At 39.5% G+C, this 72089-nt stretch overlaps 2 protein-coding genes across 2 annotated transcripts; both read right to left on the reverse strand.

Moving 5' to 3' along the window:
* Nucleotides 1–1718: 1718 nt before the first annotated feature.
* LOC149015833 (uncharacterized) lies at nt 1719–44374 on the reverse strand. The gene is made up of 5 exons (XM_089155919.1): nt 44158–44374; nt 37862–38079; nt 21827–22054; nt 21463–21608; nt 1719–2046 (listed from the first exon to the last, which is right to left on the reverse strand). The coding sequence occupies exons 1-5, from the start codon at nt 44236–44238 to the stop codon at nt 1859–1861; spliced, it is 861 nt and encodes a 286-aa protein (XP_089012045.1). The 5' UTR covers nt 44239–44374; the 3' UTR covers nt 1719–1858.
* Nucleotides 44375–45745: 1371 nt separating this feature from the next.
* Nucleotides 45746–49156, reverse strand: LOC149015834 (uncharacterized). The gene is made up of 2 exons (XM_089156607.1): nt 48949–49156; nt 45746–48210 (listed from the first exon to the last, which is right to left on the reverse strand). Exons 1-2 carry the CDS (start codon nt 49154–49156, stop codon nt 45746–45748), a joined length of 2673 nt encoding a protein of 890 aa, XP_089012733.1.
* Nucleotides 49157–72089: the final 22933 nt, after the last annotated feature.

Consider the following 72089-nt stretch of genomic DNA (forward strand, 5'->3'; position numbering starts at 1 on the left):
CAACTTCAGTTCCACCAAGCAAAAAACATTTGGTTGATGTGTTTTCAACAACAGTTTCAACGCTTTCTCACCAGCTAACTATTGCCAACGCCTCTAATATTCCAAAAGAATATCTTAATCATTAAAAAATTATTGTGTCATTCAATTACCCCTATTTGAGTGTCCCAAAGATGAGCAAACTCCTTCCCTCACCAACAATTCGTCAGCTTAGAGAACCTCCACTATAGCAGCGGATTCAGATCTTCCTCCTTTTCACACCCCTGCCCCCTGTACACCACAAGTGAGTTTCTTGTACCCTTTTTTGGCGACCAGACTTCCTTTTGATGGACTCATGCACCCTCATGCTATTGTTCCTTTGTAATTACCTCTCTTCAATTTCCTTACACATTTGGAATTGGCAAAATTATTTCCAGGTCGTGCTCCTTCAGTTTATTTTGCATATTCCCCATCTAAGCTGCTTGAGCAAGGGAGGCATTACTTGAGTTTGATCTTCCTTCATCAGACATTTCCAAGGAGGCCCTGCTGGGCAAACTCTAGGGATGCACATTGTTGGGCGGACACCATATTTGGGTCCCTCAAATGCGTTGGTGCCAGATTTAAGTTTTCAAAATTTCGGAAATTTTAAACTATTTCTTCAGCTTTAGATACTCCTCATCCAAGTTTGGTGTCCCCTCCTCTATTTGGGGATTACTGAGCGCCACCTACAGATTAAGTTGATCGAATCCGAGAGTTTGAATTTGCAACAATTCTACTTCAGGCAGACTCGCAGTTTCTTCCCCCAACTCAGAATACTCTCTCCAATCCTTCTTTTCACCTGAAGGCGAGCATCTTCATGGCCGAAATTTTTTGTAGGTCCTCCCCTACCTTCTGCTTCTGCTTGCACTTTGTGGCTACATGACCGTCTTTGCAGCACAATGTTCAACATAGGAGCCCATCTACATGGACGATACACTGCATGAAGATGAAAACTCTGTAAATCCTGGTTCAAGTTGCTCAATCTAAATTTCATTTACACGTTCTTCCCTATCTTCCAATTCTACTAGTACACGGGCATAATGCTCCAGTACGAGTACGTTCAACGAAACTGGCTTCCCCAGTCTTCAAGGAACAGCACCTTCTCATGCTAGTATTCAAGAGGCAACTCCAGGAAGTAAACACAAACCAGTTTAGGAGTTGCGTGAGGATCATTAATGTCGAAGTCAGGTCTCCTTGTGTGCTATATCATAGGTTGTCTCATGTCCATAAATGAGCTTCAAAGGCTAGAATGAAAAGTCTATACCGTTCTCCAATGGAGGTTGTTCAGAACGTTTCATCAAAAATAAACAAGAAAACAAACGAAGGGTTTAGATGAATTACGAATTGTGTCAAGCCTGCAGGCCAATTGATTTAGGCCTCACACATTAATAGATAAGGGGTGTAATTCCTGTAGCCCGATCACCATGACATAATATACCAACTGGACATCCAAATCATTGAATAAGAGTTTACAAGTTATCAGGTATCAAAAAAAATTGGGCCTTACGAGCACAATTGTAAACACTTTAGGGAACCTACCCCCTGTACTACCAATGTTACATCTAAAATATTGTGTTCAGCATTTTCCTTTTGGGTCTATCATGACCAGAAAAAAACTAAATCTCGCTCCACCTGAAATGCCAAGGGGCAGATATTGCTGGAACACTCTGGACCTTTTCTTCCTTCTTTTTTTTTTTGGGCGGGGGCGGGGGCGGGGGGTGGGGTTGGGGGAGATGAGATATGTAGAATCAACTATACCAGAAGACGGTTGAAGAAAGGAGAACCGTGATCAACAAGATAATTACAGAATGCTTGTATGAAACCTTTTGGTGGCACAAATTTACTAATCTACATTATGAAATCCAGGAAGGAGGGAAGTAATAAATCCAACAACAATCATCTGGACCTCCTTCACAATAACCCACCAGTTGACACCACCCCTTGCCCCAGGTTCAACCTGGTTTTCGTTCTCGGCTGGCTGATTTGTATCATCTGCAGGCCGATTGTCATTCTCCACTCCAGGTTGCGCATCTGCAACAGGAAATATTTAGAACATTTATCAAGGAAAAGAAAATTTGGGGTCCTTCCAGTACCAATGAATTTTAGAAATCAAATCACAAAATTACAGAATCTTTATCATCTTAACAAATCAATCTTCTACAAAACCTTTTCACACAGCAATATAGGTAGCTACACTAACTCAACTAAAATCATGATACAAGGTCAAGAATATAGACATTTAAAGTTTGCCAAAATATTAATTGGTCAAGGCTATTGCTTACACAGGTGGGAAGGGAGTGAAAACGGGGAAGAATAAACAAAATAAGATGATATAAGATATTAAAAAAGGAAAAGTTGGCCTTACAGATTAAAAGTTTTGCCTTATTAGAATTCAGAAGGTAACCAACTTCTTCTGAGGATAACCTCTAGAGAGATAAATTTGAATTTTCGGTTCTGAGGATAACCTCTAGAGAGATAAATTTGAATTTTCGGTTAAAATTTTGGTTCTATCCTCTCTTCTGATAATAATTTAAGTATGATCCATCTAACAACTACATAACCCACAACATACTGGTTCTAAGCAACAAGAAGAAGTTGTGTAACCATCTCCACTACTAGCATGACTCCATTATTGACAGAACTACTAACCCCATAATAAATTTATAACTTACACAACTACTCATACACATTTTCTGATTAGGAATTTGGGCAGGCAATAATATTGAAATATTAAGGCCACTTCCTTCAAATGTGTGTGGAGGGCAACTCTCGTACTTCACTAATTTTTTGGCGGTGATGAGGCTCAACCTTCGACAGTTGGAGTGGATCTGGATGAGACCCAGGCTCCTAGTTAGACTCAGACTCATGGCGGCTCGGATGATGGAGGCTCTCCTACTACTGGAGCTGATACTAGCAATGTCGAATACTTGGATGTCATGGTGGTGGTGGCAAGCAGTATGGAGATCTATGTGATTCCAGTGCCACTCATCAAGCCCCATCAGATTCATTTAGGAGAGTACACACACGCCACCTAACACATGGACCATGATGGCATACCACATAAATGAGCAAGCCCTCCTCATCCACCCACTGGGACTAGAGGTTACTAGAGAGGGCCCCATGGCCAGTTCCAACCCAATAGATAGCTGGATACAGACATTGATAGCTTATCAGGCTCCATCAATTTAATAAGTATTGGCACTCTTCATCTAGGAGGCTCAAAGAAGACTGGATCATATTTCAACCCATAAGATCAGATGGTTGGGGTGGTGGAGTATATGCTCGCTCCAACTTATTCTAGTTTTGACCGTAGCTCCCACTCACATTCAAAGTCACACTATGGTGATACTGGGTCTTCCTCTATTTATGAGATGCTCTTGTATCTTGTCCATGTCCCCGCACACCAGCCAGCATACCCATACACATTTGACACAAGCGGCACCATGTGATCCTTTTGATTCGAACAATGGTACCTCAGTGGGTAGTTGTAGTACATCGCAATATGGTGAACCATATCGTAGGAAGGGCTACTATGCTGAATATGCTACAGACATAGAGGTGGTGTCTGCCTATGTCCAGTACTTCTCATCTTCTTTGTCGTGGGATGCATTATGTGGCACACTCTGAGCATAATGCACATCAGGTCTGACGGACATATAGCGGATCTAGCAACGCCAACATAGCAGCTTCTATTAACCTAGGACCCACTGATTTCTTTGTTCTTGTATTTGTTATGTAACTGATGTTATAACTTATGACTAATGAGTTGTAGAATTGGTGCTTTGTAATTTGTTAATTGTAATTGAATTATGAGCTTGGCTTCTTATATTTTCTTCGTGTTTGTATATCCTTGTTTAGATTTGTGAAAATATAACATCCAGTTTCATCCACATATAACGGGGCATGTGGGAATTAGGAAGACCAATTTGTGTTATGTTTTGGCCAAAAAAACCTTATGAATGTGTTTATTGGCCTTAAAATAGGCTGGCCACCCAAAACCAGGTCAAAAAAAGTCTTAAAAATCCACCAAAACTTGGTACAATCTTGTACTGCCAAAATTCTGGTCAAAATTTCAATATCTCGGTTTCAACCAAAATGAGTTTTTTGAGCCTAGTTTCTAATTACCTTTAGTTTTCTGAATTGGTTTCCTTTAATTTTCTTTATAAATATGAAGTAAACCCCAATTGCTAGATTGAACAGAATGGACTAAGTTATGTTTGTGAGAGCCTATGTGGCTGATGTGTGCATGTAAGCACTTTTCTCCCTTCTTCCTATTCTTGTAGTTCTCGTGTGGAACTCCCATTAGCAGCCCTATCGCAGGTCTAAATTATACCTGGTATCAGTGCTCCTGAGTAGTGTATCTTGAACAGTGCCGGTCCATGAGTATTGGTTTGAGAGCACCTGATTGGTATTGGTCCTTTTATTGAGTTAGTTGTACCACATACAGTGGTAATCCTCTTGTTAACGATAAATGGCATGGGGGGGGGGGTTGGGGTCTTCTCTTTGGTGTTGTTCCCCCGGCAAGGGGGGGAAAAGCTTGGGGGGTTAAATATAAAAAAAAAATTGGTGGGGGGGGGGGGGGGGGGGGGGGGGGGGGGGGGGGGGGGGGGGGGGGGGGGGGGGTTTTTGGCCTTTCTCAATAAGGCGCTCGACTCAGAGATAAGGCGTCGCCGAGTCGTCTCCGAGTCGTCTGAGGCGACGACTCGGACGCTATCTTACACAAGGCGACCGCTTTTTTAAATTTAAAAGTTGTAATTTATTTTATTCCAGATCAAAGGTAAAAAATGATTTGAAAAGTAGATTCCAATCAAAAAGAATCTAAGGTGTGAATTGTTATATAGGTGTTACATATTATCATAACATTAAATTAATTAAACAAAAAAAAAAAAAGAAAAAACGAGATACTTCATACTCGTCGAATGCTCTCATTCGATCGAATCAAAGCCCTAACTCCTCTCTGCTCTCTGCTACTCTCCCTCTCCCTCTGCTACTCTCTTCGTCTCCGACTCCGACACAACCCCCGGCGACATCGGCGACACCGGCAACAGCCAGCGTCATCACCGGCGACAGCCAGCGTCACCGGCTACAGCCAAGTCTTCCCTACAACTCCATCTTCCTCAGCGTCAACGTGCTCATCTCATCATCCCAGCAAGCTCCTGAAGTCTAAATCAAATCGACCATTTCTGTAGCTTGAAGCTGATGCTTACTACGGCCCTGCTTCGTTATTTCTCTAGAGCTTGAGTAAAACGAGACAGACCCCAGAACCCTCTTCTCGGTTGGACTCTGAATCTCTGATTTTTGTTTTTCATCAACCAAAACTCCACCATATCTCAGTTGCAGGCTTGCAGCGACTCAGCGACCAAGTTGCAGTAGATTCCGGTCACTCTGGTCACCTTCTCAGGCGACGGTAAGTCGCCGAAATGTTTTTTTTTTTTTTCCCCCTTCTGCAACTAATCATTCATTTTTTTTCCTAAATCCATCTTGCAACTGTTGCGATTGGCCGATTGCAGCCTTGCAACGAGTCAACGACCAAGTTGCATAGTTTCCGGTCACCATCTCAGGCAACGGTAAGTTGCCGAATTTTTTTTTTTCCCCCTTCTGCAACTGATCTGATCATTAATTTTTTTTCCTAAATTCATTTTGGAACTGTTGCAACTGTTGCGATTGTAGCCTTGCAACGAGTCAGCGACCAAGTTGTAGACTTGCAATAGCTTCTGTCACTCTCGTCACCATCTCAGGCGACGGTAAGTCGCCAAATTTTTTTTTTTTTTTTTTTTCCCTGCGTTGTAGCTATGTTATATACTTATATAGTTAAACTAGTTATATGTCATCTGTAGCTTTGTTCACCATTTATGTGAGTCTGTGACTTGCAAATTGCACCTGATTGCATAGTTCAGAGCTGCTATTTGGATGTCCTCTGCATTTTTTTTTTTTTATTTGTAATGACTCTTCTTCGTTGAATTTGTTCCATCTCTGTTTCATCTACCTGATTGTATCATTGTAATGATTTTTTTCTTATCTGGTGTACGTATGTCTCTGATTTTCTTTTGTTGTTCACTTGTTTGGTTTTTTCTGATAATTCAACAACTTGGTACAACTGATGAATTCTTTCCTTGCATAAGCTTCAGGGAGGTTTTTGTAGGTTTCTCTTAGATTTAAATGGTCCCTTTGCAATTTTTGAAATATATTTTTCAAGATCAGTTGATGTGAATCATGTGATGGACCACTAGGTTAGGTTTCAGCAGTGATTTAGAAGCTTGATTATCAATTTATCATGAAGTGAGATGATTAGATGAATGCATAGATTTTTTATTGTGGTGTGGTATGGTGCAACATCATAATTATACGGTTAAACGGTATCATTATCAACTTTATTATTGTTTTAATTTTGGCTGATTATATGTGTATGTTTCATGCTTTTTGTTGTAGATATTTACTAGTTATTTAAAATGACCTCAAGGCCCTCAAGTGATAATCAAGCGGCTGCTCCTAGTCAGCCTATTCCTAGTGGGGGTGAAGCCTATGATCCCTCAAAAGACCCAAAGAGAAAGGCCAAGTCAAATGACCCAGGGTGGAAATATGGGTATTGGCCAGATGTTGCTGATAGGAATACAGTCAGATGCAGTTTGTGCAACAAAAACTTTAAAGGAGGAATTAAAAGATTGAAGCAACATCTAGTGGGTGGATATGGGGACGTTGTGAAGTGCACCAAGACCACTGCAGCAATTGCCCAAGAGATGAATGCAGTGTTGGTGAAAAATAAAAAGAGGGATGTTGTTACTGATTTGGATAATGAGGAGTATGATGACATTCAAATTGGAGAAGAACATCCTATTCCTGCCTCTAGGCCCTCTAGTGGAGGAACTACATTACCTAGTGTGGGGTCTGAGGTTGAGGTGTGCTCCAAGATACCAAGTTCTGGGACTGCATCAAAGAGACTGAAAAGTGCCCTTAATAAGGCACCAGTAAGGGGTCCCATGGATATGCATGTTAGACGCACTCCTGAAGAACTTGTTGAAGAAAGGAGGGCTAAGGGTGCTACTCAAACAACCATCTTGAATAGAATGAGATCCCCTGAAGAAAAGAAGCGAGTGGATAACCACATTGCTGATTGGATGTATCAGTGTGGCATTCCATTCAATGCAGTTAAAGCTAAAAGCTTTGAGGTGATGGTTGAGTCTATTGCACAATATGGTTCTGGGTATAAGCCCCCAAGTTACCATGAAATCAGGGTGCCTTTGTTGAAGAGTGCAAAAGAAAGAACAATGGAGATAAGGAAAAAATATGAAAAGTATTGGAGGAAGTATGGATGCACACTCATGTCTGATGGGTGGACTGACAAAAAGGGTAGGCATCTCATCAATTTTCTTGTCAATTGTCCAGAGGGAACATTCTTCCTTGGTTCTGTGGATGCATCTACCCAGGTGCAAGATGCAAACATGCTCTTTCAGTTATTGGATAGCAAAGTTGAAGAAATTGGGGAAGACCATGTACTTCAAGTGGTGACTGATAATGCCTCAAATTACAAAGCAGCAGGGGCATTATTAATGGAGAAGAGGACTAGGTTATATTGGACTCCTTGTGCAGCCCATTGTCTTGATTTGATGCTAGAGGACATTGGAAATTTGAAACAATATAAGAAAGTGATAATTCAGGGGAAGAGAATTACCACTTTCATTTATAGGCACACAAGATTGCTAGAGGCCTTGAGACAGAAGACAAATGGCAGAGATCTTGTGAGGGCTGCAGTGACTAGGTTTGCCACTTCATTCTTGACATTGCAAAGCTTGTTGAAACACAAGGATGATTTAAGGCACTTATTCATTTCTGAGGAGTGGACAAATTCCAATTTGTCCAAGACAGAAGCAGGGAAGAAAGTAGCTGAAACAACTTTTTCTACAGCATTTTGGCATGGTGTGGAGGATTGTATTAGAGCATCACAACCTCTTATGATTGTATTGAGGATTGTGGATGCTGATGAAAGACCCGCACTGCCTGAAGTGTTTGTAGCCATGCAAGAGGCCAAGAAAAAAATAAAGGACAATTTTGGAGGCAAAGAACGACTCTGGAAGAAAGTCATACAAATCATTGATAGGCGATGGGAGTGCCAGATGGAGAGACCTCTATATGGTGCAGCCTATTTCTTGAATCCTGGGAAGTTCTACAACTTAGATGATGTAGATGATTATGGGTTGATCACTTCTCTCCAAACTTCTTTCAATGAAGTTGTTGGAAGAATAGTGCCTGATGCACATGAACAAGATAAGATATTGTCCCAGGTAAATGACTACAAGGAAGCTAGAGGTCCTTTCTCCACAGCTATGGCTATCAGGCAGCGTACAACTATGAGTCCTCGTAAGTTTTTACTTGTATATTTTATTTTTAGGTATACTTATTTGGTTTGTAACTCTACCTATTATGTTAATCTTTTTTTTTTTTTAATACTATAGTTACATGGTGGGATACACATGGAGGATTTGTTTTTGAGCTTACAAAGATTGCACGGAGGATACTAAGCCTTTGTTGTTCTTCCTCTAGTTGTGAAAGGAATTGGAGCACATTTGAGTTTGTAAGTATTAAATAATTCAAGTATTTAAAACACTTTTAAATTTAAATTTAGAAGAATGACTTGGGATTCTTTTCAATTGCTTATGAATTCAGATTCACACCAAGAAGAGGAATAGGCTGGAACATGAAAGGTTGAATGATCTAGCTTTTGTTCAGTACAATCGCCGTCTTCAAGAAAGGTTCGATGAAAGGCGATTAAAGATTAGAAATTATGATCCACTACTCCTTGATGAGCTTGACTGGAGCAGTGAGTGGATGGTTAATCAGCCTGATGATTTAGTCCATCCTGAGGGTGATCTTACTTGGAGCACTGTTGATAGAGCTATAAGGGCATCTTCATCACTTGAGGGCCAAAATAGACCGAGGAGAGGTCAACCAAGTGGATCAACATCTAGTGGAGACTGTGGAGTTAATATATGTTACTCACGTCGCGGCCGCAGGTCTTTGGAGAGGGTGGTTGAGGAAGAGGAACATGACTCTGAGTCTGATGGAGACATGGAAGAAGAGGAAGACTTGCATGATGATGAGAACATTGTAGATGATTTTGGTTTGAGGTCTACCTCTTTGGAGCAACAACAAGTTCGAGAAGATCTCCCACTTGCTACCAATTTAATTGATGATGATTATGACTAGCTGACTTATACTTTTCTATTGGGAATTTTGGATATGAATTGTGGATTTTTATTGGGAATTTTGGATATGGGTGTGTTGGTACATTTGGGCTTTGGATTTTAGATTTTAGATATAAGTGGGACTGTTTGCTTAAATATTTAAAACTTTCTATTTAGATATAATATGCTTTGTTTCATTTTCTTCTTTTACTTGTGAGGATATTTGGCTACAGCTCAACAATGTAGAAGAGGTGGAGTTGTAGGTGATGGTGAAGTGGAGCCATGGAGTTGTAGGTGGTGCTAGTGTTGGTGACATTTAATGAAGGTATGTTGTCTAGTGTTTATTTGTTTTGTTCATGCATCTTTGTGTTTACTATTTAGTATTTAGTTACATTTTATCGTATCTTAATTCTTGTTAATGATAGTATGATGCTTGAAATTTATTTAGGACCTACTATGTGTTGTTTGTAGTATGTTGGATGACTTAAGGTAGGCTAAATGGTTAATATTAGTTTTTTTATTATATATAAGATATGTTTACAATGAATTAGTGTATGAGATGTACACTAAAACGCCTCGACCGCCTCAAAAGCGCCTCGGAGGGCGCCTCATCGACTCATCGCCCCAACTAGCTAAAACCGCCCCCCCCCCCCGGGGGGGGGAGAAAAAAAAAAAAAAAAAAAAAAAAAAAAAAAAAAAAAAAAAAAAAAAAAAAAAAAAAAAAAAAAAAAAATTTTTATTTTTATATATATATATATATATATATATATTTATATATATATATATATTTTTTTTTAATTCTTTTCCCTAGAATTAGATTTAGCCCATAATCCTTCTTTGTTTGAACCAGCAATTGAATACCCAAACCTAGGTTTAAAGATTGCTAACAAACTTAGATGGGATGCTTAGGATTGGGATATTTGAGTTTTGGGTAAAATTGGCTAACAATAATCTAATGGGTTGTAGAATTTCGTTAACAAAAAAATGTGGGATGCGTTTAAGGTTTTCTTGAGGATCTTTGGAAGGAGTTAGGGTCTTAACAAATTCCTATGATGATTTTGACATACCCAAAATCACCCTAGGGTTGAGAGAATAGTGGTGGATAGATTTAGAAAGGTTTACAGAAGCTATGGGTTGAATCTTTGGATGAGGCAAGGGTTCTTGGAAAGGTTTCTTAGGATCTTCATAAGTTCTTGGGCACTTTTTCCTTCTCTTTTTTGGTTTTCAGACATGCTGCAAGAATAGAAAGGTGAAAGAGGGGGCCGAGTGGAAGAAAGAGGGGCGTGAGAGGTGCCGCAGGGTTTAGGGAAGGTGGGGGCATGGTGGGAGATCTCGCGAGATCTCGGCGAGATCTCCGAGATATCTCGGTTTTTTCATAAACCGAGACGAGATCAAGGGCGAGATCTGCGAGATGGGATATCTCGCTCGAGATCTCGCCATATCTCGCCATATCTCGCTATATCTCGCCATATCTCGCCCCAAATCTCGCCATATCTCGCTGGAACTCTCAATTTTACCAAATTTTTTGTAGATTTCAGCCAAAGTTTCACTTGCAACTACTCTTAGCACATCTACAACATCAAAGAAAGCTCAATCATTCTCTACTTGTCTTATGAACTTATGCGTTAATGACTTATATAAAACTTCTAACGGTTGTATACTTTTATCATTCTATTCTTGAAAGTTAAGATTGTAATACTCATATGAATGTTATCTTGATGACATTTAAGTTATTTGATATATTTGATACACATGATTTTCATTTATATGCCTTAAGGTTTTATATTATATGTTATATAACCTTGCATTCTCTAATCCTATATCATTAATGGTTTTATATTATATGTTATATAACCTTGCATTCTCTAATCCTACAGCATTTCGGTTTCACAATATGGGTAGACTTAGAAATCATACTTAGAGCTGTTTTCTCACAAATCCAAGGCCACTAGTGTTTTCAAAAGGCATCAAATAGGCTAAATACCAAGTTTTAGCCTAACTGGGACCCTAAAACCCACCGAGATGGGCTACCGAGTTGACGCCCAAAAATTGGCATATCTCGACCGAGATCTCGCCGAGATGGTCGAGATCTCGGATTTTCATGGTAGCGAGATCTCGCTCTCGAGCGAGATCTCCCACCATGGGTGGGGGAAGGGTTCTAGGGATGCTGCAGGGGTGGGGGGAGGGTTTCTTAGATGAATTGCAGCGGTGGGGAAAGGTTTCTTGTCTCCTGCCTAGGTGGAGGAGCTGTCCTAGATGTTTGTGCAAGGAGGGGGGAAAGGGGTCCTAGAAGGTTGCACAAGGAGGGAGATGGGGTCCTAGATGGTTCTTGGTTGGATCATAGGGTGGGGAAGGGACTGTACTTAATTGGATTAAAAAATCTACAACTGGAGTAGTTGAATTAGTGATGGAATTTGAGGAAGCTTGCTAGCGTTAATGAAGAAGACCTAAAAACATCGTGGCTGATGGGATCCAATTCTAGGGTTAGGGTTACTAGGAGAATCTCCCTAGAATTTAAGATTTGCCCAGAATCTTCCAACAAATAAATTAAGAATATTGTGGAATGCCTATGGGCAACCAAAAAAGTTGTCGGAAACTCTTAGGAGGGATATGGGTTTAATCAAAAATTAAGTGGGAAAGCTTTTTGGAGAAAAAGGAAAAAATTAGAGTTTTGCCAAAACCCAAGATGGGATAGTTTACTTGGTAGCAGGATAACCAAATAACACTACAGAAGATGGGAAGAGTAAGAAAACCCCACAGTTAAGGGTTAGGAGGGGTTTGAGAATGATTCTTGGGAGGGCTACTGGGCAACCTTGATTATTTAGTCCTTTTTTCTTCCTTTTCTTCTTTTCCTCTTTCTTTCTTTCTTGGGGGGGGGGGGGGGGGGGGGGGTTCTGTTCTACTGTTGCCGCAACTCAGAGAGGTGAAGGAAAGAGAGTCCGAGAGAGGGGCAGAGGGGGATGGGCCAGGAGGGTCGCAGGGATTGGGGGGCTGCTGCTGCGTTACGGCAGCAAGGGTGAAGGGGTTACAGGGGTGCACAGAACACGGAAGGGGCAGAGGAGGTGTGAGGGGGAGGAGCTGCCTAGGGCTGCAATGGGGTAGGGAGGTGAGGAAGGGGATGGCTGCTGTACTTGATTGTTGTTGCTCTTAATGGTTGCTGAAATTTGTGAAGGCTACAGAGAATTGGAAGACTTGAAGTAGCTAGAAGAAGGCTGCTGAATATTGAAGAACTCAATAAAAATCTGAGGTCCCCTCAAACAGGAACCCCAGTCTCCAACTCAATAATTTTTCATTCAGTAATCAGACTTTAAACATTACAAAGAAAGAGTAGGCATATGTATAGCCTACTAAAAGATTCTAAAACTAAGTGAGATTCCGTAATAAAATAGGATACCACCACATAATCTGGACTCTCGAAATAGAATCTAAAAATCTAAAGACACATGCTGAGACTAAATAACTTAAGACTATCTAAGGAAGTTCACTTGAAAAAGAACTCCTTAGGGGACACAACCACTCCTACAATAAAGACATCTTCTAATTAAAGCAAATTTCTAAAAGATAAGAACCCTTCTTGTAAAAGAATCTCATTGAATCTTATCCACAACTTACAATTGGAAACAAACTCAAACACAACTCAAATTAAGAAGAAAAACCCAAATTAAACTCTAGGAATCTGGAAATAATTCCAGCAATTAAAGAGGGACAAAATGCCCTAAATGCCCCTACAAGAGGGTTCAGCCAGCCTATGGAGGCTTCTTGGAGCCATCTGGGGGGCTCACCTACGGTTTCGGTCAAAGGTCAAACTTGTGGCCACATCAGTGGCCCTCCCAAGAAAGCCACGACTTGATTTCCCTGAAGATTCGCAATTTTCTTATACAATTCAATGTGACTTACAATAAACAAGGACAGGCTATTTACAGCCTTACAAGTGGAAGGAAAAGACTCTTAAACTCTAATAAGGAAACCTAACTTGACTTAACTAGGGAATCCATTACAGACTAGGATCCCCCTTTAAAACTCAATAAATAACAACCACAAATAAAAAGAAACCATCTAGGAAAATAACACCTAATTATTCAAAAAGAATCTTAATTTAAAATAGATTCCAATTGGGACACCAACTCTATCTAGGACTCTCAATCCTAACTCAATCAAAGAATTAAACTTAGATATGGACACAAAAATGAGACCAAAATATTGGACCAAAATAACCATCAAAAGTAAGCAAATGACCAAAGTACCCCTAGTAGGGTTTGCCCAGCCTACTGTTGTGCCACATTGGCATGAGTCTAAGGCCCAAATTCTCGGTTCAGCTAGGGGGAGGACTTCTGCTTACATCAACATCTACATGGTATTAGATAATGAAAGATAAGAATGTAGTACATGAAGTCCCTCCTCACTAATATGTAAATGCATATAAAACAATACAACACAACAAGCCTTGTCCCAACTAAATGGAGTCGGCTACACAGATTCTTGCCTTCCAATCAACCATGTTTAAGACCATGCTAGATACAAAGCCTAAGCTATGCATATCCTTTCTCACCACTTCTCTTAAGGTTATCTTAAGCCTACCCCTAGCTCTTCTATTCCTTCAATCTATATTATATCAATTCTCCGTACAGGGGCATTTATCGGCCTTTGTTGAACGTGGCCGTGCCACCTCAAACTATTTTCTTGTAGCTTATCACTTATTTGAGCTACTCCCAAACCAGCTCTAATATGATCATTCATTTTCTTATCCTTCCTAGCTTTGCCACTCATTCATCTTAGCATCCTCATTTCTACTACACTAAGTTCCATATGATCTTTTTAAACAACCCAACACTCTACATCATACATGGTCAAACAACAGTCCTATAGAATTTTCCTTTGAGCTTTAAGGGAATACGTCGATTACACAAGACCCTCAATGCACCTCTCCACTTCGTCCACCCTATTTTGATTCTTTGGGATACATCGTCCTCTATATCACCTTTTTCATTTATGATTGAACCAAGGTACCTAAAACAATCGTATTGAAGAACCTCCTTATCATCAAGTTTCATCACCTCATCATCGTATTGTTCTCCATGATTCTACCTTGGTACTAATGCCTATGTCTCATCTATCAACACAATATCATCAGCAAAAAGCATACACCAAGGAACCTCGTCTTGAATATCTTTGGTTAATTCATCCATTATAAGTGCAAATAAATATGGTTTTAAGGCTAATCCTTGATGTAGCCCAACTGTAATATGTAAATGCATATAATGTCGTAGAAAGCAGCCTATTGGGATAAACTTTCTTGTTTGCATGAAATGAGATTTAGGAGTGAATCTTTTAAATGGTGATTGTCCTTACCATGAACATCAATGCTGCCATATTGTCTACATTACCAATGATATTGGATGGTACTCCCAAGTCAACTTCTTTAGATGACAGGGTTGATTATCTTTGATATCGCACTCTAGCTTTTCATATGGATCAACTTGGAACATCTTGATTTATGAATTTTCTATTGAAAATGTATTTGGGTTCTCTGAGAATAGATATGTAATAATGATGACGCCTATGACCATGAATAAATTTCGATTGAACAAACGGTATGAAGTTTTGGTCAATATGACACGAAATTTCATACCAACCCAAAGAGTTACATTCTCAAGTGATAAAATGACCTATTTCAAGCGGAACATGCGAAATTTCACAAGTTCCGCTCATTTTGCTAGGTTTCGCCCCTCTTGGTGTTGCCCCTAAATCAAATTTTTTCTCTTTTTTTTTTATTTTTTATTTTATTCTACCCCCATTTCACCTCATTTTAGCAACTCGTTTGCATTCATACTCCACTCTTGCTCCTCCATTATTGGGTTTTTGAGAATCAAACAAATGAGTTTATAAAATTCTCTATTTTTTTATTTTTGTCTTGTTTATGCCTCAAATCAACTTAGATTGCTTTCAAATTAAAGTATGTTTAGTCTAAATGTTGCAAGTAAATATGTAGATATAGTTAAGAATATGTATGATGGTTCGGTGACTAGTGTTAGAAGAGTGGGGAGACAAAGTAATGAATTCCTTATAACAGTTGGGCTACATCGAGGGTCAACTTTAAGCCCATATCTATTTGCACTGGTAATGGATGACTTAACCAAAGACATTCAAGATGAGTTCCCTTGGTGTATGCTTTTTGTGGATGATATTGTGTTGATTGATGAGACCCAAGTGGGGATTAATACCAAATTAGAATCATGGAGAGTAGCTTGGAATCAAAAGGCTTTAAACTTAGTAGATTGAAGACAAAATACCTAGTTTGTAACTTTAGTCATGATCGGGCAGATGATGAGGTGGTGATACTTGATGATAAAGAGATTCCTCAGAGTGATTGTTTTAGGTACCTAGGTTCAATCATAAGTAAAAGAGGTGATTTAGAGGATGAAGTTTCCCAAAGAATTAAAATAGGGTGGATGAAGTGGAGAGGTGCGTCCGGGGTCTTATGCGATCGGCTTATTCCATTAAAGCTTAAAGGAAAATTTTATAAGACCGTTGTTCGACCAGCTATGATGTACGGTGTAGAGTGTTGGGCTGTTAAAAAGAATCATATAGATAAACCTAGTGTAGCAGAAATGAGGATGCTAAGATGGATGAATGGCAAAACTAGGATGGATAGGATAAGAAATGATCATATTAAAGTTGGTCGGGGAGTTTCTCCCATAAGTGATAAGCTTCAAGAAAGTCGTTTGAGGTGGCACGGCCACGTTGAACGGAGACCTATAAATGCCCTTGTACGAAGAAGTGATATAACCCAGATTGAATGAACTAGAAGAGCTAGGGGTAAACCTAAGATAACCTTAGGAGAAGTGGTGAGAAAGGATATGTATACCTTAGGCCTTGTATCTAGCATGGCGTCGAACAGAATTGATTGGAGGGCAAGAATCCATGTAGCCGACCCCATTTAGTTGGGACAAGGCTTATTGTTGTTGTTGTTGTTAGTCTAAAGTGTTGATCTATGATTATGTGAAGTTAAAATTAGTTTTAGGATATTGCTACTTTTGTATTTTTCTATATTTAAAAATTATTTTCTAAAATATGTATATTCCTAAAATTATTTTTGATGAATGTGAGACACCACCACTTCATCTATGCAATGATGGGATTGAATCAGATTTTTTATTGCTAATTATTAATTTTAATTGCTTGAAAATATTTAAATATTTTTAAAAAATATTAAATTTTAAAAAAAAATTGAAATACATTTGAAAAAAGAGATAATTTACAGTAGCATCCATGTACTTTTTTGAGCCTATTGTAATGTTTTTTAAGATAGTGTGTATTTCCTGTATCAAACACTCTCTTTAAAAGATGTCAAACATAATCCAGCAACACAAGAGGCCACTGACAGCCAATAAGAAGAAGAGTGAGTGCAAATATTACAAGAAATAGATAGGAGGTGGGCCACTAGATTGAAGATGCATTTAACTGGGGGAAGCAAGGATGTAACAAAATGTCAAATGGTGCCCTCAGAGATCAAGAAGGCAATGGCCTCATACTTGGCTGGGGGAAAACAAAAGAGGAAAGAAAAGAGCACACATAGGGAGGAGTTCGAGGATGCGTGCCAAGATGACCTTTCAAAGCTAGGAGAGCAAGACTTTGATCCAGAGGAGCCAGGAGAGTATGGATGTGAGCCTGATAGATTCCGCACAGATGAAGAGGGCATTGATGATAAGTAGGGAGCAGGCGAGAATTGATGACATGAGGAGGCAGCAGAGGGCTATGGGTTGTGGGTTCTCTAGAGAGCTAGCAGGTATAGGAGGCACGCGTAGCTCCTAAGTCCCTATGAAGAGGAATAAGAGTGTGAGGGAGGAGATTCCTATCCCACAGGCCCCAACATAAAGTAGAGCTTCATCAGCACATGCTACAGATCCGGATCTTGAGATTCTTCATAATGATCCGGCCCGATTTAGGAGGCCAGAGCAAAAGCAAAGAAAGTTGAAGCACGTGTGGGGGAGCGTGAAGGAGAAAGTGGGGATGGCTTTCTCTAAATGGGTTATGCATCATAATATTCCAGCACAGATAGCCTAAAGGCCCAACCACGGGGATATGATTGAGGAGATAGCCAAGGCTGGGAGTGGTGTACAAAGACCACCCCACATGAAATATATAATGTATATTTGCCTAAACATAAAGAGGACTTGAATAAGTATATTAATTGATTCAAGCCCATATGGGCTCATTATGGAGTGATTGTGGGTTGATGGTTGGATTAGTCTCATTAGACAACCGATGATCAATTTCATGTTGAATTGTGATGGGAAAACACTGATCCTCAAGTCAGTAGATGCATCTGATGAGAAGAAGGATGCAAAATACATCTACAAATTATTGAAATAAGTGGTGAAGGAGGTTGGAGTAGAGAATGTGATCCAAATTGTGTCAGACAATGGCTCCAACTACAAGAAAGCTGGGTTGAAGATGATGGAGAACCCCAGGTATCAAAACATGCTTCTACTTATAGTACTAATTTTAATTTTTAAATACAATATTATATTATATATATGGTTTATGACTTCATATTGATGCCTTGATGGTTCAATAAATCATTACTAATTTGGACATTCTTATCTGGACATATATAGGCTTTTTTGGACTCCATGTACTACTCACTGGATTGACCTAATGCTTAAGGAAATAGGGAAGGTAAAGATTATGAAGAAAACCGTGGAGCAAGTCCGACAAGTTAGCACCTTCATTTATAACCACACCTATGCAGTAAAGATGATTAGGAACATGTGTCAGGGTGACTAAGTGAGGCCAAGCATAACTAATTTGCTACCAATTGGATAGCACTACAGAGCTTAGAGAGTAGGAAGACTTGGCCTTAAGAGCATGTTTGCATCAAAGTAGTGGCTTAACTGGGAGGGGTTCTTCATCCATAGAAGGAAGGAGTTGACTATACTCGATGAGACATTCTAGAATAATGTGAGGATAGTAATGAAGATGTTTGAGCTTGTGGTGTGTATTGAGGATGGTAGATCAACAAAGAACACCTACTCTACCACACACATGGGCTATAGTAAATAGGATGAAATAGCAAGTTGCTCAGGTCTACCCACAAGACAACAAGAAAATCCCTAACATAATCAACCATAGATGAAAGAAGCAGCTGCAACCTACAGCATCCACTATGTAAGGCTAATGAGTTGTTAAGTCTAGTAATCAACTTAATTTTCATTATATTATCACATTATTGACTATTCCCTCTTATTTTTGCTTTTTCTTGCACAGGATATTATCTAAATCCCAAGAACCATTACAAAGACATGCTTGGGATGAGGCAAGATTTGATAAAAGCTGTCCAAACTATAGTGGAAAGGTTGGAATCGGATCCATCTAAACAGACAATCATCCTTATGGAGGTGAGATAGTGATTTGATATTCACAATTCATAATATTATACTAAGTCATTAAGTATTAACCTAGTTATTGTTATTTTCTATATATATTAGATTTATTTTCTTTAAATATTAGATGAAGGCATTTAGGGACGCCACTAGGAGTTTCGGTCGTTTCGTGGCCATATTGGGACGGCCCTGGGAGTAAGTTAATTCATCATATATTTAATTACTTATATTCTATCTTTCAATTAGTTACTTAAGTATTGAAATGACTTAGAGTCTATGTCTGTTGCAGCTGAATGGTGGTTGCAATTTGGCCACGACTCACCCCACTTGAGTAAAATTGCATGCAAAGTGCTCTCCTAGACATGTTCTGCCACTGATTGTGAGAAAAATTGGAGCACCTTCAGCCTCATCCACTCAAAGAGGCGCAAACGATTGGGTATGAAGCATCTAGAGGACCTTGTCTTACTTACACTATAATATGAGACTGAGGGTGGATCATATTAGACATGGATGGACAGAGAGACTAAAATGATTGAGTTGTCCGACATATTTAAGATGGATGATGATGATAACCAAGTAGTTGAGTGGATTAAGGACAATGGAGAGCCATTGTTGGATGAGGAAGGTTGTCCAAGTAGACCAGTTATAGAGCAGATGGGGGCTAATGTGGATGACTTCTTGGCTCAAGAGGGGAGGGCACATACAACGTCCACCTATCGCTTCATGCCACACCTTACTGCATCCACCCAAACTGAGGATTTGATTGCCTGGTCCAACACCAAGGATGATGCAACTCAGGCATCCCCCGATAACGACGACGATGATGATGGATGGGATGATGAGGATGTTGGACCTGGTGATTAAGAATCAGCTAATCCTAGGGACAAACCACCACCACCACCAATATGTGAGAATAAGGGAAGGGGAGGACGACTACTGAGATTTAGAGATGAGAGTCAATTCACCCATGCGATATAGGACTCAAACCATGATGGAGCCACATCTTAAGGCAAAAATATTTCGTCAAAATATTCGAGGAAGGGTAAGGGGAAACGGCATGGATATGGCACAGAGGACACGCCATCATATGGGTCTTACCGTCTGAGTGATGCAGAGAGGTTGGTGGGCTCTATGAGATCGATGAGCATCGATGATACTAAAGACTTCACCTCTAGAGGACCCGGATGGCATAGGTTTGCAGAGTCCCGGTCTATGATACTGCTATGAAGAGTGTGGGTTCTATTAGATCGACTTATGGACCTTATAGTTAAGGAACTTATAGTGTCTCTCCTAGCTATCAGACTCAAAGTCAGCCACCAGAAGAATAGTCATGGAGCTTATAGAGCTTGTGGTGTCCCTCTTACTCTCACCTATCAGAGTCAGCCATTGGGACCTTATTATCATTATGGAGCTTATGGTGTCCCTGTGCTTACTAACGACCAGTGTGGTTCTTTGTTTGTTGAGCAAATCTTCCACTCTATACCACAACCACCACCAACCCTTCCATTAGATATTGAATCAGTTCATTATCCGGAGATTCCCAACTACCCACCATCAAGACATCTTAAAGCTACAGTATCATGGGACATGTATTGTGCTAAGTATGGGGTGTAGAGGGAAGAGGGAGACATGTATTAGGCAAACTTGCACTTGGTAACATTATCAGATCTTCTCATATATATTATATGCTTGAATGTTAACTTTTTAATGGAATTTTTTTTTTTTTTTTTTTGGTAAACTAGTGGTTTCATTGTATTTATTATGCTTGAAATAGGTTGGAGGCAAGAATCCAGATCAATTTAAGTCCATATATGGCTCGAAACTGAAGTTTGAAACTTCATTAAAAAAATACTGAAAAATTCTCTTGGGTCGAAATCCAAGTTTCGACCGAAATTTGTTCCTTGCCTATCACCAACAATTTTAGTACGTAATTAGGGTACCATGTAAGGAAAGGTTCCCAACATCTACTCAGTGGTAACTTTCAATTTTTGAATTGCCCTACTCAATGAAATCCCTTCCACCACATTCAATAAACAATGTTCCCGTTTTACTAATACGCATGATCTGGAGAACGGCATTCGATTAAGAAGTTTTTATTTAAATGGGCATTTCACAACCCTCAAGGTATGGATTTTGATGCCAAGTCCTATCCTATTTCCCAAGAGGAATGGATTTGTGGCAGTATAAGGGAGGTCATAGAGAAGGCTGCTTATAAGCAAAAGAGGCAAAGAAATTAGCTTCCTTTTTTTCCTTTTTCTTCTTTCTCTCCTTTGTGGGTTTTTTTTTTTTTTTTTTTTTTTTGGGGGGGGGGGGGGGGGGGGGGGCTTCTCATTTTACAAATTTAAATGATTTGCATGGGACAGGTTAAGCACATCAGAGGATGATTATTGGGATTGGATACTAGATACACAGTTTAAGTTGCCACCATTTTGTTGCTTCTAAGGGTTATATGGTTTCACTGGGTGATACATATCTTCATGGCTCACTGCTGTAACTCATATTCAGTTTTCTTTTAGCTGGTGTTAATTTCCATTACTTCCACCAAACTGAAAAACTATAGTGACAAATAAAAGAAAAGGAGATGAACGGAACTGGCAAGTTGTTTGGGGGGACATAAATGTCAGACTAGGAACTTCAAGTAGCAGAACATATATGTCCATTGGTGTTTCAATTTGCACAGGTACCTATTGGTTTAAAACATCATATTAACCTGCAGTTGTATATCCTAAAACTTCATTGGCATCAAGCATGAAATATGTCAATGCATAGCATGCTTAGACAGAAAAGTATGTACACATAGGAAGAGCTCATCAAGCAAAACCGAATAACTAGGAAGAATTGAATTATAAAAATAAATAAATAAAAAGGGAAAGGAAAACCATTACCTCCAGGAGCAGCATTCCCATCCTCCTGCCTAGCTGCAGGGGCATTCTCAGCCCTGGGAATAGCACGTGGTTGTGGAGGTGCTGCTGCCCTCTGCATGCCTTGTGAAAGCCACCGAATTATGGGTGTGAGAGCTCCAGTCTGATATCTGCAATATCAGCGCTATGTGCATAAATATACAAAAGATACTTATACTGGAATGGTTAACAGATATCATTTGATTTCTCCAGCAAGCCCAACCCCCCCACCCCCAAGGGCCCCAACAACAACAAAAAAAGAGCCCAGAATCTTGTCCCAGCTGAAGATCAATAAGCACCACACAGTCCCTCAAAAATTAAGAAATATTTAACAAGTTCAGCCACTTACAAATAAACTAATGAAGCAAAGAACACAAGAAGAATGAGCCTATGCCTTGACCCATCTTGATTGAAAACAAAAATTACAGCTGCCAGCTTCAGTATGAGCAACAAGTCGAGTTGAATTGCAAACTGAAACCTCCTGACAACGATTTGTCTTTGAGGGGGATGTTGTGGACGTCCCTCCTGTCCATGCTCCTCACCAACTGCTCCACCCTCGGGAGGACTAGTCCTCCTCCTGAAGAACAAATAGAAGACACAAAAGCAACAAATTTACAATCACCGATGGAATATGTTCTTAGCCCAACATATATAGTGAAACAACCAAAGGGCATATCATGGAACAAAAACCATATATTTCAAATGGCGGGTGTCAATTGGAAGGGATTCCTTACCAAACTACTTACAGAGCACTTAAATGACAAATGCTGAGACAATTTTTTACCTTCTCTTTTCCAAAACCAGATCTTTTGGTAAAACGTATAGCAGAATGAAGCTAACCTTAAGAGAAGGTAGCAGACACAACAAATGAGTCTCATTCATAGCGTATCTATGCCAATTACATACAGTGATCCTTAATTCAGGTCCATTTTAATCACAAAACAAAGAATGAGTAGTCTGCAAGCAGAGATAATGACCAATGTAATGAAGAAGTTTCTCATTTTAGTCTAGGTTTCAAGTATCGTATTACTCAGAGCATAGGTGTCACGGTGTCGCCTAAGAAATGCCCAGGCTTCCAAGCTCTTTCTTAGACCCAAGATACCAGCATGTTGTGTTGACACTTCATGATTTTACCTTGACTTACGTTTGTTGCTTTGTTTCTTTGATGAGTATGATTAAATTATTGATGCAACCTCAATTGATGAGGGCCACTAATCAAGATCTCTAAAAGGAACTGGCTCACAGGCTACGGAATTCTTACTTGAAGTTTTTGTCAGAGATAGCTTATGGCGTTTTGCGGTTCCCTGGATGGGATTGGTTGAAACAGTTAGGGTTGTGATGAACTAGGCTCAAAGGCTTGAGAAGTTTAAGTTTTAATTCCTAATGGGTTGGCTTTGAGACAAGGCAAAAATAGGGTAATTTTCTTGAGACGTGGTAGGAGGATTTCTACTGATTGGAAGGAGATGAAACTTTTGGGTTAGTTTCTCTCTGTTTGTCGACAGGATTTGGATGTAAAATCGTTTCAGGTTCAAGAAGAAGATCAAAGGAATGAGAAACAACAGAAGGGAAAGCAGCTATTGAATCAAAGGTAGTAGTGGTCAATTGAAACCTCTCTACAATGAATTCAATCAAATGAAGCTTGAAAAACATGAATCCAAATCCAAATCTTACACTGCAATCAGAGCTGTTGCGGTAGCGTTTGACATATCTGCTTTGAGACCTGCAATAGATGCATGTGTACAGATTCCTTTGGATGAGTTTTGTCTAATTAACTGTGTTGGAATCAGAGGTACGCCCCCCTCTCTGGTGCAGTAAAAAATTGACCTTACCTTCAACATTTATTCTTGTGCACTTTTTGTCAGCCCTGGATTTCTTTCTTCCTCTAATTTTTGCTCCCAAATCCAAGAACCGATTGTCTGAAATCCATGGTTATTTCTTCTTTGAAAGTTTATCCTTTACCTAAACTTTTAAATAACTTTTTTTTATGTTTGAATCAATGGCTTTGTGGGGATGCAGAATTAATAAAAAGGCAGAGAAAGGAGATGAAAGATGGATTGTGATGACTGTGGGAGAGAATTGTATCGGTTGTGGTAAGGTCAATCAAGAAGGAAGTGATAGAAGGTGAGTTGAGGGAGATGAGAGGGTCATCATAGGCAGGAGGTTGAAGACAACGTGCAGGGTGTTTTAGGCATGATCCAGAACTCGCGAGATCTCTTTAAAAAACCGAGACAAGATTAGATGCAAACAAGATTGGTTCAGTCTCGGTTCAACTGCTGTTATAAATATCCCCAAACTAGATCGAGTTGAGATATCTCGACTCAATCTCAGCAAAATCTCGGTCCTCTCATCCTCTTCCCTGCTGTCTCACTGGATAACATGGTTTTGCCAGAGTTCTGGCTGAAACACCTACTAAACTTCATCAGCAACACTCCTAGAACATCTAGGGCAAAAATTAAAAATGTTTTCAACCAAATTCTCAAGAAATATGAGATTACATCCCAAACTCAGGACTCTTTTTCTTTTCTTTTTTTTTAAAGTCTATGTTCTCCACTAGTATTTTTAGTGTTGCACTCTTGTGGTGAAACTTATATATATACCGATCTTGTCATATGATCGTGAACTTACTAATTTAAACTGATAATAGCTGTTTGATTTTGAACTTTAATGTAATCATATACATTCAGTAAATCATGTGTATTTTATGTTTTATGGATCTCCATCTTTACTTCTTCAGCATAGGAATTTCAAACTTAGGTTCAAAATGGAAGTTACATTGTTACGTTCTTCTTCATTAATCTGAGGCTACCAATGTGTTTAGAAGGCCTAAAATAGGTTGGACTGAAATTTTGAACCCCAAAAGACCCTTAAAAGTCACCTAGATGGGTCACCGAATTGGGTTGAGATGGGAGGAATTTTTTCCTCCAACTCAATGAGATCTCGGTTTTATGGTCCATTGAGATGGCCACTGGGATCGAGTTGTCGGACCTTGTAGGTTTCAACTAAAATAAGATGAAGGAAGGGCATTTTGGGGTTTCAACTAAAAATGGTCATATAGGAGGGGGGATTCGGGGTTTTCAGGAATTCTTTAACAAGCTTGGTATGGTGCAGCCCCAGATTGAAGAGGTTCATAGTGGTTGAATGGTTTTGGAGAGATTTGAAGTAATGGTATGGATGAATGGAGCAGGTTCTTGAGATATGGGATGAAAAGTTACTGGAATTAGATGATACTTGAAGAAAATCTTAGGTAATGGTATATAGTGATGAACCCTTCAATTTGGCATTGTTCTGACGGTTACACAGTATAGATCTAAGTTGGAAATTTGGGTTCTTTGGGGAGAAGGTAAATTCAAGAAAGTGATTTAGAACCTAGGGGTTTCGGATGATATTTGATGTATACTTTTGATTGGATGAAGGGGATGATATACATAGGCTATGGGATGGATTTCTAATAGATTCTAATGGCTAGTTTTGGCTGGAGATAGGTTCTAATGGCCACGGTTTAAGGAAAAAGGAAGAGAGAGAGAGAGAGAGAGAGAGAGAGAGAGAGAGAATAAACTTAGGGTTGAGGAGTTTAGAGGGTTAGTTCAATTAACAAGAAGAAGAAATTAATGAGAGAGAGAAGGAAGAGGGGGAGATGCTATGTCATTGTACCTCAATGGCAGCAACAAAAAAATAAATAAATAAATCATTTCATTGGTTGGGTTTATATATATATAAATTGAGGGATCCTTTGTGGTGTTACAAGATGGAGAAACATTGTTGATACAAGTATTGATGGCAAAGGGGATTCCTACTTCTAAAGACAAGTGGAAGAAGGTAAGAAAAGAAGTCCTCCAAAAAGCCTCCTCTTCACAATAGAGAACACTTCTATTTATAAGCAATGATGGGCATTGATGGATTTGAAATTCATAATTTGAAATCCGGAATAGTGCACTTTGAAGATTCCAAACATCTATCATTGTAGATGAATACGAGGAGGTCAAGCACTATAGTTGATTGCAAAAGTATTGATGTAATATTGTTGTGACAACGGTTACTGTTCATGAATAGTAACCCTGTCGGTACTGTGGCTGAAAGTAGTAGTGCTCTCTACCATCTGATTGGAAGATTGAATTGACCCTTGGTTTGTATTGTTGAGAGATTATTTGCAATGATTTGATTTGGCCTTGATTGAATCTTGGCTTTTGAATTGCATTGTTGAGGGAATCCTTAGTTAGCACCGTTGGATTGTTCATGATTGATGATGAATCTTGGCCTTTGATCTGCATTGTTGAGAGTACCCTTGCTTTGCACCGTAGGATTGTTGATGATTGAAGATAAACCATTCCAAGGCCTTCCATCTGCCAAAGGCATTGTTTTCCCTTTTGTTTAGGTTCAAAATGTTAAACTCAATTTGGTTAAGCTAGGTTTTGGCTGAAATGGTTTAATCCTATTTGACCAAGCCGGATATTGGCCAGAAAGATGAACAGATTATCCTTTTACTAATAGGACTCATCAGACTATTCATTGCCGGAATAGTAACGGTAATCTATATCTTACCCTGGGTAATCGGGTGTCGATACTGCCGTCATGGCTTACAAGACATTCTTTGGTGTCATCATGGCTGACGATTTTCCATCTTCAAGTCTTGGGTATTGGACTTTGTTCAAGCAATACGATTATTGATCATTTTTTGACCTTGTACGTACATTCATGTGTAAGCATCAAGGTTGATTGATAGAGTAATAAGACGTTCTATATCGCCTTCATCCATAACATTTTTATTGATGATATTGTAGATAGCCTCTTTACACCAATTTTCTGTGCATTGCAAGCCTTCATTTGTCTACTGCAAATCGTGAAGTACTTCATGATCATAGAATTTAATAATGGAGAATCAAGTTGTATGAAGCTTCAACGGTTACAGTGTCTGGTTGTATAATCGTCAGAATTGGATGAAGTCAAAGACTAGCTCTTAATAGTCATCATGATTTTCTTTAGACCATTTTGCCTTCGCAAGGATTTCTTGGATTTCTTGGAAGGTCTCGTCTATAGTGCTTTTATAGAAGCAAGCCATTTCGTGAAGAAATTTGATGGCAAGCATTCTTCATAGATGTGGGTATTTAGATATTGATGGACACCAGAGGTATGCAATGAGATTATTGGTATGGTTAGGTAGTCTCAAATGGTGGAGTATTGGTAGACTTGAAACCCTGTAAGAATTCGCAGGTTAGGAAGTTAGGAATGGAATTGAATTCTCCTTTGATATGTTCAATGTCAAAATCAAAACTAGATAATAATGCCTGCCAACAGGCAAATATCTGTTAAGAAGCAATATTTTGGACATCTTTCTTCAATACCTGTTTTGCAGCGCTGCAATCAACACATACTAAAAACTTTTGAATGAGTAAATCTGATTCAAATTTTTGAATACACAAAACAATGGATAAAATCTCTAATTTGATTGTACTATAAATTTGATTGTACTATAATTCTTTTGGGCCACATTCCAAACTCCAAAGGTGTATTGGACAAGTATTTCTTTCCCTCAATCAACTTGTTTGAGGATGCCTCCATAACCAAGTTCAAAAGCATCAGTTTCAACAGTTTTGGGAAGATCAGGATTCGCAACAGGATGGTCTTGACAAGGTGTTTGATAGTTTGGACAGCCTTGGTATGGTACTGTGGCTATGGTGGGGGATTTTTCTCGAGTCAGGAATAGAGCTGCTCGCAATGGGATCCAATTTGTGGGATGAAATCCCCGACATAGTTCAGAGCTCCTAAAAATCTTTGCAATTGGATTTTGTCAAGGATAAGATTAGGGAATTTGTCAGCAAAGGCCAAAGACCTATCAATGGGGACAATGGTTCCCTAGTAAATGTTATGGCCTAAAAACCGGCAAATTTTGGTTTTGAATAGTTCCATTTTCCTTACAGAAATAACTAATCCATTATTTTTCATGATTTGGTGGAATATGTTTGACATGTTTTACAATGGATTTGGAATAAACGAAGACATCATCGATGTAGACCAAAGTGAATTGTTAGTAGGGATTGAGGATATTGTTCATAATATTTTGGAATTCACTTGGGGCATTCTTTAGGACAAAGGGCATTACATTCCATTTGTAATGGCCAAAGGGAACAATAAAGGTAGGTGGTATTGTACCAATCATGTTCATGAACCTAGATTTGCCAAAATCTAGACTTCATCGAGAAGATGGTTGCTTGACATATTTTTTGAAGGAGGTTCCTTTTGTTGGGAATATGGTATCGAATCCATTCAAGTACCTCATTTAAAGGTTGGTGATTAATCACAAGACGAGGGGTGCCTCTCTCTTGTTTGGCCTGTCCGTTGACATAAAATGCTGCACAACTCCAAGGAGATTTGCTGGGGCAGATCAGCTTTTCATGTAATAAATCATCAATTTCAGTTATGTAGGTTACCCTGCAATTCGTGAGTCATCTGGACAGTGAGCTTTTGTTGGTATTTGAGTTTAATAAAACCCTTTAATGTAAGGTAGTCTTACAATGTGTTGTTTTTTATGCCAAAAGGCATCAGGAAATTCCGAACATAGTTCCTCAAAGAGATTTTTGAAGTGTTGGTTTTGGTTTTGGATATTTGATTTAGACAAACGTTCTTTTGTGCGTTTGTAGGTGATTTCATTTTGTAAAAATTGGAGTTGGTGTTCTTTGGCTTGGATACAGTTTATTTGGTTTATTTCATGAGTCTAAGATTCTCGTAAGAATGCAAAGAAAATTTGTTTTCCTCAAATATTGGTTTAAATCCCTTCATTAGACACTATGAAGGGTTTGATCATCTTTAGAAACGGTTGTCCTAAGATGACATTAGTGATGATATTTTTAACAAGGATAAATATTTGTCAAAGACATTTGATTGTTGCAAATGTGGACATTTGACAATTTGTAATTGACTCCTAGACTTTGGCCATTGGCACCAAAAAGTCTATAGGTGGTTTTTTCACAATATTGGGTAGGGTCCAATCTTCCTTTGATACAATTTGAGGTTGCATCTGTGTCCACTAAGGCAATGGTTGAAAGTTTAAACGATTCAATGATGAGATTTACTAGAACATGACATTGTTGGGAATGGATGCTATTGATTGGTTGGTCCGGGTTAGGGACAAAACGATCAATGGATTGTTTAGTATTGGTAGGGCTTGACTGTGTGGAAATGCTAGGAAGTTGTTTTTTAAGGAGGACTAGCTCCCTCTTTAGTTGTTTGCACAGTTTGATCTTTTAAATCATGTTCTCATTTTGGATCATATTGATGGTATTTTCTAAGTTCTCGTTATGCTTATTGTTTAATGCCATGGTGCTAGGGTATTGTTTTCTCATGGTATTGTTATATTTATTGTAGGATGTAAAGAACTTGTGTCGGTACTTATATACCTACAAAATTTATTCTTAATTTGATAATCAGTTAAGTCATCGATATTCCATTCACAGATGATTCCTGATTGGTATTGGGTCTAGGTCCTACCTTGCAGTTCAATAAGGAGGTCAAGAAAAGCATGTAGGTGGAAATAATGAGTTAATTGATGGGTATTATTGTTATAAAGATTGATTTCACAAACTAATTCAGCTATGGACTCGCCCAAGTCAGATCCAGAATCATTTCAATTCAGTGAGTAGGTAGTATTGAAAGCAGATGCTTCTGCAGATTTTGTAGGAGTATCAAGAATGATTAGGTTGCTTAACCGATATTTAATTTCGTTAAGAATTTCAGATTTGCTTAATTGTTTCACATTAATCGTGGGGATTAGGTAGGGTTTAAACATTGGTGTGTTTATAAATAGTTTGGGGTCAGAAATTGGTTTCTTTGGGTATTTGCTGGACTAGGTTCTCAACTCTCATTAATTGTTCACCTATTGTTTGGATTGAATTGGCAAAGTTTAATTGTTCAACAGTTTTAAGACTTCCACCTTTAAAACCTGCAAATGTAGCTTGGGCAGTTTGGGTGCCATAAAAGCCTTGGTTTTGATGGTGATACTGGAAGAGGGGGCCTTGGGTGGCGCCACAATGGTTTGTTGGGATACGGATTCTTGGAAAGATGGATGGATAAAAGAGTCAGGGATGCAATGATGCATGTTTTTTTGAAAATTTAGCTAAAGATGTGATGTTGTAAGATGCAATGATGTGTGCCTGTTTTGACACATTTGGCTAATATATGTGACACAATATTACAATCAAGTAATGATGGAAAATGATTTTGAATATGGATTGTTGAAAAAGTGGTTAATGGGTTGTACTTGTGATTTTTCTAGAAATTCGAGGCAAATTTCTCTGTCGTGGGTATTGGTGGTTATTCCTGTATCAGTTACCGTAAAAGGTTTAATCATCTCAAGAAATGGGTGCCCCAGGATGACATTGGTGATGATACCTTTGTCGTAAATAAGGTTATTGTAAAGGATTTCATTATTATGGTCCTTTCTTAATCGTTTTAATTTTTCTGAAAACATGGTTGGTAATCATGTTATGAATTTTTCTTTCTAGAAAGATGAATTTGCATCATCTCTGGTTAAGACTTTGGAGATGAAAGCCTCTTTGTACCATTTGAATTGGTGAAGACCCTTGCATTTCAAATTTGATAATTGTTCAAAGATCTATCTTTTAATCGAGATGGATCTCTAATAAAGTCTATGGTGATGGTGTAAATCAAAGTGTTTACAGCATTCGGAATTAGTTGATTATTTTCAAGTATTAGTTCACCAGTGTTGGCATTGGTTTGGATAACATTTAGTATCCCTAAGTGTTGTTGGGTTGGAAGAGGATGTGGCCCCACCAGCCTTTTAGTTGACCAGTAAATCCTGCTACAAGAAGCATGGCTACTGATTGGTCATTGGTTTCACGGAGCCGATAAGCATTAGCTACCCTGGTCATTTCTTGGAGTTTATTGTTAATTTGATAATCCGTTTACCCATCACTATTCCATTCATAGATGATTACTGATTGGTATTGGGCCTGGGTCCTACCTTGCTGTTCAATAAGGAGGTTAGGAAAAGTGTGTTGGTGGTAAAAATGAGCTAATTTATGGGTATTATTGTTATGGAGATTAATATCACGAACTAACTCAGCTATGGACTTACCTGAGTCAGATTCGAAATCAAACTCATCCTAAATCGTTTCAATTCAGTGAGTGGTATTGGAAGTAAATGCTTCTACAGATTTTGCAAGAGTATTAGGAATGATTAGTTTGCTTAACTGAGATTCAATTTCGTCAAGCATTTCAAATTTGCTTAATTGTTTCGAATTGATCTTGAGGATTTGGTAGGGTTTAAACACTGGAGTGTTTAAAGATTGTTTGGGGTCAAAAACTGGTTTGGGAGTTTGTTTGGGTATTTATTGGACTAGGTTTTCAACTCTAGTTAATTGTTCACATATTATTTGGAGATTTAAAATGACAAAGTTTAATTGTTCAACAGTTTTAAGACTTCCACCTTTAAGACCTTCTCTGTTTTTAAAAGGGGCAACTAAAACATCTTCACCATCTATAGTTAATTTGATTTGGTCCATTAGAGGATGGACAAAGGTTATTGTTTCTTTGATCCGATTTTTTTTTTTTTTTGGTAAAGTCTTTGATCCGATTGACAAGCCATTTTTTGAAAGAATTTATTGTTTGATTTATGGTTCCATTGTTCCAAAGATAATCTATCTGATGTTCCTCAGCATAAGAGGCAAACCAGATAAAAAATCTCATATTAATCTTGTATTTTTCCATATCATGATACCAAGCATCACAAAGGGATTTGTTCAAGAAGATTAATTTATTGTTAAACCAATCTTTCCTAAGGATATTGGTTGGACTGTTAAAGTTTTGCCGAAGCAGCACTTTATTGATCGAAAAAGGTCAATCAGACATAATCATCGTCAATGATGAGTTCCTTAGGGGAACTTTCATAGCTGATGGGGTTGGTGACTTAGGATCTACCTAGCTTTCCTCATATTGTTCAGATTGTTCGTCTTTGGTGTAAAACACCATGGGCTATTTGATTATTGGCAACTAATTTGCTAAGCTTGATTGTTGATTCTGACAATAGACTAGTGTTAAAGAGAATGTTTGAGCATGAAGCTCTGGATGGTTGGTATTTAATCGACTTTGAGGATTCACCTCGTAGTCTACATAAAGGGTTCCTCCGGTCGAAGGTCATTGTTACCAATCCAGATTGGTCCTGGGTTATTGATGCAATGGTAGAGGTAGGTCTAACCTAAGGCTGCATAGCCTAAAAGGTCCATTGTTCGGGAAAATTGACTTCTTCCCAACGAACGTATTTGGGTTGTATTGTTCTTGATTGGCAATCAATGCCTTTAAAGAACTTTTATTCGTCCTTTGGTGGATTTTTTTAGGGCCTTGGGGGCTACAAATTTCATAAACTTGTATTGAATTTTGCAAACTAAGGATATTGGTATGGATCCGGGCTTCATGTCATAACCATTGGTCTTGAGTTTAACGACTAAATAATCTAAGATATTTTTGTCATCAAGGGATATTGTAAAATTTGGGAAATGATTAAAGAAGATTGGTCCATGACAAAGACTTGTCTCGACCACTTCTAAAAGGGAATTATGGAATTGGGTAAACCTTTGGTCTCCAAGGGCCAAAACAAGATAAGTGTTCAATCCTTCTCGGTGGAGAGGTTTAATTGCAATTTGGACACGCCCAAAATGGATGTAATTGTATTGGTGTTTAAGGTTGTGTATTGTTTGTTTGTGGAGAAGAGGAATTTTTTCCAATTCAAAGGACACATGTATTGTTTCCTCAACAGTTCAAATGGTCTCTCTAAAACCAAAGATGGATTGTTGGTAAATTTCCTGCTTGGGGACTTTGGGCATGCTCCATTCTGCCAAAGATTGGTCAAAGTCATTGTTTAATTCCGGTAGTTGTATTGGTCTCCTCCTGACTCATTGTTTTTGAAGGCATGCTTCAGGAAAACACATTCATTATTTTACTAACTCTCTCTCCTCCTCCTAAAAGAAAGTAGTCCACTTAGAGAAATTTGTCACCCGCCACTAAGACCTAGCACAACAAAGGACTTACATTCACCTTCTACCTCACCTCTAGGAATCATACCATAATGGTCTGTTTTACTCCTCAAATACCATAGCCAAACTATAAGGAAGAAAATCAAAAGAAAGAAAACAAAAGTATATTTTTCAAAAGCTTATGATCAAAAATAGTAAGTAAATAGGCGGTGAAGCCAACCAACAATATACTAAAACAAAAAAGAATTAACAAAAAAATTGGAGGAAAACATATGCATAAAAGAATTAAAAAAAAATGAAAACAAAAGAATTAAACATAGGCAACAAGCCGACCATATGAAAATGCAAGAAAAAATGAAAGGAAGGCGGCAGAACCGTCCATTTCATGCATTGATGTAATGATAGGTACAAGAAATGATAAGGTTGCACATGAGGGGTAAACAGAACATCAGAGAGGGTAACCGGACTTACACTGGTGAGGCTTGGGTTACACCGGTATTATTGAAATGATACACCAAGCCTTCATGGCACTGATACCAGATCCAGAATTAAAGAAACAATATCTTTGAACAAGTTAAAAAAATCTTTAATTCCTAACCTATTAACAATCCAATTACAACCTTAATAATATTTACAATTGGTTTAATCTGACAACATCTACACCACCACTCTCAAACCATGACTTAAAAATTCAAACATTAGAAACAATGACCAGTGATCTCAAAAAGGAGGTTACACAAATAAAACGGAAGTTAAACCTTCTCCAAAGGTAACTCCCCAAAATTTCCACCCACACAAATACCAACAATACTGAATAAGTTACCAATCCTTTTGTCCCTAACCAGGACTTCACCCAATTAATCAATAGCATCCATTTCCAACAATGGCAAGTTCAAGCTCATCTCGTAATCAATGAATCATTTACACTTTCTACACTTGCCCTTGTCGACACTGGTGCAGCCTCTAACTACATCAAAGAAGGACTAATCCCTACCCAATATTATGAAAAAAACTACCCACAAACTTTTTGGTGCCAATAGCCAAAGTCTAAGTGTCAATTACAAGTTGTCAAATGTTTGCATTTACAACAATCAAATACGCCTCCAACAAGTTTTAATTCTTGTCAAAGATATCATCACCAATATCATCCTAGGGCAACCGTTTCTTGAGATGATTAAACCTTTTACAGTAACTGATACAAGATTAACCACCAATACCCACAGCAAAGAAATTTGCCTCGAATTTATAGAAAAATCCCAAGCACAACCCATTAACCACCTAAAAGAAATTGCTTTTTCAACAATCCACCAAATTCAAAATCATTTCCATCATTACTTGATTGTAATATTGTGTCACATGTTTTAACCAAATGTGTCAACAGGCACACATCATTGCATCTTACAACGTCACATTTTTAGCTGAATTTTTAAAAAAGCATGCATCATTGCATCCCTAACTCTTTTATCCATCCATCTTTCCAAGAATCCATATCCCAACAATCCACCATGGTACCACCCAAAGCGCCCTCTTCCAGTATCATCATCAAAACCAAGGCTTCCTATGGCACCCAGACTACTCGAGCTACATCTACAGCCAAAAAAAATACCCAAGCCATTGTCGCCTCCAACAAACCATACTCCCACATTGTAGTATCCAAACCCACAAGTACCACCTCCATGGTCCCTGAAACAATACAATCCAGAGTAACCACTCGGTCCCAGGCCAAGTGCAGCCAATCTTCCGGCAGAAGCCAATACATCACCAAACCACTTCTCCAATCATTAATCACTATTGAACCATTATGGGCCCATGAAGACCCACTCACTATAGCCCGCAAGTTACTTTGGGTAGGATGGAATTATTATTCCATCAATCCGCAAAAAACTCAAGAATTCTATGAATACATTCTGGTTGACACTGGTTCGGTCATCTGGAAACAAACAATGGCTAGAGATGATCCCTCTCTAGTAACCCATACCACCATCATTATCCTCAAAGTCTTGACCCCTGAAAATTGGAAAACACTCCCACTTCATTGCAGGACTTTCTCCAATGACAAATACATCCCCAAAGGCCCAAACAATACAATTATCTGGATTACATCGATGCATGGCAACATGCATTCTTCTTCCAGAATAAGCAGGATCGATATTCTTGGTTTTTCTGTTTCAGCCACCATTTCCCCAAAAATGCACAATTTCCCTACTGGTTCACCATCTGGTGGGCTACAATGGTACCCCTTGAAGCAATATTACCAACAAACATTGCAAAAGCATTCATTGTTTTTTGCCAACACACCACATCTATCCCTACATGTCTAGACCTGCTCTGGTTCTTTGTCTATTGCAATCTAGTATGGATCATATACTGCGATTTTATCTTTGGTGAACAAACAAGTGCCTTTAATAAGAATGCCCCAGATAATGAATAGACAATCACATGTCTAGCACGAGCCTATCATTAATGGTGGGATAATTGCGACATTTCCAAATGCAACATTCCTTCCTTTATCAAATCTTTAACAAGGCTTGAACCAAACTAACAATATCTCAAGCTTCATCCACCAATAGCAAGAAAGCCAAATTGTTTGGCTAAACAAGTTTTGCTTAAAGCTCAAATCGCGGCCCTTGATGAAAAGGATGAGGATGACGATGAAGATTATGAACAATCCATCATTGACTCCATGATGTATCATTGTCATATTGGACAACATGCACAAGATCCACTAGATGAAGAGGACGACAATGAGGACATTCTCGCTGAATTTGTGGCATCCACCCCCTTTGTTCCTATTACTAGCAAACGCGGCCGAGGACGTAGCAGTAGACATCCCAAAAATACAGCCAATGCCATTGGGAAAGGCAAAAGTCTGCTGCCAATAATCACCTACAAATATTACATCAAGTCCCAAGGACTTGAAGATGGGAAATTGTTAGCCATGACAACACCAAAGAATGGCCCATAAGCCGTGACGGCAATATTGGCACCCTATTACTCAGGTTAAGACATAGATTACTGTTACTATTCTGGCAACAAATAGTCTAATGAATCCTATCAGTAAAAGGACAACCCGTTCATCATTCCGGTTTAAGACTAGTCCAGCCAATATCCGGTTTAATCAAATTAGATTAAACCATTTCAGCAAAAACCCAGCTCAGCCAAATTAGGTCAAACATTCTCAACCTAACCAAAAAGGAAAACAGTGTCTTTAACACATGGAATGCCTTGGAATGGTTCATCATCAATCAAAGCAAAGATTCTCTCACCAATGCAAATCAAGGGTCGAGATTCGATCTTCCAATCAAACAGCAGAAAACAATACTACTTTCGACCATAGTACCCGATAGGTTACTATTCATCAATGATAACCATTGTCACAACAATATCACATCAATACGTTTGCAATCAGCTACAATGCCCGACAGCCTCATATTCATCTATAGAGACAGATGTTTGGAATCTTCAAAATGCACTATTCCGAATTTCAAATTATGAATTTCAAATCCTTTAATGCCCATCATTGCTTATAAATAGAAGTGTTCTCTATTGTGAAGAGAAGGCTCTTTGGAGGACTTCTTTTCTTATCTTCTTGCACTTGTCTTTAAAAGTAGGAAACACCTTCCCCATCAATACTTGTATCAACAATGTTTCTCCATCTTGTCACACCACAAAAGATCCTCATTTTATCCCTCTGTGTGTGTACATATATATATATATGTAGAGAGAGAGACCTAAAATTCCTAATTTGAGTCATATAAGGACCTCTTATTTACTCTAAAAGACTCAATAAAACAAATAAACTCAAAACAGAATGATATATAGTTATTAAGTATCCTACTCTATATATATATATATAGAGAGAGAGAGAGAGAGAGAAACCTAAAATTCCTAATTTGAGTCATATAAGGACTCTTATTTACTCTAAAAGACTCAATAAAACAAATAAACTCAAAACAGAATGATATATATATATAGAGAGAGAGAGAGAGAGAGAGAGAGTATATATATATATATATATATATATATAGAGAGAGAGAGAGAGAGAGAGAGAGAGAGACCTAAAATTCCTAATTTGAGTCATATAAGGACTCTTATTTACTCTAAAAAACTCAATAAAACAAACAAACTCAAAACAGAATGATATCTAGTTATTAAGTATCCTACTCTTAACTATAATATTGACTCAAACACCGAATTAGTTACTAATTCTGCGTAGTGGCACTGCCCCCACTTTATGGGCTCACAAAGTCCATTACAACAATATACCCAAAAATAAGAAGCTTGACGTACATAGAACCCAACCAGGGGCCAAAATTTAGTATTTCGAAGACAAGAGACCCTTTTGCACATTGTGCACTGCATCATGGTACCACCTTAAGAGGGAAAACTAATGGAAAGGAGGTTACTGTCAAGGTTTGCCAGTAAAAGAATAGGTAAATGTCATTGACAAAAATCTGGGAGGTAGTGGTTGAAATGTGAAAATCAGAGGGGGGGTACTTAGTCAAGAACACCAACAAATAGCCTTGTTGCAACTAAATGGGCTCGGCTACGTGGATCCACGCCCTCCAATCAGCTGTATTTGAGGCCATGGTAGATAACAGGCCTAAGTTATGCATATCCTTTTCACCCGAATTATTATTACCCAGTCATATATTGCATGCATAGGGTGATTGGTCGCTTATGTGTCCCATCAAGGCCTAGGGTGTTGTGTCACCTAGTTCGGTTGAGTGTTGACAACTATGACTCAAAGAGTATCAGCAGTATAAGTATCAGGATTACAGAGGGATACGCTAAAATATGTTAGTGATTTAAGACAAACAAAAAAAGAGGATAACAAGAAATTATAGATGTCACTTGTACCTTATCCACCTTAGGATGATCAAAAGTTGGCAAGAACAAATCAACAATCTATTGCATTTTCTTGGACAGAAACAAAAACCTCCCATATTTAATGCAGTATCCTTCAACTAAACCATAGAAGCTTGGTCATTTTGCACTAAATACAAATCACAAGAAAGCACTCAGAAAAATCAAAACAGTATGTGCAAGTTAAAGGAAGAAGGAACGTTGAAAAATTGAAACAGTATGTGCTTTAAACCCTTTGACTAAGATAAATGTCTGAAATGCTAAATAATGGTGTATTATTATGGAAGACTTCAAAATCAAGATTTTTGCAAATGAATTTCGAAGTTCAAAAATGTATTCAAGCAAAAACTCCTTATAGCTTTGATTATTCAAACAAGCCACTGAATCTGAGTGGAAAGAAAAGGTAAGACATCTGTTGCAAATGCCATCTAAGTTCAATACATCAGATGATTTGCACAAGGAATTCAGATCCAGAAAGACAATCATTACCGAAGGCTAAACAGTACATCATTGCCAAATCAGAAAGTCACACTTACGTTGGAATACTGTAGGTAAGAGGAATAAGGGTGTTTGTAGAAAGTCCAGCCATAGGACCCATGTTCTGAAGAACAGGAACTGCATAGATGCCAGCACCAAGGTTATTCTGTTCCTGGTTCTGCAGAGGGTTTAATCCTGGAACAAAAGCAGGGTACATGATAGGATACAACTGAATGTCACCACTGGGGCCGGTCATGAATTTAGGAAACCCTGGAACCTGAAATAAAAGATAAACCAGGACAATAAAGATAAAGGGAGAAAGTAACAATATCATCCTGTTAAAAAGGAAATGAGAAGCATCATTAAATTCAACCTTAAAAGGACACAATGCTTCCTAATCGAGGTATTGGAGAGAAGAAAAAAAGGCTACATTTACTTGCACACTTTCTACCAATAGATATCCAAATAAGAAGGCAGAAGATAGCAATGTATGAATGTATAGAAATAATATAAGTCCTAATTGAACTTGTAATGTACACAAAAAGCACATAGCTGCATGCCCATTCTAGAGACTGCAATATCTTACAGCAGGGTTCTCTTAAATAAAAAATACCCTAACAGACTGCTCATTCTGATTCAAAAAAAAAATTAAAAACATAAATAACACAGACATTTTGATATATGCAAAGATAGATGCAAGAGGATTTCTCTATCAACAAAAAATTGTGTTGTATGCACAACGAAACAACAGTCTAGGCTGTAAAAGTACCTTATGCACATATACCCCCAACCACTCTTTTCATGCTGTCACACATAGATTGATTGATCAAGAGTGCTTTCATATGGGAATAATATATAAAACTGGCCTTTATACATAGAAGCAGGCACTAAAACAGTAGCGCATAAATACTTAAGAGGAACTCTGCTTCATTGACTTAACCTGGCAGCATTAAAAAATATATGAATATAAATAGTCCTCAGAACTCAAGAATGGTGATGCTCCTCACCAGACCTCCATAGGCTGCATAGTGCATACACATGTTCGCACCTCGAATGATGTCATAAGATTTCCTAAGTGTGGTACTTTGTATGCAATCCATGACAAGTATAGCTTAGCCATACCTGAAGGTCATAATTCTGGTGAATAACACAGAAATGTTGAACACACTGACTGACATTTGTTCATTTTAGGCCACAAAATTGGTATAAAAAAAGGGACCCTTAGTTAGGCCAAGCAGCTTTTGAGTAATCTGAATTAAATGATAAGAAAGGGGTTTCCTCAGATGATTTTGAGGCTGCAGTTCAATACAAAAGAGGCCCTCATGAAACATAACCATGTTGCATGGGACTTTCCTGCGAACTAACAAGTGGAGAAAGTGGATTTTCAGTACAGTGTGATAGTGTTAATGCAAAGAATATCCCAGCAAATATAATACCTTGGTCACTATTATGCAAATGAGAAATAGTGATATAATAGGTGAATGCAAATCCCTAACTAGAGCTTTTCCCTCTCTAGGACAGAAAACCAGAAATGTGATACAGGCTTGAATTTTCATGATGACTAAAACACACAGCCAACATAAGTGCTCCTCAACTGAGACTAAGATGGATGAGCAGAAAGAGGAAAGAAGATAAAAATAAAAGAAGGAAAGAGAGGGGGGGGACTGCAGGTGATGTAGGAGTTCGGGTATAACTTAACTGCAAGGCATTGTACTTTTAAATTGCATGGGCACGAGAAAAAAGGTCCTTGACTTGAACAGAAGGGTGTGCTACAGGGCCCCAAAATAGGGCCTAGGGTTGTTTCCCCAAACCCCACAGCCCCTAGTATCAGCAGGGGTATTTTTGTAATTTTACACTTTTCAGTTGGCCCAAACTAGGATTTAGAGGGGTCCAGTATGTTAGCGGGACCATAGATCTACTTTTGGTGTTAAATTTGAGTCCCTATTTGTCAAATTATTAAAAAAGTCTTGGTTAGAATAGGATTCCTAGTTGGGAAGGAGTACTCCTTGCAAGGATTCCATATCTGCTCTTAGAGTTCAAATTGGATTTCTCTAGAGTGAGATATGAAGGTTCTTTGTGTGGGTCAAAGTTTAGTCAATTAGGAGTTTTAGTTTGAATTGTCTTGCTAGATAGAGTCCAAGTAAGATTTCCTCAGAAGGCTATGAATAAGCCTCCTGAGATTGTAATCAGTAAGTTTGATGATTAATAAAATCGCTTGAGAGTTGAAGGCAACCAGAGAAGTTGCGGTTTCCCCATAGGGGGCCTGCAGCAGCTTTAGAAGAAGAGGTTTGGAGAAATTTCAGAATTCCAGCCTCCCATTCCAATCTCCAAGTGCATGCATGCCCCCCATCACATTCTGAGTTTTCCCCTCTCATCTGCAAAATTCCCCTAACCCCCCCCCCCCCCAAAAAAAAAAAACACAACAACCTACAGGTTCTGAAACTCCAGCCCCTTTCCCATCGCAAGCCTCCATTCCTCACCATTTCCAACCCTGCAGCAGCAACCCTAGGACTTTCCCCATCCCCTAATCCCTTAACCCCTCCCTTCCCCTACTCTAATACAACCTTCCAGCCCCTCTTTCTTACTTTGTCTTCTTCTTCTTCAACATTTTAACGTGCGGCAGTTTAGAAAACATACACCAGAATTCCCAACCCCTTGAAGCCTAGATCACATATATCTTCTAAACCCCAGCACCAATTCACCCCCCCCCCTATTTTTTAGGATCATCCTCCCTATCCCCCTTATTCACCCTCGATCCCAACCCCCAACCCCCATCCCTATCCTAATCTAAACCATAGAATTTCTGCAACTTGATTTCTTATTAGGAAACCCTAACCGTAGAATTTTCAAAACCCTAAACCTCCCTAGTCCATAAATTAAACCCTGAATCCTTTTAGGTAGCTTCCCTAGCACCCAAATAACACTCAACCTTAAACCCAGCTTAATCCAAACCCTAACTGTCATAAAACCCTAGAATCTCCAAAGTCCAAACCCTAACTCAACTATTCAGTTTTGAAATTAATGAAACAGCAAGGTTTTCAAACTTAATTCTTCAAACCCTAGACCCCTAAGCCTGGCCGAACCTAACCCTGACCCTTGTCCAACCTCAGCACCCATAAATCAGCCAAATACCTTCAACTGTAGGGTGATACAAACCCTACAAGACTGCTGATTCTCAGGAAAAGGATCCTGGAGTGGACCTCTAGGGCATTACCTCAATCAACCAAACTCCAAGTCCCGGTTCAAAATGTACTTTTCCCGACCACATTGATGGTATCTTGATCAGCAGCAGCCCTCACAATCATGGAGAACTCCACCCTCATCATATAGCTGGATTCTTTCCCTTAATCATGTTCATGTGTGCTAATTGGTCTACAACCAAAATAAAATCCAAATGGTGAAAAAGTAAAAGGCAGATTATAAAGTAAGAACTATTTCGCTTGAAACAGAGGTAGCCAAAAAACTGACCAGTATCCATGCCTTTACATGATGCAGCCTCAAGTGAATGAGGGCCAGTTCTTCCAAGATCTTTTCTATGAAAACCAACTCAAACAGGACCAAGAAAGGGCTTCTTGAAATTTTAGGTTATGGGATATGCATGGATTAAGGGTATGACATCAATTGAATTTAAACTAGTGGCTATATTTCCCTGGTGGGAATATCAAGGATAAACTGGGGCGTCAGTTTTGGAGAAATTTAAAATGGCATAATATCTAGTGGGATGGTGCATGTTCTTGAGATATGGGATGAAAAGTTATGGGAATGGGGTGAAACTTGGAGGGAATGTAAGTAATGGTATAGGAATATGACCCCCCCCCCCCCAAAAAAAAAAAAAAAAAAAAAAAAGCCTAGTTGGACTTGGATGGCTAAATTAGAAGATATAAGGGTACTTATTTTGGGGGTTTTAAGGAGTATGAAAAATCAAGAAAATTTTATATCTTGAAATCGGGCAGTCAAAATGAGATCAGATTAGGATATAAAGACACTAGGTTTGAGGAGATGATGTACCTAAAGTTTGAGACAAATTTAAAGATAGATTGGCATAGATCTAACCGTGAATATTGGGTCTCTTGAAAAGTCCAAAAATTCAAGAAAATAAAAGAGGAAAGATGATATGGGCAGAAGAATGGAAAGAAGTGCTGACTTGTTACTTGTAATGGGAGTCTAGTAATTGGCTGAGTGGAATGGTGAAGGTATCCTACAAGCACTGCTGAAGGAGAACTTTTCAAATAAAAATCCTAGGTTGCTTACTCGATCACATGGAGATCCCTTACCACTGATGAGAAGCTCTACTAACACCTTTCTCTTAGACAGGAATATTCTCTTCACAGACCACATTCTGAATTCTGTAATCTGTCACATGCCATGCCTTGTATGTGAAGCGTTACATAAGAAGTCCTAGTGAATTTAGGATTTAGAAACTGACCTAAACTATGAAAATAGAAGCTAACTGATTTAGATTCCTAAACTAAAATAAAACATAAGAAAAAGACTATTCTACCCCTATAATGTAAGTTGTGCAGAATTTACAAAATCAAACCAATTAAACGTAATAAAGTGGGGAGGTGCATCCATCGTCTTGCGTAATCAACTTAATCCTTTAGAGCTCAAAGGAAAATTATATAGTACCATCATACAACCAGCTATGGTGTATGGTGTAGTGTGTCAGTAGTTAAGAAGCATCATATAAATAAACTCAACATAATAGAAATGGGGATGATAAGACAAATGAGTGGCAAACTTAAGAAGGATACGATAAGGAATGATCCTATTAGAGTTGCTCCAGAAGTAGCTCTAATAAATGAATAATTACAAGAAAGTCGTTCGAGGTGGCACGTCCATGTTTAACGAAGTCCTGTAAATGCACCTATACAAAGAAGCAGTTTAATCCAAATTGAAGGAATTAGAAAAGCTAGGGGCAAACCTAAGATAACCCCAAAAGAAGTGGTGAGAAAAGCTCTACATAGCTTAGGCCTTGTTTCTAGTATGGCCTCAAACAAAGCTGATTAGAAGGCAAGAATCTATGTAGCGAACCCCATTTAGTTGGGACAAGGCTTGTTATTGTTGTAAACTAACATATTTTTGTGCATGGTTCAGATGTTAAACTTTTAGGCCCATAAAATAAGCCCATGACCACAAAAACATACTAAACAAAGGCTCAACTCTCATATCGATCAATCCTCCATTGATTACAAAGGGAAATAGGCCAATTCAGTGTTTGACCTGCCTCACTATGCCCTGTAGAGGTGAGAGAACAATAAATTCAAATTCCTTTCCCTTTTTCAAGGTTTTAAAACCTCTACGGCCTTCTCTTTTTTTTCATGAATTCAGCCCATTATGAGGAACTCTTCAAGTCTGCATGGATGCCAAGAATCCCCATAGCTTTGGTTGCCCCATCCACATAGACTGCCAAAAGATAGTACAATCAACTAGATGATCAACCTCCAAAATTTAGCCTCTAAGGACAATGCTTCCATAAAAGGCATCTACATGTGGAAGATCAGCATGACTACTTCGTCATCTTGAAGAAGAGAACACATTTTCCCCCCTTTCAATAGCTATTCATAGAATCATCATGTCATCAAAATTACTGGCTAGCAAAAATGCGAGTTCAAAGGTAATCTTTAAGGTAATCTTTTAACTCACGCAGCTACAAAAACCTACAAATCTGGGTATGTAAAACCATATAATGGAGCTCGAATCTAAAAGTACCTATGGTTTTACCCCAAATCGTTCTCGCTTATGCTGCAGTCCTTTTTCCCAGAACATAACAACACATGAATGTCCCAATTCGAAGTTCCATCAGCAGCTTCAATAAGTTACAGAATTTATTAATTCACAACTGGAAGGAGTATCAAAACCTTCCATGCTTCGGTAGTCCCAAGCTCTGGGTTCATATTCTTGCTCCTTAAAATCGATCGTCAGAATATATTGCCCCCCCGGGGGTGACGGGGGTAGGGGTGCTATATTAAAAAACCATGACAGAATTCACCTTCAGAATCACAAGTCACCAATATCAAAAGCAGCGGTAGATTTACATTAAAACTCAAAAGTTCCCATGACAGCATTAAAATTTAATAACCCTAGGGTTCTCATAAAGTGGCAAAAGACCAAAAGAAAACTACGTATAGAATCTCAGCTTGAGTTTTCTTGTAATTTTATTTTCTTGCATTGGTTTTGCAACATAGTTAAAAAACAGAATCGAATAAACTTTCAGAATTGAACGAGAACGGCTTGAAACCCTAGATCGAGATCCATTCAGGACAAAATTTAGGGAGTTTGAAGAGGATGAACAGAATTCACTTGAGATTCATAAAATTTAGATCCAGAACATCCAAAACTGAAATTAACCTACCTGAGGTTGCTTTATCTTTCCGTCAGATGAGTCTGGTATGACTGCAGGCTTTGGGAGGTGAGCATCATTTTCTTCCGCCATGAGAGTTCGCTCAGGATCGAGCTCTGATTCTCGCAGCGGTGACAAAAATGGGGGAGTGTCTACGAGTCGAATACTGGAAACGGATTGATGGCCACTATGACGTATGTAACCAATGGAGGAATGTCACGTGGAAAAAAATTGCCACATCATTGGTGAAGCACTAATTTCTGCCACTGCCTCCGAGGGCTTGGGTTACGAGTTACAACCAGAGCGGCAACAATGCTGGGCTAGGCCGGGCTTTTGCAATCCCAATACCAATGTCATATATTCTTAACTAAGCTCATTCCTACAATATGACTCTAGTCAGGGCAAAGATTATTGTCCCTGAATCTAAACCCGACAGCCAGGCCAAACTCATTCCCTGGCCCGATTGGACCAGGTTGGGGCTAGTTGGCACTAGCCCTAACCCTATCTCTATCCCTGATTGGTCCCATCTTTGTCCCTGATTGGTCATGTTTCTAGCCTTGTCTATAATTTTCATTGAGATCAAGCATAATCAGACATCAATTCACTTCAGATAAAAGGCTCCATTTCTCAAGTGTTACAATAGGCAATTATAAATTACTTTAAAAAGGTAAATAACAACACCCAACATGATGAAAACTAATAATTTGAGAATGGCCAACTCAAACACACAATTTATAATGAAGAGTGTTGCTACAAATATCCTGTTCGGTCACACGAACAAGCAAACCTGCATAAACGTGCTCGGCCGTGTTGGTAGAGTAATGCCTCTGACAGTCAAGTTAGCAAGAAGTTGATTTGGAGAAGAAAAGACAAACCTCAATGCTACGGAAGATAGTCTCATAACTCACTTACCTTCTCCTAGCCCTCTGTCCCCTTTATATGGATTTTAGGTTGTTTACCTGTATGATGATTGTAGAGTCTGACTAGAGTTTTTGCTGAAGAGTTCGATATGGACTCTACAAAGTAGAATTCTTTTGATCAACTAGGAATCTTAGTCTAACGGCTTTTAGAAGTTGATTGTGGATGAGACACTGCTCATCTTGGGTGCTAGGTGCTTACTCTTTCTCTATGGCCGAACCGTTATCATTCGAACCCGCCCAATTCACTAGGTTGAACCATGGTCGGTCCGGGTGGATAACCCAATCATTCACATAGGCCCCCTAGTCGCTTGGCGTCGATGGATTTGAGCTCGATCCAAGGGATATTACTGTTCCCGATCAATGTGCAGGTGGCCAGTTACTTTTGAATTGTTGATACCGTGCTTGTGTAACGCCTTTTTTTTTTTTTTGGTAATTAGTACTTTATTCAGAAACCTGAAGAGTGGCCGAGCAAAGCTCTAATAACCACTGACTGGAAATAGGCCATTCAACCTGGTTTGTAAGGTTAAATGCCTTCCTTGATAGGAGATCCGCAATTACGTTGGATTTCCTAGTAATGTGCCTTGCACTGAATTGCAAAAATTTGGAACCTATATACTGTATATCTTGGACAACAGGGAGAATATATGGAGGGGGAGTAGACCCATTCACAACGAACTTGATTAGTTCCTTGCAATCCGAGTGAACTTCCACATATGCATGACATCTCCCAATGCTTCTAATAGTCCAGCCCGCATAGTTAAAGCTTCACCTTCTAAAGGGGACCCAAATTTCTGAGGAGAGGAGACTGCTAGACATGGCTGCCCATCATTTCTTCTAATTAGGATTCCCAGACCACTTGCTCCTTCTTTCAGTCTCCAATAAGCATCCATATTGAGCACTATAGAGAATGGATGCATAGGAAACCTTTGAAATTCAGTTGCAGCTGTAGCAGTACCATCATCTCTGCTGAAAATGGTTTTGTTCTTATGAGTCCAGAATTCTCCATGGGCAGTTAATGCTTGTTGAATAACTTGCTCTGCTAACCATGATTGATTTCCAGCCACCCTTGCATTTCTTGCCTTCCATACATGCCACACCATGAAAGCACTAAGACTTTTTAGTTGCACAGCCTCCTTCTTACCCATTACGTCAAAAATCTTCCATGTTTTGATCCATTGCTCCATGGATGATCCTCCTTCCTCCTCAATACGCCATGTTAGAGGGCAAGCATACCATACTTGTCTAGCTAAGTGATAGTGGAATAAAACATGTTCAATTGATTCTTCTCCCTCTCCACATGCCCCACATAAAGTATCTAGCTGCATACCTCTTTCTTGGAGACCTTGGGCTGTGGCTAGTCCTTCATTTGCTACTCTCCACATAAAGTTTTTCACCTTTGGTAGAGTATCACAGGTCCATATTTCTTTCCAAATAGATTCATCAAGGTTTTCCCATTTTTTAAGAGTAGACGAGGAAGGTGTTGTTGCTCCTTCTAACTCTAACTCTTGTTCTTGTAATCTATAAGCCGCCTTAACAGAGAATTTCCCATCATTGCTGCCTCCCCAGATTAAGGAATCTGTTGTGGGGAAAAGGGATAGTTTCATCTTCAAAATCGTTGCTGCCTCGGTGGGAGAGAACCATTGTCGAATTAGCCCCTCTTTCTGTTCTCTTGATTCTCCATCAATGATATCCGTCACCCAATATAGAGGACACTGCTGTTCTCTTTTGAAGGAAACCTTGAAGTTATGAATCCCAAAAATCCATGGATCTTCCCATACTTTGATTGTCTTGCCATCTCCTATCTTCCATATCAGCCCTTTTTTCAGCACCTCTCTACCTTCCAATATACTTCTCCAAGCCCAAGATGGATTAGCCCCCTTCTTTGCTTCAAGGAATGTACTCTTTGGATAGTAGATTTGTTTTAAAAATCTTGCCCAATCAGCCTCTGGATTTGAGTATAACTTCCAAGCCACTTTACATAACATTGCTTTGTTATGTAATAGTGGTTCCTTAATGTCTAGTCCACCTTTACTCTTGTGCTTCACCAACCGCTTCCAGGATAGCCAATGAATGGGTGCTTTCCCGTCCTTTCCTCCCCAAAAAAACTTAGCAGCCTTTGATCTTACTTGTTGATGGATTGTTTTTGGTATTTTGAAGTGAGCAGCAATGTAGTTTGAATTCTGTAAAGCCACTGATTTCAGCATCACCTCTCTACGGGCATGGTTCAACAACCTACTCGCCCACCCCTCACATTTGGTTACTAGTTTTTCACTGATTGAGTGGAAGATATCAACCTTAGACACCCCAAAATCCGTTGGCAGTCCCAAATATTGAGTTGGACCATCACTACATTTGACTTTCATAATCTTTGAAAACCACCTTCTGATTCTTGGAATTGTATTAGGGCTAAAACTGATTGTTGACTTTCTTTCATTTATTGCTTGGCCGGATACTTTGCAATATCCTGCCATACTATCCTTGAACCCATATATACTTTGAAGGCGAACTGCAGAGAAAAGTAGGATATCATCTGCAAACATGAGACTGGTAAGAGGTTGAGTTCTTCCTTTGATACTGATTCCTTGAATTGTTCCTTCCCTCTCCCTTTTTGCAATTAAGTGAGACAAACCTTGCGCACAGATCACAAATAAAGCCGGTGATAGCGGATCTCCCTGCCTTATACCTCTTTCTGGCACTATGGAAAATCTCTCTGCTCCATCAATTATAAATGAATATCTGACTGAAGATAGGACATTCATAATTAGATCCACTAAACTCACATTGAATCCCAGTTTTGACATTATAGCAGCAATATACTTCCATTCAAGCTGATCATAAGCCCACTTCATGTCCACCTTCATAGCTAGAATAGCTTTCTTACCTTTCTTCTTTTTCTTCAGGTAATGGAAAGCCTCATGTTCCTTAAATATGTTGTCTGAAATTTCTCTGCCCTTCACAAAGGCTGATTGCTCCTGAGGTATGAGTGATGGGAGAAGTTGGTGCAATCTTGTGGCCAATACCTTGGTAGCTACTTTGATTGCCACTGGGCATAAACTGATCGGTCGGAAGTTTTCAACATGTTCGGGGCTTTCCTTCTTTGGTATGAGACACACCAAGGTATCATTAAAGCCTTCTGGGAAAAAACCTGTTTAAAAAAATTTACAACAAAGCGATGCAAGTCCTCATGAGTCAAGTCCCAGAAACATTGATAAAATAATGGTGGAACGCCATCAATGATCTCATCTCAAAAAGGGCAGCCTTACTTCCTCCTTGGCGGGTATTGCTAGCAGTGCTTCATTATCAACAGGGGTAACTTTCAAATTTAAACCATGTAAAGCTTCCTCCAGTGCTATATCATTGATCTCCATTAATGAAAATAGCTCCTCATAATATGTAGAAAATAAGTTGTAAATGGTACCTTCTTGTGAGCACCACATCCCTGCTGAGTTTTTCAGTTTTAGAATACGGCTTCTTCTTCTACGGACCAACGTTGCGGCATAGAAGAAAGCTGTATTTTGATCCCCTTCATTAAGTCACTGCACACTTGATTTTTGTTTCCAGAAGAGTTCCTCAGCTTCTAGCAAGGAGCCCAGTTCTGGCGCAATCACATTTTCTCTTTGTTGAGATTGTTCTTGAATAGGTAGTCCTTGTAACTCTGTTAATTCCTTTTGAAGCATAGAAATTTGGTATTGTCGGTTCCCAAAACATTCTTTGTTCCAGATAGTTAAACTTGTTTGAACATTAGATAACTTTTTAAAGAGAGGTGATGGGGCATTACAATCGGTTACTTGCTTCCAAGCTTTTGTAATCACATCTGCACAACCTGAGTTTTGCAACCACATTGCCTCAAATCGGAAGGGTCGATGTCCAGTAGTTGGCATACCTTCTGTATTCAAGGTAATTGGAGCATGATCAGACATTAAGGCTATATCTACGAATACCACCGATTCAGGAAAGGAATGGATCCACCCAATTGTTGCCAACGCACGATCCAAACGTTGTCTCACATTATTTCTTCCCAACCGATTATTGCTCCATGTAAAGGCTGCACCCTGATTTCCCAAGTCAGTAAAACCACATACCTCCACCATGTTTTGAAAGCCTCTGACCTGTTTCCCTCCTTTCCGATTACCTCCACTTTTTTCTTGCCAAGATAATATGGAATTGAAATCCCCTATTGCCAGCCACTTTACCTTCTGTATTCAGGGTAATTCCGATTACCCAATTGTTTCTTGCTTGTGTAACGCCTTGAATACTGAAATGACACAATTATTGTTAGCCGTTAGCCGTTAGCCGTTAGCCACTCGGGTCAACTGTCACATGTCCTTTGCAATCCGCACTGTTCTAGCCATGTGGCAGAGATGTCTCGTTGTGTTATCATGATTTTGTAATTTGAAAAGGTGCTTAATCTTTCATCGTTCATCTGTCAACCATGTACACCGTTGGATGGGTGTCTCGTGGTATCTCAAAAGGTGTCAAACCTTGATCATTGATGGATGTTTTATCTAATCCATTGGATAAGGATTTGAAAAGAGGTTTAAATACCCTCCTCCTTCTTCATCTTCCTCATTTCATCATGTGCATTTTTGTGAATTCTCAGAGCTTGAGTCCTCTGGAATCTTCTGTATTGCTTGTTGGGGTCTTCCTTCATCATTTTTAGCGCCCTTTTGGATCAAATCAGTAAGTGCTCCATCTTTTTTGCTTTGTTTCCTCTATCTTTTCAAGATATACAACTAACTATAGTTTGTTTTTGCATTTGTTTTCTGTTTGTGTTTTTCTTTTTTGATGTTCTTACTTCACCACCCATCTTTCCTCTCCATATAGCTTAGGGAAATTATGGTCTTGGTTAAGAGAGTAAAACTGTAGTTTCCAAACCTAGGAGAAACATTAACGAAGAAAGACCTTTGAGTTCTGCAACTATTAGTGATTCTAATAGTGAGCAGATGAGAGAGACCGAATAGTGCACTAGTGATTGGTCCGATGACCATTCAATGTCCTTATTTGGTTGGGACCCACCTGGAAATGATGGGGAAGAGTTTGAGCCAGAGTCTCAACTTCCACCTACCGCACCTTGTGATCAAAAGAAAACCATTATGAGTGCTCAGGCTTTATTTAAAGCTGAGAGAAATAGGTGGTAAGATAGTTTGACTCTTGAGGAATATGAGTTGGAAAAAAAATAAGGACTTATCGCCCAATCACATAGATTATGACCCAACCAGATTAGGTCCTGAATTCCAACCCTTCAATATGACAAAAGAGAGATTGGATTTTATCTGCCAAAAGTATGAGATTCCTTTTGAATATGTCCTTCGTGTCCCAACTAGTGAAGAGAGAGCAATTACTCTCCGACCATGAGAGTTTTCTATTTATGAAGATGCTTTTAAAAGTGGTTTTCGACTCCCTGTCCAAACTTCATTTAGAGAAATTGTTATTCACTTTCAAATGTGCCCAGGTATGTTAGTGTCAAATAGCTAGCGTAATGTGATATGCTTTTGGGGTTTTTTTTTTGTCAAGGTAGAGAGGTTAGGGTACGACCATCCCTTGCTATTTTCTCCATTTTTTATGGCAAAGAAGCAAGATGGATGGTTTTATTTATCCAAACGTACCTCCTCCCAATGTGGTTGGGATGGAATGGCACACTCCTGTCCAACACCAAGGGGTGGCACTAGAAGTTCTTTTTCGTCTGACCACCCTCTGAACCTTCTAGACTCAAGGACCAGCCAGAGGATCTAATGACATTCCAAATCTTTCTGAAGCCGAGGAGCGAGCCAAGGGGCGCATCCTCCAGCTACCCACCAAAGATAAGAACCGGTTCGCCGTTAACGGCCGTTGCCTGAGGAATACTCCAATGTCTTGCGTCACTGGGGATTTCTTCCCAGTGAGTAACCTACTAAACGTTTCTTTTTCTTGACTCCTTCTTTTGGTCGGTGTTTGATATTTACATGGTTTACTTTGTTGCAATGTTGTTGAATCCTGCATAATGTGCTCAAGCAGCCAACGAGGAGGTAGAGGAGGCCGAGACTTGTTGCCCAACTAAGCCTGAATGTTCAAGATCATTGAGAAGTGATGAGCACATTTATGTATGAAATCTTAGGGCATAAAGCATGCATTTTACACACTTAGTGTAAACTCCGGCCTTATCCTAACCCCGACCCGGCCCGGATTTTATACTGTTGCAGGTCCGAAGACCCGAAGTGGTGGTAGAAGAGACCTGTGGGCCCTTTTAGTGGATGATTCGATGCTTGATGCTGAGCCTATGGACATTGACAATGATGCCCCTCACTTGAGCACATTGTCAGTATTGGGTAAAAATCTGCGCATCGATGAAGATTGAATCAGTTGAAGCCCTTCCTGGAACCCCGTGATCAATCCGAAGGTATCTTCTGAAACTAGACTTGTTGATTGACTTGTAGGAGAAAACCCCGCTCGATTTGACCCTGTATAGCCTCCCGAATCAACTCATGAAGTTGTTGTCATGGCTTGGTCGAGTGCTTGGTTGACTGACAGTCGACCAGCCAGTCGACCAAGAGTAATGGAATTCAAAATTTCACTAAATCTCTTCCCATTTTGCCCCTACCTTTTTGAAACTTGTGAATGAGGACCTAAACTAATCATTGGCACTCCAGAGCTCGAGGTTGGACACTCTCTTGGGCTATTCCTTAATGTTTGGGAAGATCTTTGACTCCAATCATTATTGTATACATTAATCATCAACACAAGGTATGAATTCTTCTATTCCTCTACTAATCTATTCATTTTTCTATCAATTAATGATCTTGAAACCATGGCTGAAGTGCTGCAACCTTGCAAACACTTAACCATGAGTTTCCCCCCTTTCAATTCCTTAATCCTCCCCCACTCTTGCTATGCTATGATTCAAATGAGATTAATTGCACTCCATCACTTTGATTCTATTCAATCTAACCTATTTTGATTCAAATCTGATATGTAGATGCATGATAAGCTTAGACTATAATGAAATTTAGATTCTAGCTTGATTCTTAACACTCATTTGATTGATTCCTATCATCCTTTACAATTTTTATCAATTCCAATTTAATTCTTGCTAAGTATCATATAGAACCTCAAATTTCGATTTGGGTATTTTTGATTGAACCGTTGGATCATCATGAAAATTAGTGTGTAGTATCCTCTTACTGTTATAAACATGCCCTCCAAATTTCATGACGATCGGAGCACCGGAAGGGCAGTTTCGGATCAAGTTTCCATTTCTGTCTTGAAGATAACAAGTCTTGGTCGACTGCTTGGTCGACTGACTGACAATCGACCAAGCCAGTCAACCAAGAGCTGTTAAGGCCCTGTACTCAGCCGAATTGATCTGTTTGAACCCCGATTCAATTGCTTTCTTCTCTAACATTACTTGTATGATTATCTAGGGTATCAACACTGATTTTGGGACCATACTTGGTAATCATTGAATCTATTTACAACCTGATTAAGGTAAGGACAGTCGTTAACTCAAGTGTGTTAATTATATCAACATGCTTACATTATGGGAACTTAATGGTTATGTTCATATGAGTATTCCTTTACTATACATGACTGTTATGTGTTTTCTTATCAGTAATAGAATGTATATATATCATTTAGAATATCATGTTAAGTTTTACTTTATGATTTTATATATGATCAATCATGTTATGATATGTATTTGTTTATATGATGAATCATTGATTTAGTATAATATGATGAGATTTAGTTTGTGATTGACTACATACGACTTGGGATTGGGAAGTGTCCTTCCGACACTTCTGTCCTTGGACATCGGAGGGAGTAGTATGGGATATTCCCCGAAGGTGGACATCGACGCTTTCCCGGGTTGTTGGATGACATATATAGGATTGTCTAGGTGTATGATTAGGATATTTTCCCTTATCGTATCAGACCCGAATCGGAAGGGTATTGAGACCGAACGACCCGTGGTAGAGTATGGTTGAAGGGTGCTCAAGACCGGTATCCACTCCGTGAGAGGACTTGAACTATACTGCGGATACCCGAAAGGGGCCATTTGTTGGTAGGGTTGCAAATGGATAGACCTGGGCTCACGGGCGCTCAAGACCGGTAACCAACCCGTGAGAGGACGTGAGAGCTTCCCGTTTACCATTTGTGGATGACCAATAGGGTTGATGAGTCCGTAGTCCGAGTTGGGCGGTGCCATAGGATACGCTGACTCTAGTGTGAAGGATACAGAACCGAGTTGGTCGGTGCCATAGGGAAAGCATCCGGATCCGACATGATACGACCGAGTAGATGACTTGCATTGGGCTAGGCTTCGCCGCGACATGCGCCAATACTTATACCAATGGTGATGTGAGAGAGTGGTGACTAAATCCCCAACCATGGCTTGATGAGGACCTTACCCAATTACCACGGTAGACCCAAGATGTCTTATGATTGAGGGGGAGTGACTGACGACCCAAAGAAGTATGGTGCTATGGCTTAAAGCATGTATACCTTAGAGACTAGCATACTTAAGATTAGAATCATATTTCATCATTGTCTCATATCGTAATGCATCATATTTTGACTTGTGTTGACTGAACTGTGTATTATGAAACGACTTGCCTTGCTGAGTTCTTTTGAACTCATTCCTTTTGTGCAATTTGTTAGATTATACTGCAGGTACAGAAGACCTTGATAGCACATCCTATGACCCGAGCTATGATCCCGCATACTACACTTCGGGTGATGGCTACGCGGAGAGTCAGGATTGTTATACCGAGGAGGATTATAGTGCGTACCAAGGTTAGCCCCACATTAGTGAGGGAGTGGCCACATTGGGTTTACTTCATCCACACTTTTGAAGAAGAAACCTATATGTAGGCCCCATTTCCCTGGATAACTGTAATCATTTGGATATCTTCACCCTAACTATTATGGATTTGTTCTCGGCATAGATCTACAACGGAGGCTATTTACTTAATTAGGAGACTTATGGAAAGGTATAGAAAATGTAGGAAAGACCTTCATATGGTATTTATTGACCTAGAAAAAGCTTATGATAGAGTCCCTAGAGCGTTAATTTGGCAAGTAATAGAGAAAAGAAGTGTTGCAAGTAAATATGTAGATATAGTTAAGGATATGTATGATGGTTCGGTGACTAGTGTTAGAACAGTGGGGGGACAAAGTAAGGAATTCCCGATAACAGTTGGGCTACATCAAGGGTCAACTTTAAGCCCATATCTATTTGCACTGGTAATGGATGAATTAACCAAAGACATTCAAGATGAGGTCCCCTGGTGTATGCTTTTTGCGGATGATATTGTGTTGATTGATGAGACCCAAGTGGGGATTAATACCAAATTAGAATCATGGAGAGTAGCTTTGGAATCAAAAGGCTTTAAACTTAGTAGATCGAAGACAGAATATCTAGTTTGTAACTTTAGTCATGATCGGGCAGATGATGAAGTGGTGATACTTGACGATAAAGAGATTCCTCAGAGTGATTGTTTTAGGTACCTAGGTTCAATCATAAGTAAAAGAGGTGATTTAGAAGATGAGGTTTCCCAAAGAATTAAAATAGGGTGGATGAAGTGGAGAGGTGCATCCGGGGTCTTATGTGATCGGCGTATTCCATTAAAGCTTAAAGGAAAATTTTATAGGACCGTTGTCCGACCAGCTATGATGTACGGTGCAGAGTGTTGGGCTGTTAAAAAGAATCATATAGATAAACTCAGTGTAGCAGAAATGAGAATGCTAAGATGGATGAGTGGCAAAACTAGGATGGATAAGATAAGAAACGATCATATTAGAGTTGGTTTGGGAGTTGCTCCCATAAGTGATAAGCTTAGAGAAAGTCGTTTGAGGTGGCACGGCCACGTTCAACGGAGACCTATAAATGCTCCTGTTCGGAGAAGTGATATAATCCATATTGAAGGAACTAGAAGAGCTAGGGGTAGACCTAAGATAACCTTAGGAGAAGTGGTGAGAAAGGATATGTATAGCTTAGGCCTTGTATCTAGCATGGCCTTGAACAGAACTGATTGGAGGGCAAGAATCCATGTAGCCGACCCCATTTAGTTGGGAAAAGGCTTATTGTTGTTGTTGTTGTTGTTGTATAGATTGTAACTTAACTTTATTAACTACATTTCCGCTATTGCTGGAGGAGTGACTTTTGATCACTTCTTCTCTTTGAGACTATCTCTATATGAAGTTGACATTTAATATTTCTGCACTTTGATTTACTATCTTCTCTTATTCAATTGATCTATTTATTGTTTGTTTATACATTGATTATATTGTTCATGATTATGTTATCGTGTATGTGGGAGGCATGGCCGCTCGATCTGGATCTTCGGGCTATGGATCACATCCCGGGTATGCCAGATAGGATACCGGCTGGGTGGATGTGACACTTAGAGTGGAGCTACCTTGGGTTTTATGTTGTTTTGCAGATTTTAGGACTTTTCAATATTTAAGCCAATATTTGGAGTTTTGGGTATGAATTATGCAATTTTACATGTCAAGAGGTCCATTCAAATTCTCAAATGCGAAAATGGGCCTGATCTAGAGCATGATGGGCTAGAGATGTGATTATGGGCCAACTTCGAAATATGTAAGAGATAAAGAAGGCAAATTTGATCTATGACTGAGATTATAAATTATCAATCAAATCTACAAAGATATTCTTGAGAGAGTCCAACTGGAGAAAAGAGTCCTTTCATACCTCAATATCTTATTTCTTATTTGTGATTTGATTAAAGAAAGAAAAAGAGGAAAAAAGAATTATATTTAGATAAGGAGGAAGGAAAAATCCTGTTTTTGAATGTCTCTATTCAATTTCGATCAAGCCCTTGATCGAATGGTCAAACGGTGTCTGATCGAGCGGATTTTTGGAGGAGAGCTTCTCGACTTCTTGATCCTCAAATCCAAAGGTGTAATTGTGCATTTGATCTCTCTAAGTTAGTCCGATTAGTACGTCAAAACCCTAATTGGTTGAGTCAGATAGAAACCCTGAGTTTGATTCAAATTTTGTCAAGATTCATATCCCATGAAAACTCTATAAAAGGAGAGCATACTCCATCATGGTAGAATGTGTTTTTAGAGCTTAGTAGAAGCACTCTTTCTTCTCTCTTCAGTTTATTTAGGCTTTCTCTAATTTTCTTTGCTTGCATTTGTGAGATTTAAATTTCTAGATTGAATGTTTAGGTTTAAATTTTCTATGTAATGCAATTCAAGTTCAAGTTTCAAGTTTTAAGATTCTTTTTCTCTTGGGTCTAGCAATTGCAGATCTAGATCATTCTAGATCTAGATCTGGTTGTTAGGGTTGGTTGAGATTCGAATCGTTTGTTCAATTCGCAAATAAGTAACCTTCTTCAATAATCTTCTCTCCTCCCTCCATTCCCGCTTCTATCTACTCCTCCATATTCTTAATTTAGGATTTACTTTCAGCATTTATTTATTGTTCTCCCTTCCCCTGGGTCCTTGATCAGAGATGCCTACAGTCGTGCCTCTCTTTGGTTAAGGTTTCCCTTTCCTTTTATTACTCTATTATTTACTTTCTGCAATTTACTTTCAGCATTTATTTATTGTTCTCCCTTCCCCTGGGTCCTTGATCAGAGATGCCTACAGTCGTGCCTCTCTTTGGTTCAGGTTTCCCTTTCCTTTTATTGCTTTAATTATTTCTTTTCTGCAATTTCTTTTTCTCTAATATCCGTTCCCCTGATCGGTGGACTGTAAGCTACAAAAAGGGTCCACGGTCAAAGTCATTATAATTATACTCCCCTTTCCTAGATTCATAGCTAACATTCGGATCACTTCCCTTTTATTTTTATTTATTTATTATTCGCATTTTTTTCTGCCTTTATTTATTATGCGTTAATTATGTTTGCTTTAATTTTCGTTTCAATTCGATCGCATTAGATGTATGGATTAGGACCGTTCATTTAGTTTAATTAAGTAATTAACAAATTTGAATCATTGCACTCTCGCATTATCATTAAGAAGTTAATTCTAAAGTGGCATATTTCCTTGAGATCGACCCGTTAGCTACACGATACCGTGCGCTTGCGGTTACTTTTAATTTCACAAACAAGAAGCAATCTGACTCCTCCTCCTAAGTTGGCTAAAAAAAGAGGTAGTTTGCCTAATGTCACATCCCCTCAGCCGATACCCTAACTGCAATACCTGGAGGTATGATCCACAGCCTTGAAGATACTTGGAGGTATGATCCACAGCCTTGAAGATCAACTCTCCACAATCATCCTCTCACATAGCAGAACAATATAATCAAGAGCAAAGAATAATCATTGTATAAATATCTAAAGAAACAATCAAGGATGGATCTTAAGAAGTATCACAATGAATATCAGAGTGCGGAATAAATGATACCAATAACAAATCACTGATAGAGTATAGCCAAAATAACTCTAAAGTCAAAGCAGAAAGGTAGATCAAAACTCTTATGTAATACAACTGAATAAACTAAAGAAGTCTAATAATCAATCTATGTCTTCCATTGGTTCTTCTTCTTCTTCTTCGACCTTTGCGTTTTTCTCTTTGGGCTTGTGTACTTGCATCTGAGGATTTACATCCAGCTTGTGCTCCCAATGCCGAACAAGATGATGTTTATCATTATTAATGGATGCTATCAAAGTATTTCAGATTGGTACTTGGGTTGTACCACGAACCACTACCTTCTCCCACTATTTCTACAGCTTCATCATATAGGGAAGAGTCCTCACCATAGGAGCTCATGATCTCTTCCTCGCCTGCATAGTCATCTAACAAACATTGTTCTCGAAGGGTGAGCTCAAAAGAACTCAGCAAGTAGTTCAATCACAAATAACAACTACAAACAAGTTAGAACAAGCATGATGCAATGTGATATGAGACAGTAATGCAACTATGCTTCTAACTCTATATATGCTAGTCTCTAGTGGCAGACACATTAAGATAGAGCACCATACTCCTCTAGGCAGTCTTAGTCTGTAAAATCCGGCCTTATCCTAACCCTGACCCGGCCCGAATTTTGTACAGTTGTATGTCCGAAGACCTGGAGTGGAGGTAGAAGAGACTTGTGGACCCTCATAGTTGAATATTTGGTGCTTGATCCAGAGCATATGACATTGACAGTGTTGCCCCTTACTTGAGCATATTGTCAGTGTTTAGTGAAAATCTGCGCATCGAAGAAAATTGAATTAGTTGAAGCACCTAATGGACTCCCGTGCTCAATCCGAAAGTATTTCTTGAAACTAGACTTGTTGATTGAGTTGTAGGAGAAAACCCAACTCAATTCGGATCAGTTTGGCCTTCCAAATCCATACTCTAAGGTTGCTGTCAGCCTTGGTCGACTGACCAATCGACCAGCAGTTGTTAACTTCGAAAAATAACAAAAATCTTGACCATTTTGACCATACCTTTTTGGAAATCGTGAATGAAGATCTACCCTATTCATTGGCACTCCAAAGAATGAGGAGTGACATTCCCTAGGCCATCTCTTGGTGTTTGTGAAGATTATTGGCTCTAATCATTCAATCACTTCTTCAAGGTATGGATTCTCTTCTTCTCCTTCTAATCTACTCAATCTCCTATTAATTTCTACTCTTGGGACCATGGCTGAAGTGTTGCAGCCTTGCAAACACTTGGCCATGAGCCTCCCCTTTCATTTCCATCAATCTCACTTCATTCTTGCTATGATATACTTCCATTATGATTACTTACATTGCAATTCCATGATTTCTTTCATTTCAACCTATTCTTTAATTCAAACTGATGTGTAAATGTATGCTAGGTCTGAATTACTATGGATTCATGATTCTAAGTTAGTTCTTATCATTCCTTTAATTGATTCCCCATCATTCCTTGCAATTACAATCAATTCCAATTCAATTCTTGATGTCTAACATATGGAACATAGGGTTTTGATTTGGGTATTCATATTTGGACCGATGGATCATGATAAAATTTAGTGTGTAGTGTCCTCATATTGCCATGATCGTTCCCTCCAAGTTTCATATCGATCGGAGCACCGGAAGATCAGTTTCAGCCCAAATCTCCAATTCTGCCCGTTACTGTTTGCTCTGGTCGACTGCTTGGTCGATTGATAGTCGACCAGCCAGTCGACCAAGACATGACAACAACTCTGTCCTTGGCCGATTTGCTTCGTTTGACCTCCGATTCGATTGTTTTCTTATCTAATGTTGCTTATGTATTGTCTAGGGTACAAACACTGACTTTTGGGCTATTCTTGGTGATTCTTGGTATTATTTCCGACTCGATTAAGGTAAGGACGGTTGTTACCCCAAGTATGCTGATTATGCGAATCTACTTCTACTTTGGAAACTTAGTAGATATACTTCATTAGTGTATTCCTTAGCCATGTATGACTGTTGTATGCACTTTATATCAGTACTACTATGTTACTTGTCATTCGGAATATCATGCTTAATTATTCTTTATGATTACATATATGACTGATCATGTTATATTATGTCTTGGTTTATATAATGAATTATTGATCATGTATGATATGATGAGATTGAGCTTGTGAATGACTAAGTATGACTTGGGATTGGGAAGTGTCCTACCGACACTTCTGTCCTCGGACATCGGAGGGAATAGTATGGGATGTTCTATGAAGGTGTCCACCGATGCTTTCCTGGATCATTGGATGATATACATAGGATTGTCTAGAGGTATGGCTAGGACTATCCTTGTTGTATCAAACCCGAATCGGAAGGTTATTGAGACCGAACAACCCGTGGTAATAGTGTGATTTGATGGGCGCTCAAGACCAGTAACCACCCCCGTGAGAGGACATAGATCATGCTATGGATACCCGTTAGGGGCCATTTATTGGTAGGGTTGCAAATAGCTAGACTTGGGCTCACAGGCAGCCCGAGACCGGGAGTCATATCCGTGAGGGGATGTGAGAGCTTCCCGTCTACTATTTGTGGATGACCAATAGGGTTGATGAGTCCGTAGTCCGAGTTGGTTGTAGCCATAGGATACGCTGACTCTAGTGTGAAGGATACGAAACCGAGTTGGTCGGTGCCATAGGGGAAGTTTTCGGATCTGACTTGATACGATTGAGTAGATGACTTGCATTGGGCTAGGCTTTGCCGTGACATGCGCCAATACTTATACCAATATTGATGTGAGAGAGTGGTGACCTAATCCCCAACCATGGTTTCTGATGAGGATTTTACCCAATTACCCCAGCAGACCCAAGATATCATGTATGATTGAGGGGGAGTGACAGACGACCTAAAGAAGTATGGTGCTATGGCTTAAAGCATGTCTACCTTAGAGACTAGCATACTCAGAGTTAGAATCATATATCATTATTGTTTCATATCATCTTGCATCATATTGTGACTTGTATCGTATGATTTGTGTATTGTGGAACAATTTTCCTTGCTGAGTTCGATGAACTCATTTCCTTTGTGCAATTGTTTTTGTTAGACTTATCTGCAGGTACTGAAGACCTTGATGGCTCCTACTACGAGGCGAAGCAGGATCCCTCATACTACAGTGAAGGTCCTAGCTATTACGAAGGTTACGGTGAAGGTGCCGAGGGTGATTATCCTCCGTACCAAGATTAGCCCGACCTTGTTATAGGAGAGGCTGTGCTTGGTTTCTTTTTTGTATACATACGAGGACACCTTGTACAAGATGGAGGAGACCCTAGCTTAGGCCCTTTTCTGTCATTCTGGAGTTTGGTTATGTTTTGCTAACTTTTATGGATTTACTCCTTGATACTGGGTTTGTAACTTAACTTAATTAACCACTTTCTGCTACTACTGAGGGAGTGACTTCTGATCGCTCTCTCTCTTTTGAGAATTACCTTTATATATACTTGATACCTTATAATTTTCCACACTCTGATTTGGTTATCTATTTCTTATCCATTTCAATCTAGTTATTACTTGCTTAAAACATTGATTATATTGTTCGTGATTATGTTATCGTGTATGTGGGAGGCATGGCCGCTCTGTCACATCCACCCAGCCGGTATCCTATCTGGCATACCCGGGATGTGATCCACAGCCCAAAGATCCAAATCGAGCGGCCATGCCTCCCACATACACGATAACATAATCATGAACAATATAATCAATGTATAAAGTAAACAATAAATAGATCAAATGAATAAGAAAAGGGTAATTAATCAGAGTGCGGAAACATTAAGTATCAACTTCTAAGTGACAAAATCTCAAAGAGAAAGAGTGATCAGAAGTCACTCCTTCACAACAGCGGAACAGTGGCAAATCAAGTTAAGTTACAACCAGTGTTATGAACAAATCCATAGGAACTAGAGAGAGAATATCCAAACGATTACAATCATCCAGGGAAATGGGGCCTACATATAGGTTTCCTCTATCCTAATGATATCCTCTTCGAAAGTATGGATGAAGTAAACCCAACGTGGCCGCTCCCTCACTAATGTTGGGCTAACCCTGGTACGCACTATAATCCTCCTCGGTATAGCAATCCTGACTCTCCGCGAAGCCATCACCCGAAGTGTAGTATGCGGGATCATAGCTCGGGTCATAGGACGTGCCATCAAGGTCTTCTGTACCTGCAGTATAATCTAACAAATTTCACAAAAGGAATTAGTTCAAAAGAACTCAGCAAAGCAAGTCGCTTCATAATACACAGTTCATTCAACACAAGTCAAAATATGATGCAATATGATATGAGACAATGATGAAATATGATTCTAATCTTAAGTATGCTAGTCTCTAAGGTAGACATGCTTTAAACCATAGCACCATACTTCTTTGGGTCGTCAGTCACTCCCCCTCAATCATAAGATATCTTGGGTCTGCCGTGGTAATTAGGTAAGGTCCTCATCAAGCCATGGTTGGGGATTTAGTCACCACTCTCTCACATCACCATTGGTATAAGTACTGGCGCATGTCGCAGCAAAGCCTAGCCCAGTGCAAGTCATCTACTCAGTCGTATCATGTCAGATCTAGATACTTTCCCTATGACACCGACCAACTCGGTTCCATATCCTTCACACTAGAGTCAGCGTATCCTATGGCACCGACCAACTCGGACTACGGACTCATCAACCCTATTGGTCATCCACAAATGGTAAACGGGAAACTCTCACATCCTCTCACGGGTTGGTTACCGGTCTTGAGCGCCCGTGAGCCCAGGTCTATCCATTTGCAACCCTACCAACAAATGGCCCATTTTGGGTATCCGCAGTATAGTTCAAGTCCTCTCACGGAGTGGATACCGGTCTTGAGCGCCCTTCAACCATACTCTACCACGGGTCGTTCGGTCTCAATACCCTTCCGATTCGGGTCTGATACGACAAGGGAAAAATATCCTAACCATACACCTAGACAATCCTATATATGTCATCCAACAACCCGGGAAAGCGTCGATGGACACCTTCGGGGAATATCCCATACTACTCCCTCCGATGTCCAAGGACAGAAGTGTCGGAAGGACACTTCCCAATCCCAAGTCATACGTAGTCAATCACAAACTAAATCTCATCATATTATACTAAATCAATGATTCATCATATAAACAAATACACATCATAACATGATTGATCATATATAAAATCATAAAGTAAAACTTAACATGATATTCTAAATGATATATACATTCTATTGCTGATAAGAAAACACATAACAATCATGTATAGTAAAGGAATATTCATATGAACATAACCATTAAACTCCCATAATGTAAGCATGTTGATATAATTAACATACTTGAGTTAACGACTGTCCTTACCTTAATCAAGTTGTAAATAGATTCAATGATTACCAAGTATGGTCCCAAAATCAGTGTTGGTACCCTAGATAATCATACAATTAATGTCAGAGAAGAAAGCAATTGAATTGGGGTTCAAACAGATCAAATTGGCTGAGTACAAGGCCTTAACAACTCTTGGTTGACTGGCTTGGTCGATTGTCAGTTAGTCGACCAAGCAGTCGACCAAGACTTGTTATCTTCAGGACAACAATGGAAACTTGATCCGAAACTACCCTTCCGGTGCTCCGATTGTCATGAAATTTGGAGGGCATGTTTATAACAGTAAGAGGATACTACACACTAATTTTCATGATGATCCAACGGTTCAATCAAAAATACCCAAATCGAAATTTAGGTCCTATATGATACTTAGCAAGAATCAATTTGGAATTTATAGAAATTGAAAAGGATGATAAGAATCAATCAAATGAATGTTAAGAATCAAGCTAGAATCTTAATTTCATTATAGTCTAAGCTTATCATGCATCTACATATAAGATTTGAATCAAAATAGGTTAGATTGAATAGAATCAAAGTGATGGAGTGCAATTAATCTCATTTGAATCATAGCATAGCAAGAGTGGGGGAGGATTAAGGAATTGAAAGGGGGGAAACTCATGGTTAAGTGTTTGCAAGGTTGCAGCACTTCAGCCATGGTTTCAAGATCATTAATTGATAGAAACATGAATAGATTAGGAGAGGAATAGAAGAAATCATACCTTGAGTTGATGATTAATGTATACAATAATGATTGGAGTCAAAGATCTTCCCAAACATCAAAGAATAGCCCAAGAGAGTGTCCAACCTCGAGCTCTGGAGTGCCAATGATTAGTTTAGGTCCTCATTCACGAGTTCCAAAAAGGTAGGGGCAAAATGGGAAGAGATTTAGTGCAAATTCAAATTCCATTACTCTTGGTCGACTGGCTGGTCAACTGTCAGTCGACCAAGCACTCAACCAAGCTATGACAGCAACTTCAGGAGTGGATTCGGGAGGCTATACAGGGTCAAATTGAGCGGGGTTTTCTCCTACAAGTCAATCAACAAGTCTAGTTTCAGAAAATACCTTTGGATTGATCACGGGGTTCCGGGAAGTGCTTCAACTAATTCAATCTTCATCGATGCACAGATTTTCACCCAATACTGACAGTGTGCTCAAGTGAGGGGCATCATTGTCAATGTCCATTGTGTGAAACCCAGCCCTAACCTTGACCCGGAAACCTTGTTATTTGTAGGTCCGATGACCCGAAGTAAAGTAAGAAGTCAGCTTTGGGCCATCCCAGTAGAGGACTTGGTGTCTGGCTTTGAATCCATGAAGGTTGATGATGAGGTTCTATTTATGGAAACAGAATCCTGATGAAGATCTAATTAGTTGATGGACTTGGAGTGCTCTCTATCTTGGTTTGAAGGCATTTCTACCTACTAGGTAAGTCACTTGACTTGTGTGCAAAACCCCTTTAGGTTTGGATTTGATCTGGGCCTTCAATTCCCTGTTTTGGCCTTGCTGTCTGCATTGGTCGACTGATTGGTCGACTGGGCCAGTCGACCAATCCACTCGACCAATGGGTGCTGTCTTTGGCAATTAGGTTGATTCTTGCTCTATTTAAGTCTAACCTCGAGTCCACTTCGTATTTGCTGCCTCCAAACCCTCTGGAGCAGAACCAAAGACCTCTCGCAAGTCATCTCTCTTGCATCCTTGGAGTTTTCTTGGCGGATCTTCGTCGGAACTCTTCTTTTTGCATCAAAAGGTATGTCTACTCTCTCTTCTTCTCCTCCATCTTTGTTTTTCTTTCCTTTTTGAGTTGAGACAGTAGAAGAGATGCTGCATCCTCTGTTGCAAACATCTCTGAACATGTTCTCATGATCATCCTAAGGATTTAAGGCTAGAACAATGATCTTAACCATGATCATTGCAAGCTTTTGAAGGATTCATGATCAAACCATGATTTAATCTCTGTTAATTTCCTAATCTGAATTCTGATCTCTTTGGATCTTCTTTCATTGATCATGTTAGTGGTTAATGGTTGTGTTTTCTTTCTATGATCCATAATCCATAGAATTCTAGTTGTTCTCTTCTACCTTACTATGTGTTCTTCATGATGCATGATAGTACATATATGGTAGGTTTTATTTCCTTATTTAGATTTATGCTTCTAAGCCTTATTCTATGAAGACCTATGCATGTTTTCATGTTTTCATTACCGAAAGCAATGATCCATCCTCCTATTGTTCTTGTCCTTGTTTTCTATTTCAAAATTCATCAAGATCCATGTTTGATTTATTTATGGTAACTTTTTGTTTCCTAATTTGGATCTTGATACCTTGATTTGATTAGTGTTTTGAGGTCCCCTATATGCTAGAATACTACTGATGTAGTCTACCCCTTGATTAGTACCCTTTTGAACCACCAAATTCGGATTTCATATCTCAAAACTCGATTTTCTAAGCTATCGTCCGCATTGGTCGACTGATTGGTCGATTGGACCACTCGACCAATCCACTCGACCAATGAGTACAGCAACTCCAGAATTGGTCTGTTTCGGATGTTTTGCTATATTTTCTGTTAGGGATCTTTCCTAATATGTTGTATATACTTGTTTAGGACTTTCTTCTCAAGTTTGCCAAGATCTTACTTGATTTCTTAGGATTCTTTGCGAGTTATAAAAGGTAAGGATGGTTATTTCCTTAATTACATAGATAGCATGAATCTAGTTTCTATATTTGAATATCATGAATATGTTTCCTAAATTAGATTCTTACAATGATATACTACTGTTGCATAACTTTGATTACAGTAGCATTACTTATTCATATTGAATTGATTCATGTATGATTTACTTACCAATGTTATACAAGTGATTGTGATACTGATTTCTTTCCATATATGTAGTTACCATATATGTGATGATATGAATTGATGCATGTGTATGCTTACGTATGGTTTGGAAAGGAGAGGTGTCCTTTCGACACTTCGTCCTTGGACTACTACGGGAATATTATGGGATGTTTCCGGAGATGCCCTCTGGACACCTTCCTAAACTGTTGGATGACATATCTAGGATTGTCTAGTAGTGTTTGGCTAGGATGTCCTGTTATGTCGGACCCTAATCGGAGGGGTATTGAGACCGAACGACCCGTGGTAGCAATGGGGATTCATGGGCGCTCAAGACCGGTAACCAACCCGTGAGAGGACAGGAATCACATTGTGGGGGCCATTTATTGGTAGGGTTGCATATGGTTAGACTTGGGCTCACGGGCGCTTAAGACCGGTAACCAACCCGTGAGAGGACGTGAGAGCTTCTTGTTTACCATATGTGGATGATCAATAGGGTTGATGAGTCCGTAGTCCGAGTTGGTCGGTGCCATAGGATACGCTCGACTCTAGTGTGAAGGATACCGGAAAGGATCGTCGGGGACGAGGAATGGAAGTATCTGGATCTGACTTGATGTAACCAAGTAGAAGACTTGCATTTGGCTAGGTATTACCCCGACATGCGCCAAGTACTTATACCAAATGGTTGTGAGAGAGTGTGTTGACTTAACCCCCGCCAAGGTTTGTCCCGAGGGATGAAGGACCCATTACCAATCGGTCGCCCGAGATATCTTAAATGGTTGGAGGGAATCCAAGATATCTTAAATGGTTGAGGATGTGAGTGGACTTTCCTAAAGAAGTACGGTGCTATGACTTAAAGCATGTCCGCCAATAGAGACCAAGCATACATAGAGTTAGATTCATTCATTCATTGTTTGTCTCATATCATATTGCATTTATGATTGTTCGGAATCCTGCCATTTATGTTATTATGGATTTTAATGCCTTCTTTACCGAGTTTCTTTGAAACTCATTCCTTTATTGTACAATGTTGTTAGACTATCCTGCAGTACGGAATACTATGACGGTCCCTATGAGGAAGCGCAAGGCGAAGAGACATATCTCCAGGAAGGTGATTGCGGTTACCACAATTACTCTGAAGATCCCACGGGTGGTTATGCTCCGTACGATGCTTAGTCCGACCATTGAGTGGAAGCGTCCTTGTGCTATTTATGAGATCTACACCTACAAGGATGTCGTCTACAAAGTGGAGAATAATTTAGTTACCCAATGTACTTGCTACTGGGATTAGCTTTTATTTAGTTTATTCTTTCGAGCTACTTTTCCGCTGGATGTAAAGTGGGATTTTTGCTTCACTTTACTTATCTGTTTGACACTCTGATTATATCTATTATTCCGTTTCGTTTACGATTCATTCTTTCTTTATTGAATCAATGACTTATCTTCCGCACTCTTGTTATGGTTGTTCATGATTATGTTATTGTTTATGTGGGAGGTTGATCACTCGATACCTGATCTTCGGGCTGTGGATCACACTCTCGGGTATGCCAGATAGGGTACCGGCTGGGAGGGCGTGACACATTGGCTCAGCATCAAGCATCAAATCATCCACTAAGAGGGCCCACAGGTCTCTTCTACTACCACTTTGGGTCTTCGGACCTGCAACAATATAAAATTCGGGCCGGGTCAGGGTTAGGATAAGGCCGGATTTTACACGCTCGATCCTTGATCCTCGGGCTGTGGATCACATTCCTGGGTATGCTAGATAGGGTACTGGCTGGGTGGATGTGATAGAGTGGTATCAGAGCCCACGATCAAGTAAGGCCCCAACCACATAAACAACAACGGAACATTCCAAGTCACAAATCCAAGGTGACTCAATTATTCTTAGAAGTGAATAATAGATAACCCAGACTAGAAATCTGATTAATGAAGCATAAGTGAATTGTTGAATAACATACAATAACTACAATCTAACAATCATCACTTAATGAAACAAAAAAAGAGAAGTGAATAATGCACAATAATAGGTGAAACAAAAGTGACTTTCATTAACTTAAGTATGTTTAACAACAGATTACATGTGGAAGGCATAAACTGAAATCCTAGTACGATCTATCTATCTAGGAGATTGCCGCCGATCTCTAGGTGCTCTGACATCCTCGGTAATCTGGGTGAGCTGAGACGGCATCCGATCCTGTTTAGACTCTATCTGTGCAAGCCTCACCTCCAGCCTCTCATATAGCTGTGTTTGACTCGCCTCCATCCTCTCGTACATCTGAGTTTGCCTGGCCTCTAAACTCTCGAACAGCTGCTCCTGTCTGACCCCCATCCTCTCCATCATGGAAGTCATAGTCAGCATCTGGGCATATAGATTCGGTGTCTCAGGTGCAGCCTGTGATGGACCCCCGATCTCAGACTGTGATGCAGGAATCCCCTGATCATCGGGACCAACATCCTGCATCCCTGCATCATCCCCAGCCTGTCCCTCTACTGGAACATCCTCATCACCATCCTCAGACTCCGACTCGTCCCCTAGACTGGGAAATCTATCGACCTGATCTAACTGCATCAGCCCAATAGTCCTCGCACCGATGGAATACCTTGCACCTCCAACAACCCTCTCCTCATCGTCCAGGCCTACCCCAAAATATCGGAAGATGCGTGTCAATAGGATCCCAAAGAAAAGATTCCTAACACCCGGATGCATGACAACCTCGATCATAACCTTCTGCACAATGTAAGCCAGATCGATCTCGAACCCCATGTAGATCCGATAGATATGCAAGGCATCCACCACTGTAATCACATGGTGATGTCCCGCTCTCGGTATGATGTTCCTCCCTATGATCCGCCTGATAACTCTAGCTGATGGAATCATCTTGCCGCTGATCCTAAGCTGATAACACTCATCATCATCCCAGAGTGTTGCACATATCTCGTACAACTCATAAGGAAGTAGATGTCTGCTGAACTCCTCACCTACTGATATCCACACACATGCATGTGGGTAATGTGGAACCCCAAGAATCTCAACTAGTGTGTGAGTAGTAAATCTAATCTGAGTTTCTCTGACTCGCTATCACTAACTCCATCTTATCAACTGGGCCCTCCTCGAATGATGTCAGATTGCTGTAAAACAGCCGGGTACACCGACATATCCTCGGTGAATAGGTGTGTCCATCCCAAAGTGTCGAATCTCTCCCCGATCCAAAATTTCGTCAACTCTCTAGTCCGTAATGGCTGGCCATACTCTATGTGGCAATGCCCGAAGTATACCTCGTAGAGGAACTCAGCCAATGGTGTAACGAAGCGGTGTCGGTCGATCACCTACGCTCGTGGCAGCATAGGCACCTGACCTCCACCTCTCCTAGCTCCCACTACTCTACTTCAACCGGGACCTCCTCGTCCTCATCTCTCCATAGTGTATATATACCTGTAGAAAAGATCAACAAGTCAATGTTAGAAGATTACCCAAAATTGGACATGAAGGGCGTTTTCGTAATTTTTCGGAAATTTTGGAATTTGGGGAAATTCAAATTGAGTATACTGGCATATGCACAATACTTAGAATTGCATGATTATGAAGTTTGTTGGAAGAAAATCAGTCGAAATAGCGTCCTAAAGTTGAAAATTCAGCAAGTTAGAAAAGAGGAATTTCGGCATTTGGGTCAAATTTGGGGATTTTTGAAATTGGTTAAAACGAATTGCATGGCTATGTGTAGCATGTCATTTGGAATGTGTAGCATCTAATTTGGTGTTAAAACTCCTAACGATTTGGGAGAAATCAAAGTTTTACCGAATTTGGGAATTTCGACTACGTTAACGAAAGCAAGTTGGGATTTTGTGTTTACTTGATGTTTAAGGTTTGTTTTTGCATGAAAACTATGGGATTATGTTTCTAAGCATGCATGAACGTGTTTCTAACCTAGAACAACAAGTTTAACTTAGTATTTTGAGAAATCTAAGTGAAGAAATCATTTGAGAAGATGATGAATAGTGATTTCCTTACTTGTTTGAGTAATGTGTGATGTGTTGATGTTGTGGAAGCTTCAAACCACTTGGAATCTCCTTAGAAATGATTGCAAGTTTGTTCTTCAGAGCCCCTCCACAAGAGAAATGAGTTAGAAATGAGAAATGAAGTAACAATGAAGTTTAAAAGCTAGATTTTTCGTTGCTGTTGAGCTTGGTCGATGATCGACGATCGACGATCGATCGATCAAGTCGACATGACAATGAGATCATCAATTGTGAAAAATTGGTTTTTTGTGAAATTTTTGGGTTTTTGACCAATGTTTGATTAATTGCTTGTTATATTGATGAATCTATGTATGATTTTAGCATTTTAATCATATGGTCAAGTGAGTTTTGATGAATCTTCGTGTCTCAATGTGGTCGACTTTGTTTTGCAAAATGGTTCTTTTGAAAAATCGTCTCGTCGGTTCCGGTAGTACCGGCAATGAAGAGACACCTGTTGGGGGATCTGACCAACAGACCCAAGAGGATAGCCATACTACTAATGGCTTCCCCAATGCCCCTGATATTGGAAGCTTCAAGGACATTGCCAGCTTCATGATGAATATGATGCAGAGTGCAGCAAGCCCAGTTTAATCAGATGATGGCTGGTTTTGTTACTCTTCGGGAAGAGAATCTCGCAGGTGGGCATGGTAACCCAGGAGTGGCAGCCCCGTATGTGGAGAGGGTCGCTGGAACCCTGCATACCAGGTTGATGGAGAGTTTCTTAAAACTGCAAGTGCCATCTTTTACCGGTGTATCAAAGGATGTTCTGTTCCCTAACAGATGGCTAAGGGAACTAGAGAAGGCCTTCCGGCACTTATAGTGTACTGATGCCCAAAAAGTACTCTTCGCCGAGCAGAAGCTTCAGTAGGAAGCGGATGCATGGTGGACTTCATCTCGCCCTATTCTCGAAGCCCTCCATGCTGGTGTTGTCTCATGGGATGCATTTAAAGAAGCCTTCTGTAAGAACTATTTCCCTGAGGCAGTGAAGGATGCCAAAGAAACAGAGTTTATGGCATTAGCTCAAGGTTCCTTATTAGTGCTGGATTACCAGCAGAAGTTTGAAGAGTTGTTCTTTTTCGCTCCTAATTCGATAAAGCCCGACAATGCAAAAGCAAAGAAATTCTTCAAAGGACTGGGGCCATCTATAAAGGCATACCTCACCATCCTCCCTCTTGAGAGCTATGCTGTAAAATCCAGCTTTTACCTAACTTTTACCCGACCCAGAAACTGTTGTGTTTGTAGGTCCGAAGACCCGAAGTGGTGGTAGGAGGGACTTATGGACCCTACTAGTTGATGACGTGGTGTCGGAACTCCAGTCTATGGACATTGATGATGTTGCTCCTTCCTTGAGCACATTATCAGTGTTAAGTTAGAATCTGTGCATTGATGAAGAGTGAGACAGTTGAGATATCAAACGGACTCCTGTGCACAATCTGAAGGTACTCCCCGAAACTAGACTTCTTGAGTGAACTATAGGAGAAAACCCCATGCAATTTGACCTTGTATAGCCCTCCAAGTCCACACCTAAAGTTGCTGAACTATTCTGAAAAATTCTGCAGAAACATGTATTGGTTGGTACTATTGGTCGATACCATCAACCCAATGTATCGACCAACAGTGTTGCTGAACCCAGGTTTAAAGATTCTCTGGAATATTCTTCATTCTATTTAATCATTCCTCGAGGCTGGAGCCCTATTCCAATGATTGCAACTCCTGAGAACCTGGAAAAGCCTCTCAAGAACTCCTCCTTGGTAATGGTGAAGCATCTTCCTCATTAATCATTGTCAACTACTCACTTCCACTCTCTTTCTCTACTCTTAAGGTATGACTCTCTCTCCTAGTCACTTTCTCACTCATCTTTACTCTTATTTTACTGTTGGAACCATGGCCAAGGTGCTGCAACCTTGCAAACACCTTGCCATTAGTCTTCTTTACCTATTACATTAATGTTTTCCCCTATCTTGCTATGATTCACTTACCTCTTGATCATTAACTATGCATTTCCATGATTTGTTACTCACCAACTTGCTTTGTTTACCAAAACTAAGATAAAGCCTATGATTAACCTAATCTATACCTTGCATATGATTTCAATATTGCTCCTAAGTGATTCCCTACCTAATCCATTATGTTTTCCCCCAATTTGCATTAAGCAATAACCAATGCCATGATTTCCAACTCTTGAACTTGATATGCCAATTTGGGGATTTCTAAATGGATTATTGGATTATGTTAATTCCTTGATAATTAGGTCCCTATGTTGTGTTTAGACTATTCCCCAAGTTTCGTATCGATCCGAGACCCAAAAGACCAAATTTGGACCAAAACCCAAAAACCCAGCTTGTTGTCCGAGACTCTTTGGGTCGATGCTTCTTGGTCGATACCATCGACCCAATGTATCGACCAACAGAGTTGCTGTCAGCAACTTT

Source organism: Hakea prostrata, chromosome 5 (genome assembly GCF_041222555.1).
Source record: "Hakea prostrata isolate BN-2017 chromosome 5, UWA_Hpros_2, whole genome shotgun sequence".
Taxonomy (NCBI): domain Eukaryota; kingdom Viridiplantae; phylum Streptophyta; class Magnoliopsida; order Proteales; family Proteaceae; genus Hakea; species Hakea prostrata.

What these genes read in the sequence shown, in the direction of transcription:
- LOC149015834 (XM_089156607.1), bottom strand. Translation starts at nt 49,156, where the DNA reads ATGGTGGAGGTATGTGGTTTTACTGACTTGGGAAATCAGGGTGCAGCC. An exon ending in AATTACCTTGAATACAGAAG is followed by an intron (nt 48,211 to 48,948) that starts GTATGCCAACTA and finishes TTTTTTAAACAG; the next exon opens with GTTTTTTCCCAGAAGGCTTT.
- LOC149015833 (XM_089155919.1), bottom strand. Translation starts at nt 44,238, where the DNA reads ATGGCGGAAGAAAATGATGCTCACCTCCCAAAGCCTGCAGTCATACCA. An exon ending in GAAAGATAAAGCAACCTCAG is followed by an intron (nt 38,080 to 44,157) that starts GTAGGTTAATTT and finishes CTTTTATTTCAG; the next exon opens with GTTCCAGGGTTTCCTAAATT. An exon ending in TTTGCTTCATTAGTTTATTT is followed by an intron (nt 21,609 to 21,826) that starts GTAAGTGGCTGA and finishes CTGATATTGCAG; the next exon opens with ATATCAGACTGGAGCTCTCA.